Raw genomic sequence first — 72,089 nt, 5'->3', positions numbered from 1 at the left:
GTAAAAAAAAATTTAAAAACGTTATTTACCTGTGCTAAATATATTAAATTTATTTTAAAATTAATTTTTAATAATTTTAAAAATTTATGAAGCCGAACCGTGAGGCCGGCTGAACCATGAGGCCAACTGAATGAGCAATTTCGACTCAAAATTAAATTGAAATCGATCCATGATCAGGCGTGCTTGCAAAATTGATTTTCTTCAGAGATATTTACAGGGACAAAAGGAGCCAAAAGGTCCAACCGAATGAAAATGAGAACTACGCTACACATACCAAATAGAGTCCTCTTCCTCCTAGCAGCACTTCTTATAATCGATATGCTTATGGCCTCCCGTATCTCTCTCTCCCGCTCAATCCACCCAATCCTAAAACGTTCTCCTTATTCCCATCTTGGCCCCAAACAATTCCCCAAATCTCATCCCTGCCCTCTCTGGTCCTCTTCTTTCTCCTTCTGCCTCCAATCTTTCCATAAATCCACTACTTCCTCTTTCTTTCCTTCACTCTCTTCCTCTCCTTGCTATGCTTCATTCTCTTCACCTTCAGTAGCTACTCCTGATGATACTCTTCCCTCCAATCCTCTCTTACAGGACTTTGAATTCCCTCCCTTCGATATTGTTGATGCTAAACATGTTCGACCTGGGATTCGTGCTCTGTTAAAGAAGCTTGTATGTTGCTTTGATCTTTTGTAATGTTTTGGTTACTTTGGTTTCTTCTTTTTTGTTTGTTGGGTGTCTGGATTTTTAAGAATTCCAGCCTTTTTGAATGGCTATTATCTCTTGTTGTGTTTTTGGTTTCTGGATATGCATTTCTTGTTTTTCAATTTTCGAACTTCTATTATTTGAACATGTGTTCATCTTTGCAGTCGTTGAATTTGTTTGATTGATTGTTTGTATACATGAGACTTGTATGACTATTGACTATTCCATGTTTCTTACTTTCTTTTTTTCATTTCATCTGATTCTGATTTTTTTTATTTGAGTGATGGGGATTAAGCTTGTACAACTTTGAGATTGGTTCCTTTTGTATCTTTGGTGAAGTGTATACGTTTGGTGTTTTATAGGAGAGTGATTTGGACGAATTGGAGAGAACAGTGGAACCATCATGGCCAAAGTTGGTGGAGCCATTGGAAAAGATTATAGATCAGTTGGTTGTTGCATGGGGTGTGATCAATCATCTTAAGTCTGTTAAGGATACACCTGAACTACGTGCTGCAATTGAAGAAGTTCAGGTAAATTTTTATGTATCGTATCTCTCACTTTCTCCCTCTGTGCAGACACTGTTCTGCATGCAGTGCACCTATGCTACATAGGTAACTAGATTTGGAAAACTAGTATAATATATGTAAACAAAAAATAACTCTCACTGAAGTTAAATATATGCCTGGAGCAACCGAACCAGAATTTTGTGATGATGGATTTAATTTCATTGTACTATTGTGTTCCAATTTGTAATAAAGTTTCTTAGCTCTTAGTAGCATTTAGACAGTTTGTCTTAAATTGCTTTTCAAACTTGATTAAAGCTGCATAGGTGCATGAAGTTCTGCACCATTCTCCTTGTTGCAAGTGCTCATGGCCTTTAGTTTTTGTCTACACTCTACAGCCAGAAAAGGTCAAGTTTCAGCTTAGGTTGGGACAAAGTAAACCAATTTACAATGCATTTAAGGCCATCCAAGATTCTCGTCAATGGCAGTCACTAAGCAATGCTCAGAAACGTATAGTGGAATGTAAGTAATGCCCTTCCATTGTATTAATTAGCAATGCTTAAACATTTAAGATCTTGTTTAATACTTTTGTATTTGTGTCTGCACAGCCCAAATAAAGGAGGCAGTTCTTAATGGTGTTGCCCTTGAAGATGACAAAAGGAAAGAATTCAACAAAATTCAACAGGTATGCCCCTAATAAAGAATAGGAATACTCATGTTCTTACCTAAAGTGGTAGGGGGAGTTGGTTTGCTGCAATTTTCATTTTTGAAGTCTTGAGTTATCTGCTCTTCCTCCTCTTCTATATTTTCTTCTGCTGACTTGCTTTCTTGTTGCATTGTGTCATTAGAAAACATCAGCTATTAAATTATTACTATGTACTATTTAAGTGTATATCATTTGTTGCTATCGTTACTATTATTATTTATGTTTATTGCTCTTGAATCAAGGATTAATTTGCAGGAGTTGGAAAGGCTATCTCAAAAGTTTGGGGAGAATGTATTGGATGCCACAAAGAAATTTGAAAAATTCATTACAGATGAAAAAGAAATTGAAGGGTTGCCTGCTACGGCACTTGCATTGGCTGCACAGACAGCAGTATCGAAGGTATTACTTGTGAAAATATGTTCTATTTTTCTATTAGTATTTATTTTCATTTCATTCATCAAGTCTAGCACCTCTTTTTTTTTTAGTCATTTTTATAGTTCATCATTCAGGGGCATAAAGAAGCAACAGCTGAGAATGGACCATGGATAATTACATTGGATGCCCCTAGTTTTATTTCTGTTATGCAACATGCTCAAAACCGTGATTTGCGTGAAGAATTCTATCGTGCTTATGTAACTCGTGCTTCAAGTGGTGATCTAGATAATACACCAATTATTGACCAAATATTAAGGCTTAGGCAGGAAAAGGCTAAGCTTCTCAATTACATCAACTATGCTGAGGTATGATTTATTACTATGCTCAACAATACCCTTGATTCCTAGCTAAAGTATATATAACAGGTAAGCATGGCAACAAAAATGGCGACTGTTCAGAAGGCAGAAGAGCTCTTGGAAAAGCTACGCACAGCTTCCTGGGATGCCGCAGTTCAAGGTAATATGTTATATAAAATTTGTCAACGGGTGGTAGCATATCACTAGTTTAGTTCCTATTATTTTGAGCTTAAGGTGAAACTTTTTCCTCATAAAGGTTTCACCTTTTTGTAATTTTTTTATTGACTATTTGTTGTTTGCATAAACACACAATCTCATATCCTGAAAAATTTTATGATTGTGTTGTTTGTATGTGTAATCATGTAACGTGCAATATTCTAAAATGATAGTTCTGTTTGGATCAATTAAATCTAGGGAGTCTTCATTCCTTTTGGCCTGGTATGGTATAAGCATAAATTTTACAGTTGGACTAAATTATAAGGTCACTGTTGAAGATGGCTTGCTTGCTCTAACATCCAAAAGTTTTCCTTTCTTAATGCTACATTCTTAGCAAATTCGCTTTTAGTTGGAATGGAACATTCCCAACCACATCACTATTTTATCTTTGCAGATATGGAGGACCTTAAAATTTTTGCCAAAAATCAAAGTGCAATAGAAGTGAATGATTTAAGTCATTGGGACATCAGCTTTTGGGCTGAGAGGCTTCGTGAGTCAAGATACAATATCAATGAGGTTGGTCTTCTCTGTTTCTCTCTCGTGTGTTGTGACTCTGTCTCTCTGAGGCTTATTGCAAATTTGGTATGTTAACTATGTTATGTAGAACCAATAGGATATTGAGGATCAGGGGGGTGAGAAACAAATTCTCCAATGGTAATCAAATACTAATTAGGAATTACAAATCACACAAAATTCTTAAATAACAAAATACTAAACCTAATAGAACTCTATAAATATTCCTAAATAATAGTAAAATTTCTAAATTGTAGAAATCTAAACTTTCTAATTGTATAATGAATATAATTCCTAAGTTGAGTCTTCTTCCAATACTGCATCACGATGATTTTTTTCTTTTATGATTCACAATATAATCTTACTGATATCATGGAGTTTATATTTTAGTCTATTTATGATACATTATTACCGCATTATTCATCGACCTTGGAATGCTTTGTTTTGTTGCTAGCTCTGTTTCGGATTTTATCGAACTTTTAACATAGCCAATTGGATTGTATTGTCATGCACTGATTATGGTTGGAAGTGTAGAAAGAGATGATTCTCCTTAATTTCAATTAATCAGTACATGGGTATATATATACAATTGATTCCTATAATTGTGTTATACTAATTAGGAAGAAATCCTAAAAAATAAATCCTAAATAGGAATACAGAATATGCAAAGAAATAATATAGTGATTGACTTTCCATAACACTCCCCCTCAAGTTGGAGGATAGATGTTAATCATGCCCAACTTGTTACAAATGTAGTCAATCCTAGCTCCATTCAGAGCTTTTGTGAAAATATCTCCTAATTGCTCTCCAGTTTTGATGTGTCCTGTTGAGATGATCTGTTGTTGAATCTTTTCACGAATAAAGTGACAATCAATCTCAATATGTTTGGTACGCTCATGAAACACCGGATTAGAAGCAATATGGAGAGCAGCTTGATTATCACACCACAATTTCGCAGGCAAGGAAGTCTTAAAACCTGTCTCATCTAGTAATTGAAGTATCCACATTACCTCACATACTGATTGTGCCATGGCTCTGTATTCGGATTCAGCACTAGATCGAGAAACTACACTCTGCTTCTTGCTTCTCCAAGACACCAAATTTCCTCCAACAAAAACGCAATATCCAGTAGCTGACCTCCTGTCAACTTTAGATTCAGTCCAGTCGGCATCTGAAAAACATTCAACATTCAAATGCCCATGATTACCATATAGCAAACCTCTTCCTGGAGCGCCCTTCAGATAACATAAGATTTGTTCCAAGGCTTTCCAATGAGCAACAGTTGGGGAAGACATAAACTGATTTACCACACTAACGGCATAAGCAATGTCAGGATGAGTGACTGTAAGGTAGTTCAATTTTCCTACCAATCTCTGTATCTCTCTGGATCTTCAAACAACTCACTATCCACGCTACTTGATTGTAAAGTTGGAGTCATTAGTGCACTACAAGGCTTAGCACCTAATTTTCCTGTCTCTGTCAATAGATCGAGGACATATTTTCTTTGAGATAAGAAAATACCCTTCGTACTTCTCATAACTTCGATACCCAAGAAATACTTTAACAATCCCAAGTCTTTGGTGCGAAGCGGGTTTGGAGGAAGGTTTTAAGAGATGAAATACCTGCAGAGTCACTCCCAGTGATGACAATGTCATCCACATAGACTACCAGGAGAATTAGACCAGCCCTAGATTGCCTATAAAATACTGAGTGATTACACTTACTCTTTTGCATACCAAATTCCTGTACTGCTTCACTGAATCTCCCAAACCATGCCCTAGGACTTTGTTTCAAGCCATAAAGAGATTTCCGAAGCCTACAAACTTTATTCAACTCCCCCTGAGTAACAAACTCAGGTGGTTGCTCCATATACACCTCCTCCTGAAGATCACCATGAAGGAAAGCATTCTTGATATCCAATTGTTGCAGGAGCCAATCATATGTAGCTGTTAAAGAGATAAACAAGCGAATAGAAGTAAGTTTAGCTACAGGAGAAAAAGTGTCAGAGTAATCAACCCCATATGTCTGAGCATATCCTTTTGCTACAAGGCGTGTTTTTAACCTAGCCAACAGAACCATTAGGATTTACCTTTACTGTAAATATCCATTTGCAACCAATAGCTTTCTTACCAGTGGGCAAATGCAACAGTTCCCATGTACCATTAGCATCTAAAGCCTCCATTTCCTCTTTCATAGCAGCACACCAGCCAGGATGAGACAGTGCCTCACCAACAGTATTAGGGATAGGAGCAGAGTCTAAAAAAGTAACAAAACACCGAGAACAAGAAGACAATTAATTATGAGAAACAAAAGAAGAGATAGGGTAAGTACATGAACGTTTACCTTTACGAAGAGCAATAGATAAGTCTAGATCAGAATCATGATCAGTATGAGGTACAGGATCTCCCAACGAAGTAGCTGGTGGAGGATCTGAGTCAGGAATCTCCAATCTCCTGGAATAAACATGAACGGGAGGTCGAGTAGGTCTAGAGACAGAAGGAACAGGCTGTGGGAGAGGACTAGACATTGGTTGGACAGTATATATTAAGAGATCATCCTCCTCCCCCTGACTCTCATACACAGATGATTGAGGAAAAAATAGAGTGGACTCAAAAAATGTGACATCGGCAGAAATAAGATAACGATTAAGAGTAGGAGAGAAACAACGGTACCCTTTTTGGAGCCGGGAGTACCCAAGGAAGACACATTTGAGAGATTTTGGATCCAATTTAATAACCTATGGACGAACATCACGCACAAAACAGGTACAACAAAAAATACGGGATTCAATAGGGAACAAAGATTTTGTAGAAAACAAAGCAGTATAAGGAATATCCCCATTAAGGACAGAAGACGGTATACGATTAATAAAAAAACATGCCGTAGAAACTGCATTCCCCCAAAAGTGTTTAGGAACTTTCATCTGAAAAAGAAGAGCACTAGTTACCTCAAGAAGATGCCGATTTTTCTTTGCCACGCTATTTTGGGATGGGGTATCCACGGGAAGGCGATGAAGAATGTCAATTTGTGTCATATAAGACTGAAATTGTGTTGAAAATTATTCTTTGGCATTGTCACTTCTTAATATGCGCACAAAAATATTAAATTGAGTTTTGATTTCATTACAAAAGGCACAAAAGATAGAAAACAACTCGAGCGATTCTTCATTAAATATAACCAGTAATCTGAGAATAATCATCAACAAAAGTAACAAAAAAACGAAATCTAGTTTTAGAAGTAACAGAACAAGGACCCCAAACATCAGAATGAATTAACTCAAAAGGGGATGAAGCCCTTTATTGACTCTAGACACAGAAGGCAAACGGTGATGTTTTGCAAGCGACACGACTCACATTCTAGTCTTGATAAAGACTGAAATTGAGGACACAGCTTCTTCATGGTAGACAAAGAAGGATGACCCAATCTACAATGAGCTTCAAGAGGTGTTAAGGTACTGGAGCAAACAAGCGATCGCGGTACATGATTTTCCAGAATGTAGAGACCACCTGACTAGCGTCCTCTACCAATAATCTGTTTCGTCGTAAGATCCTGAAACAAACACTGGTCAGGAAAAAAGGAAATAGAACAATTTAATGTACGAGTAAGTTTACTAACAGAAAGTAGATTAAAAGAGAATTTTGGTAGACACAAAATAGAAGATAAAGAAATTGACGAAATCGGGTTCGCAGTTCCAGAATCCATGACACAAGAAGTAGAACCATCAGCTAAAGTAACAATAGAGGAATTGAGATTAGACTGAAAAATAGATAAAAGACTATAATTACCTGTCATGTGATCTGTCGCACCAGAATCAATAACCTATTTGGATGAGGAAGACACAAGGCATGTAATGGATTTACCTGACTCAGCGATTGCAGTGACAGGGGAACTGGTAGGCTTTAGAGATACCTGATACTGGGAAAATTGTGCAAAATCCTCTGCAGATACCATAATAGTTTTCTCAGAGGAAGATACTGTAGAATTCTCTGCTGCCATATTTGCCATATGTGATCGTTGATTTGTCCTTTGAAGTTACGGACAATTATATTTTGTATGGCCAGGCTCATGGCAATAATAACAAATGACTCCTCTTGAGTCCTGATTAGAACTAGCCTCTCCATTACGCTGATTACTTACATTTGCTGTAATTCCTCCTCTACTTCCTCTTCTATTACCCTGTTGTCCATTTGGATTACGGCTAATAAGAGCACTACTGGCAGGCTGTGAAGATTGGGTACTCTCTGTACGAAGGACCCGTGTGAACGTTTCATGTAAAGAGGAAATCTCGGAATTGGAGAGAATTTGAGATTTAGCAGTCTCATATTCTGAAGGAAGGCCTGCAAGAAAACTCATAACAGCCAGTTGCTCCCGTTGGGCCTGCTGAACTTTCACATCAGGACTAAAAGACAACAACATATTAAGTTCCTCATATACCCGTTTAAAATCATAAAATAAGCCGTGAGAGACTTATCCTCTTTCTCAGCACGGTATAATGCCTTACAAACATCATAAATACGGGAGATATTCCCTTTACCAGAATACAGAAAATCTAAGTAATCCATCAATTCTTTAACAAATTTACAGTGATTAATTAAACTAATTACCTCACTGTGAATCGAGTTCCGAAGCTGCAAAAACAACTGAGCATCCTCACTTAGCCAAGTTTGTCGTGTATCATCAGTGGGTGGATCTTTAGTAAGGTGATCATCCTTATCAATGCTAAGCAAATAGACCCTAACAGTCTTACTCCACTCCAGGTAATTCGAACCATTAAGTTTGTGTTCCGTGATATTAGTCATCATCGGAATCACATCAGAAATAACATTCTTATTGTCTACCATTTGTTGAGACAAAGAGAACTAACCGAAACGCTAATCCAAAGTGCTTATAGCAGCAAAATAACCCAAAATCACAAATCAAGCAAATACCGAAATAGGATCTGAGAGCCAAACCTCAGAAGTCCTTTAATAGTGTACTGGATCAGGCAACAGCACACAGTGGTTGAACGAGGGGGGTTGAGGCGATGCCAGCGATGTTGATCGGGGTCGAAACGGCCGGTCGGCGGCCAAGGTCTCTCCTGAGCTGGGTGGTGAGAACAAATAGTCACCCTAGATAGATGACCTGCTCTGATACCATGTAGAAAGAGATGATTCTCCTTAATTTCAATTAATCTGTACATGGGTATATATATACAATTGATTCCTATAATTGTGTTATGCTAATTAGGAAGAAATCCTAAATATGAATACAGAATACAGAATATACAGAGAAATAATATAGTGGTTGACTTTCCATAACAGGAAGGAAGGGTAGAAGGCACTAATTTAGCACATAAAGGAACTGCCTAGAGGGATTTAGAATATAATACAGTTTATTTTTCCCCGACTGTCAGAAAAGAAATTTCTGTTCCTTGTCTGTCTACCTATTGGATTTTTCCTTTTTAACCAAGGTTTTATTCCCTATACTAGTTATTTAAGTGAAAAAAGTTTTTTGCTAATAGTGAATATGATTGTAGTTCTTTTTTTTTTTGGGAATAAATCATTCTGTCTGATTTTGACAACTTCGAACTGAAGAATGGAAATAATAGCACGTTTTTTTGCATATCTGAATGTACAAGCACTAGCATTCATGTGCAGGCCAACCATATGCGTGTAGTGTGATCAAGAGTGCATATGTTATTTCAGTATAGTATCAACTCCTATCTATGATTGATTCCCTGTTCTTACCTTCATTTTTTTCCAAAATTTCTGCTATCTTTCGTGGAGAAAAGCTTACTTGTTTCCTGTTTTCAATTCAACAGGAAGAACTGCGCCTTATTTCTCATTGCCAAAGGTTATGGATGGCCTTTTCAACCTTGCAAACACACTTTTTGGAATTGATATTGAACCAGCTGATGGTTTAGCTCCTGTAATATATTCAATTTGCTCCTTTTTTGTTATGTTTTCTGCCTTAAATGTAGTTTATCTAACTGTTCTGCCCCCTATTAATACATGCTTCTGATTTTATAGGTTTGGAACAATGATGTTAGATTTTATCGTGTTAAGGATTGCTCTGGTAGTCCAATTGCATATTTCTATTTTGATCCATACTCTCGTCCATCTGAGAAAAGAGGAGGGGCATGGATGGATGAGGTTGTCAGTCGAAGTCTGGTTTTGTCATGCAATGGTACTGCTCCAAGGTTGCCTATTGCCCACATGGTATGCAATCAAACACCACCAGTTGGAGGAAAACCAAGCCTTATGACATTTAGGGAGGTATGTGTAAACATCTTTTTGGCTCAATAGCTTTGATTTATATTCAAGAGCACAAATGATTTGTTAGACACACTTAACGTTTAACATCTAACAAAACTTGAAAACATGGTCATAAGAAGGCTAGTTGTTTAACTAAGACCAGTTGTTTTATTTTTAAATATGTTTAATACAAAATGACTTAAAGTTTCATGTTGTCCATTGCATTTTTGGGACTTTATTCTTCTTTTAAGAAAGTGAAGTAAGGTGTGTTCTCATACAACTATCCTTATATGGATCTCAAGGAGCAAATATATATAACCATCACATAATTTTTTTGAAATGAAGAAGGATATAATCTAATTTTGACATAAATTGCTTGTTTATTGGGGCATTTATATGCCCTTTTAGAAAAGAAAAATTGTATTGGAATTGTGGTTGTGTAAACTGTAAAGTGAGTTCATTATGTGTTCCTAGTGAGGATTGATGGCATTTCTACAGGTTGAGACTGTCTTCCATGAATTTGGTCATGCTCTTCAGCATATGCTAACCAAGCAGGATGAAGGTCTTGTTGCTGGAATTCGAGGAATAGAGTGGGATGCTGTTGAATTGCCCTCACAGTTCATGGAAAATTGGTGTTATCACAGGTAATTTAACCCCTGCCATTATAGATCATTATAAATTATTACTTGCAATGTTCCTCACTGAAAATTCTTTGATATAGCTTTCTTTTCTCTTTATTATTTATTTAATTTTTTTTTTGCTAATGTGAAATTGTTTTTCCAATGATTGGTGGCATGCTTTAACTTCTTATATTATGTAATGCTTAATTAGAATTCATATTTGTTTTTCAAAAATTTCTTTGTTGGACGGTGCTATTTTCAAACTGACTCAATGTGCTTATGTTTACATGTTTTGCTGTAGGGAAACCTTGATGGGCATTGCAAAGCACTATGTGACTGGAGAGACTCTCCCAGAAGATGTGTATTTGAAGCTCCTTGCTGCAAGGACTTTTCGTGCAGGTTCCCTTAGTCTTCGTCAGGTTTGTTGCATATGTTGGTGTTTTTCTTATGTTTTTCTTCTGTAATCTATTTGGATTTGGTAGGTCCCAAATCTATTGAGGGTACTACTTCCTTATGGAATGCTGATACAGAATTGCTTTCCTTCTAGTTGTGTAACACATTTTCTTTTTCATGCACATTGCTTTATATGTGGTTGCTAACCTGCCTTATTAATTACTGAAGATGTTATTTATAAGAGAATATAGCTTTCAAACAAAGTTATGAATTTATGACAAGTTATGAAATTGCTTACATTGTCATTGTGATATTGCAGTTAAAATTTGCAAGTTTAGACTTGGAGTTACACACAAGGTATATACCTGGTGGGTCAGAGACCATCTTTGACGTTGACCAAAGGGTCTCTAAGAGGACACAAGTGATCCCTCCGCTGCCTGAAGATAGATTCCTTTGTAGTTTTAGCCATATATTTGCAGGTTCGCTTTCCTGTGAAATTATATGTATTTCTCAGCTTTAACTTACACTTTTTAATTGGTGACCTTCCCTTTTGACCTAATTAGTTGAATTCTCCTTGTGACTGTTAGGTGGATATGCAGCTGGATACTACAGTTATAAGGTAATATATTCTTTAGTTCCAACATTCCTGTAGTTTCCTCCATAGTTAAATGATGCCCTATTATTATGGTAATGAACTAATGATATGGGAAGTTTTGATCCCGAAAAATTGGAGTGTCCTAAAAGTTTATCTGCCCTCCCTCACTTGCTTTTGAAGGTTCACATGTGTTACTCAAACATTTAGCTTTCTAGAGCAAACAACCCCAGCTTGAGCTTGCTATTTATTCTTCCTCTTTTATTTCTTTTTGGAGGAAAAAGGAAAGAAAGAAAGAAAGAAGTTTTGGCATAATTTATGTTCTTGCTTTTTTTTCCCTCTCTTTTTGTTTATCCTTTGTTGCATTCAAAAGTAAAATTCTTAATTGCAGTGGGCGGAGGTACTCTCTGCAGATGCTTTCTCAGCTTTCGAGGATGCTGGATTGGATGACAGCAAGGTATGCGTGCAGAAAATGCTTTCCAGGACTGACCTTAAAAGCGTTGTTACTGATTGTGAATTTTAATTTATTGTCCTTTCTTTATATGCATTGTCTTATTGATTATTGTATTTGTGCCTGCTTTCCATGAATTGCATTACTACCTCTTGAAAAGATTTAATTGGTTGTTTATTGCATTATGAATCCGCAATGTAGCCACTGAAAATAGGATGTTATCATGATTTCTTAAGATGCTATAAAGCTTTATCGATGATTGATGAATTACAATTATTGAGTTGTGGATATCAGTAAAATGGAGTTAGATGTGGAAATTCTAAAATGGTCTTAATACGGGATCCTTAATTCATATTCAGGATTTACTTCCCTGTTAGGATTATTCCATAAATATACTGATTTGCTGTTCATTATGTTACTTCAAGTTTTGTTTTATTAATGTTTACGGAAAACCTATTAGTACACTAGCCATCGAAGCGGAGCTTCTTTAGTTTGCATACCAGATGAGTATTGCATGGAATAAATAAGCTTTATTATTGTTGCAGGCTGTCAAGGAAATAGGACGCAAGTTCCGGGAGACCATTCTTGCTCTTGGAGGTGGAAAAGCACCATCAGAGGTCAGAGGATAGAAGCTATATTTTTCCTTGCATATCATTTATTATTGCTTCCTTCCTTTGCAATTAGCTGATGCGAAGCCTGGATGATCATCATTTTTTTTTGCTGCATATTTATGTGGTTCATCAAAATTTCCAGACATCATGGCTTGCCCTTATGCAGTCCAGTTTTCAGTTTCTTCAATTTGACCTTCACATGTTATGATGTTGCATCCAGGTTTTTGTAGAATTCCGCGGACGGGAACCATCACCAGAGGCCCTGCTTCGACATAGTGGTTTATCATCAGTTACAGCCTCAGCATAACTTAATACTGTTCATCTGTATTCTCTCGGTGTATATCGATTCTAAATGATATTTGGGCATGTTCATTAGGCCTTCAAATGCTGTGCACTGATGATCATGGGCTAAATTCAAAGAGAATTGTTCAATCCCTTGTTTGGTTCAATTGGTAGATTTTAAATGTGCAAGATCTTGAAAATAACAACTAATTGCTTTCCCCTTTACATCTGCTTTTATTGGTCGGTCCTTCTGACTTTTGGTTTTTTGTTGCATGAAATAACTTTTAATGTCTTGCTGGTGCTCTCACGTCGTTGAAAAACCGGATTAAACCAGTTCAGTTTCTATCCGATTCAAATTGCGGTTCTAATTTTGATTTTTAATGATTTCGGTTCGAAAACAGTTTGCTCTATGTGGCGCTCTCAAAAGCTGCCATTTGTTTTAACAAAAAAAGTTTGAACGGAGTCAAAACTGATAGTTTGAACTTTCAATTTAAGTCCGATTTCGATTCAAATCTAATTCACAATGCAGAAATGAGTCTATAAATCCTGGGAGTTCTTAGATTCGATCTCTAGAGAAGGCAAATAAAGGGATTAGTATGATTCTAGAATGGACACAAAAATATCTTTTTATAATAATTGGCCAAATGGATATTAGCTTAATTTGGATTTTGCGCCATAATTAAGCACTCTTTAGTTCCCTCTAGGCTCTTGTATAATTATTTATCGAATAAAAAAGTCAACCGACCAACAAACCAGTCGACAGTGGCAGAAGCCTGCAGTTCTTGCTTTAGGTCTCTGAAGATCGAAACAGGGAGAGAAAGAATGGCAAGAGCTGGAGGGATTACAAACGCTGTCAATGTAGGGACAGCAGTGCAAGCCGATTGGGAAAATCACGAATTCATCTCTCCCACTTTCCTCAATGTTCGTCGCCTCTTCGAATTCCTCCTCCAATTTGGTAATTTCCTTTTGTTTTCGTCTCCTAAGAGATCTTAGTCACATGGGATATATATAAATAAATAAATATATATATATATATATATATACTCAACTAAGCTTTTATCCCAAAAATTTGAAAATTTATATATATTCGCGTTCTCCACTCTAAACGATTTTGGGTTAAATCTTAAAAAATGTGTCATGATTCTAGGTCATGTTGTACTACTCTCCTCCAAGTCAATTTAGGTTTACTCCTTTTTTTTCTTTCTATCTTCTAACCTAATGTGTTCTACTTGTCTAACTGGAGCCTCCTTATGTCTATGCTTCACATGACCAAACCACCTCAATCTCCCTTCTCTCAACTTATCTTCGATTGACACCACTCCTACCTTTTCTCTAATACTCTCATTACAGACTTTATCTAGTTTAGTATGGCCACTCATCCACCTTAATATTTTCATCTCTGCAACTCTCATCTTAGACGCATACGACTCTTTCAGTGCCCAACACTCACTACCATATAACATAGCTGGTCGTATAGATGTACGGTAAAATTTTCCTTTCAACTTATTGGGAATCTTACGATCACATAAAACTCCCGTGGCACGTCTCCACTTCAACCATCCGGCTTTAATCCTATGACTAACATCCTCCTCACATCCCCCATCTACTTGAAGCACTGAGCCTAGATATTTAAAGTGATTACTTTGGGACAATACCACTCTATTCAAACTAAATCCTTCCCTATCACCAGTTTGGCCTTCACTGAACTTGCAAATGCATTCTGTCTTCGTTCTACTTAACTTAAAACCCTTTGACTCTAGAGTGCTTCTCCAAAGTTCTAACTTTTTATTGACTCCTTCTCGTGTCTCATCTATCAGAACAATATCATCCGCAAACATCATGCACCAAGGAATATTCTCTTGTATATGTTTCATCAATTCATCTAAAACTAATAATAAAAGGTAAAAGCTTATGTGGTTTATCCAATTGAGATCGAAAAATCTCTTATGTCCCCTCCCACTGTACCCACAATAGTAGTTGCTCCTTCATATATATCTTTCAACACTTGTATGTACCTAATAGATACCTTCTTTTGTTCTAACACATTCCATAAGACATCTCTTGGAACACTATCATAAGCCTTTTCCAAATCAATAAAAACTATGTGTAGATCTTTCTTTACATCTCTATATTTCTCCATCAAGCTTCTAATGAGAAAGATCGCTTCCATAGTTGAACGACCGGGCATGAAACCAAATTGATTGAGAGAGATAGAAGTATCATGACGTAGTCGATGCTCCACAACTCTCTCCCACAACTTCATCGTATGGCTCATGAGTTTAATTCTCCTATAGTTTGAGCAACTCTGTATGTCTCCCTTATTTTTAAAAATAGGTACTAAAATGCTCCCTTCCATTCATCAGGCATTTTCTTTGAGTTTAGAATCTTATTAAATAATTTAGTTAACCATGCCACTCCCATATCTCCCAAACACTTCCACACTTCAATTGGTATTCCATCGGGTCCACAGGCTTTATCCACTTTCATTCTCTTAAGTGCTTCCTTTACTTCTAAAGATCTAATCCTTCTAGTATAATTCACATTCTTTTCTATCATTCTATAGTCTATATTTACGCTATTACCATTTTGACTATTATTAAAAAGATCATTAAAATAATTTCTCCATCTTTCTTTAATGTCTTCATCTTTCACCAACATTTTTCCTTCTTTATCCTTAATGCACCTAACTTGATTGAGATCTTGACATTTCCTTTCTCTCCTCCTTGCTAATCTATAAATATCTTTCTCCCCTTCTTTAGTTCCAAATTTCTCATATAACTTTTCAAAGGCCTGTGCTCTTGCTTGACTAACTGTCTTTTTTGCCTCTTTCTTTGCTATATTGTACTGTTCATATGCCTCATTATTATCACATTTAAGTAATTTCTTATACCATTCCCTTTTTCTTTTCACTGCCTTTTGTACTTTCTCATTCCACCACTATCTCTCTTTTGAGGGTGGTCCATGTCCTTTAGACTCTCCAAGTACTTTTCTAGCTACTTCTCTAATCTTTAATGTCATTTGTATCCACATATCATTGGCCTCCATATCCAGCTTCCATACTTCGGACTCGAGAAGCTCATTTTTGAATTTCACTTGCTTTACTCCTTTGAACTCCCACCACTTTGTTCGAGCTACATTATTTCTTCTGACCTTACTTAAATTGTTCCTAAACTTGACATCCAAGACCACCAACCGATGTTGACTTGTTAAAACCTCTCCTGGAATGACCTTGCAATCCTTGCATAGAGCTCTATTTGTCTTCCTGGTTAAGAGAAAGTCGATTTGGCTTCTGTGTTGCCCACTTTTGAAAGTCACTAAATGTGACTCTCTTTTTATAAAGTTAGTATTTGTTAGTATTAGGTCGTATGCCATAGCAAAATCCAAGATGTTTTTTCCCTTCTCATTTCGACTGCCAAAACCAAAACCTCTATGAACATTCTCATAACTTGTCTATCACTTTCTACATGTCCATTCAAATCTCCACCAATGAAAACATTCTCTTCATTCGGTATGCTTTGCATTAAATCATCCATATCTTCCCAAAATCTTTGTTTACTCTCACTGTCTAGTCCTATTTGTGGGGCATAAGCACTAACTATATTTATTGTTTCTCCTTCTAGTACTAGTTTTACTAATATAATTCTATCTCCTACTCTTTTCACAGCTATTACTACGTCTTTCAATGTCCTGTCTATGATTATGCCCACTCCGTTTTTGTTCTCTCCTTTTCGGTAAACCACAGTTTGTACCCTGAATTACCCACTTCCTTACTTTTCTCTCTTACCCATTTAGTCTCCTGAATGCAAGCAATATTCACCATTCTCCTTTCCAAAGTATCCACAAGCTCTATTAATTTTTCTATAAGTGATCCAACATTCCAAGTACCAACCCTGATACTCCTACTATCCTGCTCCTTCCTTATTGGTCTCCTTCTATGATATCTTCCATTGTTTTCTATGTCTATCTTGTATTCTGTTCCACTATCTGTTCTACTATCTGTCATATGGACTAACTTTTTTACCCACACCCTGGGAACTCTTGCTCACTTAACACCACACTCGAGCATCGGCATGGCATGGCGCGTCACTTTCGATGCACACCCTACACCTTTGCATATTTCTCACTACATCCGGACTCCGATGTAGCGCGTCATTAGTAGAGAACGCCCCAACGTTTATATCATTTGAATTTTTGGCTAGTGTAAAATTTTCCTATCGCAAATTTCTTGGCTAGTGTAAAATTTTCCTGAACATCAGGTGACAACCGTCGTTAATAGAAAAATTAATAGAGCTTGTGGATACTTTGGAAAAGGAGAAGGAAAACGAGAATGGTGAATATTACTTGCATTTATAAGACTGGAGACTAAATGGCTAGGTGAGAAAAAGTAAGGAATTGGATAATTCAAGTACAAACTAAATGGGTAATAGCAGCATCTCACCCTGAATGTAAGATATAAAGAAATTTTTAAGCTGTTTATCACCTATTGCAACCTTTATCCTTTACACACACACACACACAGATTACTACCAAGAGTATATTGGTGCTTGATACGCTGGAGCGATGTCTAGAGGTCCTCGAAGCCCAAGTGGGTACTGCAACTGCCAACCCTTCTCTTCTTACTACGTGATTTTGATTTGATGGATGGTGTTATTTTGTAGTGATTCTGCTTCCATGTAAGCGCTCCATCTTGTCTGTAATTCTGCTTGTTAACTAAATATACTTGATCTTGTATGGTATCCCTTTTGAGGTAATATATGTGTCTTCTCTTTGTGCCTCATTTTGGTGCATGTTTATGTTTAGCATTTATTTATTATTTTTTTTAATAGAATGGCCCTATGTTCTTTGAACATCTAGCGTTCGATGGATAGAATTTTGTTTCAGAATTCTTTAATGTTGATTTAATTATTCTTGGCTAGTGTAAAATTTTCCTGAATAATTGCTGCACAAATTTTCCTTGGTAGTTGTTTACACTTTACAGACTACCATTTGAAATAGGCATTTACTGTAAAAAGCGTGAGATGCTGACTGGGATTCATGTAAAGTAATTCGACCATAAGCCATTTGATCATAGAGCACACAAGGCTTCCAATCTTGTTAATTCTTAGTTGATGGCAAGTTTGCTCACCTTTGAGGGATTTTTTTTTTTTTAAATCTGAAGTTGGTGTTTGTTATACCAAGAATATCATTTTTTTGAAAATCATGGACCCATATATTTTTATGAAAATCATGCCTTTCAGTAGTTGGTTTTTCTACATTTGCTGCACGCCATTGGCCCATTGCTGATGCTTGATATCCTAAGAAGTCGTGGGAAGAGTCTTCGTGCTGGCAAACAGTAGTTTGATTATCTAGGAGGAAGGGAAATTCATACACACTGATGCTTGCATCAAATAGAACTGTATGTTTCTGTATGAACTGTGAAATCCCTCAATTGAAGCAAACTGAACTTAAACAAACAGTTCATGTAACATTAATCCTTTTGTTAGATTTGGTTCAACATCCATGCCTGACTCTAATATTTGGTAAAGCCAAACCCACTAAGATCTGAACATTATAGGTAAACCAAGACCATTTGAGAATTTTGGAAATACTTGGATAAAATGGTCTTGATTTCTAGTTTTGAGAAATTTTAATTATATTTGTTAGATACCTTTTCTGGCGTGCAATGTATTATGAGAACATACCCAATTGATTCAAGTAATTAATTGTCCTGAAGTCATTGGAATGAATTTGAAAGTATAAATCTCAATTTAGATATTGAGTTCTTTAACAGGTCTTCCTGTTTTAAATAAAAATAAGTTAGATGCTTTGACTGATTTTTATATCTCCTGCTGCCAAGATAGACAATGATCTACCATCACCTAGTTTTTAACGATTTATCCTAATCTTTATGGTTGTACTTCTAATGTAATGCAAACCCATAATACATAGAGTAAACTTTTTATTGCAAAAGGTAGATTCTTTAACTTGACTATTAAGGGAAAAATTGAAAAACTTGAATTTAATGGAATAGATGGATGATCTCTCATAAAAGAGCATTGGGAATAATCCTCAAATTTCCCTTCTGTAATTCATCATATGCTGCAACTAAACTGACAATAATTTTCCAATTATTATCTTCTGAACCCTTCTACTATCTGGGTTCTGGAGGAGCCATCGCTTGTGTGTTAATCGGTGAAGGTTCTGTTGGGGTTGGAGTGGGTGGTGGTATAACATTCTTCTTGTCTGTGACTATCGAGAAGCGATTGGAACCTCCCAAGCTGTACCCCCCTATGCTGTCTATGGACTTCATATACTCAGATGCATTGTTCTCTATGATCAAAGCATCTTCCAACTCCCTAACAATGTCAGCCATGCATGGTCGATAAGCAGAGAAGGGCTCAATGCATGCCAATGCAGCCTCAACCACTCTCCACATTGCCTCTGCATGATATGCTCCCTTTATGCTAGGGTCCACAATTTCATCAATCTTTGACTCCCTTATAAAGGGTTTTGCCTGCAAGCATAGTTTTTCTTTTTGTTTAGAATGATATTCAGATCTTTGATACCTAAAAGAAAAGGGGTAGGTGGGAAGGGTTTGGGGGGGGGAAGAGAGAGAGAGAGAGAGAGAGAGAGAAAGAGAGATCAATGCAGGCAATAATATCAGGCTTCAGGAAGTAATGAGTTAAGTCATAGGTTGTTAAGATTAAATATGGCATCTGGAAGAGAAGCATGATAAACATAATTCCCTTTAGGCAGGAGAAAGCGTGAACATACCCATTCAACCAAGCTCCATTCATTCCGTGGCCTGTGGATGTTGAGAGGTTCCCGAGCACTTACAATTTCAAGGAGAACCACCCCAAAGCTAAAGACATCACTTTTTGCTGATAGATGCTGCGTTGAATAGTACCTGAATGATAGAAATATCAAATAGGATTTAGTGACGGAAATTTTTTAAGGTTATTATGGCTTCCTTTTGAAAAGCTTGTGACCAGCATTGACATCCCATTCAGCAACATAAACTTTCTTAGCAGCTGTGGAGAAAACATCCAATGTGCATTTGTTTGTGAAGGGTTACATAAGAGACAATTGTTGATTGAAGCATTATATTTCTTGCTCGTGGTAAAGGAAGAAAATAAAACTTGAGATAGAGCAAGTTAAAGACTCAAGAAATATAGAATTGTGGTGTGAAGTCCGTATAAGTTTATTTGAGACTGTGTTTAGTTTTTTCTAGCCCTTACAGACTCCTATATTTAGGCTTATTTAGTTAAATTATATGCTGTTGCAGTGTATTTGTAATTTTAGCATTCAAGGAGATCATATTATTTTCAACTTTGCTGGAATAGACTGGGTTTTATTATCTTGTGTCGTATTTTGAGTTGTAATCCAGTCTTTCATTATGTTGTAGGGGTCCTAGGAGTACCTAGCCTTTTATCTTTTGAGTTTTGTAGTTGGAATCAAAGTCCCTACGTGGTTTAGGAATAATAGAAACCTCTATATTTATCCTTGTAATCTCTTTTAACAAGCAGCTAATTTAAAGACTTTTCCAGTTGCTTTTTGGGGTCGTATGATGCTATACGAACTCTAACTGAGATGTTTGTCATAGGAAATCAGCTATGTATCATGTAAATATTGTTTTCCTAAATTAGCTGGCATAGCTATAGGGATATATTCCTATTTAGTTCCTAAATAGGTTGCATAATTATAAGCATTCTTGTATATAAATATGCATCCCTTTCATTTTTGGAATATGCAGAATTTTTCACAACAATGTTGATGGGATCTTTGGATGTGATACATATGGAATTCTAAGAATGAAATTAGAATCTTGCAGCTTTTTCATATTCTCTAGTAAGCTTCAATGCTAGTAAGATCTGAACTTTTTTTTCTTCAATGCTTACCTGTTCTACATCAGTAAGCATAGCTGATTGAATTTCAAATTGATATTCGAGTCTATGAAATGTGTACTTACTCTGGATCCAAGTAGCCAGCAGTGCCTCTTACTTCCAGAGAAGCACCACTGTCCCCTTCCTGAGGAGCATATTTTGAGAAGCCGAAGTCTGCCACCTTGGCATTCATGCTTTGATCTAGAAGTATGTTGCTTGACTTTACATCTCTGTGTATAATGCAACGGCCAGAAAATGTATGAAGATGTGTCAAACCTGAATAATGAAAAATATCCTTTAAACATTCTCATATTTTTCAGTTGTTGTCAATTACAAATGCATAAAAAAAGTTAAGGGGAATAAACCAAAAACAGGACCTGGGTTAATCAAACAATGTGATTTTGATAAACTTGTGTCAGAATATAGTGTTAACTGGAATTCACTTTTTATTGACTGGAATCCATAGCATAGAATATTTTTTTATGATCTACTATATCATTTGCACGCTTGTTGTCCGTTACTTCTTCCCTAATAACAAGAGAGAATTTGCTGGTGACATGGTTGATTTCTCGCTTTTTTAGGGCCGAATAATCTCTGATTTTTAATTTGTGGATCTCCACCTCCAATTTTTTATATTAGAAAAAGTTTTTCCTTAATGTGCATTTTGCTAATCAATCCAGAATTTAGCTGATCTCCGATATTCACTGTTTTACTGACATCAAATTTCCTAGAAAGTATCTTTGCACTTCATTCTGTAACTGGTCACAATCGTTACTTAGAGCAGTCTTTTCAATTAACAGAGTTGTTGCCTGAATAGAATAAATTTTAGATGTCAATACAGCGGTCTGCTTTTTCCATACTCCTTCAGCTTTTGTATAGTTGGGCAACAATAGCCACACCATCTGACATTGTTATTTTTTATCTTGAATCTATATGGTTGCCTTGCAATAAACATTTTAGAATTGAAGATAACACTTATTATTGCAAATTTCATCACTTATAATTGAGAACTTCATCTTATTATTGCAAATGTCATCTTTCACATCCAGGTCTTCAAAACTATATATGAAAGGAAGGACCATGTGGATTTGTCCCCTATATTTTTAGGATGGGGTGTGGCTTTTATAATCCATTGCATGCCTGTGTCCTGATCCAGAGTGATAACCCTAGTTAGACCTGTTTATCTTGTTTGGCCATCTTTATTTTGATGCAGCATTTAGCTATGCATGCCCTGAAGCTACATTTGTGTCAAAGTGTTCCTTTTCACCGGCAAACTATTCTTAGTGAGCCTCTTGTATTTTTTGAAAAGAGCAGAAGTCAGCACTGACATGTGCTAAATTGTTGATGCTCATAGATTGTATCTAATAGTGTCACAACATTGCCCCCACTTCACAGACAAAATTCTAGAATTAAATGCGTGTTTTTATGTTGCCTGTGAGTGTTCCTTGGTGAGTGGTCAGCTCTCCTGCTTTAAGGGGCATTGGTGGAAATTATGTGACTGTTTTTAACTGAGACCTTGGATCTTATATTCATAACACAGTAATGTTTGTCTAGGAAAAAAGTTGAGCTTAATTTTCATGTCAGATTTTGGTATTCGGGTAGAAGTTGAACACTAGAAAATAATAAATGCTTAATATCCCTACTAATTACTTGCCTCGAGCAGCACCAAGAGCAATAGAAAGTCTGGTTGGCCAGTCCAGAGTTTTCCTTTTAGCTGCTTCCCCTGTTATGCAAATAGTTATTAAAAAGAGATGAAAGTTGAAACAAAATAGATAGGGCTTTTGATGAGAAGTACCATATAGGCGATCTTGCAGAGAGCCATTGGACATGAATGGATAAACAAGGATTTGTTGGTCATTTTCACAACAATAACCTAGAAGGGGTACCAGATTCTCATGACGGATAGATGAAAGAAGGTTTAGCTGTGGCATACATTGGCAATAATTGTCAGTTGGTATATATTTTAGATAGAATGAAATCCTAATTGTGGAGTTATGCAGAATGGAGATCTACTTTAATCTGCTTTTATTTTCCCTGATAAAAAAAAATATATTGAATGGATGACAGACCAAGAAATGTTAAGAAGGGATGTCATTTGATTAAATCTGAATGATTGTTATGATACACTAATTTCTATTGGAAAGTGGATACAATTGCAAGAGTGAAATGGAAAGTGATAAGCATATCTATGGGCCTAGAAGAATGTTTCTATTTGACATAGGAATAATAAATTTAGAGCTAGTATGTAATAGACAGAAAATTACAATACAAGTGCTTTGTTATACCTCATTTTCAAATTCCCGAGTTCCTTGAGTTGAGGTGGATGACCGGACCTTCACTGCCACCTCTTGACCATCAGGTAGTGTGCCACGGTATACTGATCCAAAACCACCTTCACCTATTAAGGTTTTATACTTGTGGGTGGTATTCTCTATGTATTCTAGGGTAAATATTTGAATAGTTATCGACTTCAAAGCTACATCATCCAAGCTTGGCAGAGAGAAAATGGCATCTGCATATGTAGGAAACTTTTGTTGAGACTTGAGAGATGCTTATTTTTCCCTAGGAGTATAGGACACATAGCAAAAGAATATTTTATTGACCAAAACAACAGTTAGCTGTAAAGTTGATTGAGCAATAAGCAAACTATAGACGTGTGAGTGCATGTATGTAAAAATTTATGTGTGCACTGCACATACAAGTACTTGCACTTGCTTTTGTCATCCCTATGCATTTTAAACTGGATGGAATTTTTTTGTTGTTTGTAGTACTGCTTTGTATGTCAAGATGATAAGATCTTTGATTGTACTTTATATGCTTCTTTATTCAAGTTTTTCTAGGCATGTTTGTAAATAATTTCCATAGAATGGAAGAAATTCTCGGCGATTATATCCTATAGATGATATCTCTGCATGTACCACGTTAAATTATAATGGACCTGAAAATAACAGAAACCAACTCAGGTTAATGCATTTGTGATAAACAGATAAAACGTACCGGGAACTGAAATTATCTAAACTTGAAGATCTAAGTTAGAGGCAGATGCTATGATTTGAGACTGTCAGCCAACATTAATGATGAATTTACTCACTCTTTGTCATAGGGAGTAGTTTTACATCAAAGTTTCCCATAGCCATGAACTTTTGTCTGTAAATGCAAACAAAAGCAAATCCAAGTGCCAATATGAAGGATCCACATGCGACAGTGCCTATGACAATTCCTTGTATTTTACTTGTTGATCTTTGTTCGACACATGCCTCATAACTGAAACATAATACTTGGGTATTAGATATATCTTCCATTCTTGAATAATGAATACTGAATCTTTATGTGCACTGTTAAGGCATAGATTTTCAATGTCATACTCTGTAGCAAGTCTTGAGCAGTTAAAACTGAGAGACGCAGTGCTGAGAGAATTGCCTCCACAGTATCTGGGGGAGCCAGGATGTGAGTGGTTAATTAAACATTCAACAGTAAATTATGGAGGAAGCTCCATTTAGATAGACACTTTCTTTTAACATATTAGGAAAAAAAAAAAAAAAAGGCTAGCAACTTACAGTATTGTCAAATTTGGAAGCGAGGTCAAAGAATTTGGAAGAGATCCATCCAGTTCATTGTGGCTTAGATCCCTGATAAATTGAATGTAAATCAGACAGTGGCATGTACTGTTGTAAGTAATATGAATATTTGCAACACTAAAAAACTTCATGCCATAAAACGTAGAAATTATGCTGTACATGCTCATTCAAGTATGAGGAAAGAAGAAAGAAGAAAGAAGACAAATTAGTATTTCTTAGCACTAGGGTAGAACTTCATAATTCTTAGTTCTCATATTCCTTAAAAGCTTGCAGATACTATAATGTCGATAGAAAGCTATTAATCTGATAGCTAAAGAAGAAAGAAATGGACAATTACACTGATGTTAACTTGGAGTACGATGGGAATTCTGGTATCTTGCCAGTAAATTCATTGTTGCTAACATTCCTATGTACCAAAAACAGATGAGAAACTATAGTTACTACCAAGAAGAAAACCAATATAAGAATGACGATAGATAACAGCAACATAAATCTTACAATTGCATTAGGTTGTTCAGCCTAGTAATATTAGCTGGAAGCTTCCCACGTAGATGACTTGAGGAAATATCCCTGGAAAGCATCACAAATTAGAATATTACAGCGGATAGAAATGAGAAGAATTGATGGGAAAAGTAAGTGCTCTGACAATAAAGGGATAAAAGTTTAGCTTCAATTTTTGTTAGTTACATTAAATCATACTTGTCTGGTATTCATTTGTCATGAAATTTTACTATGAAGAACAAAAATAGATATAGAACATACAAAAAGATGATTTTTTTTTAAGGCACTTCAAATATCATTAATAAATCATTTGATTCATCTAACAAATAATTTTAAACCATAGGGATACCTTTTCCAAATATAAATTTAATGATATTATAGTAATGATACTAAAACAATTGAAAATTGAGAACTCATGGTACTAATATGACCAAAAAAATTTGTCCCTTGGCCGTGAACTGTAAGTTTTTTTTTTTTTTTTTAACTTTCCCAAAATGAGAAGTACCCTTTTAAGTTTTAACATGAATGTACAGAATCTCATGTAAGAACCATGATAGTTTCCAGTTTCCCCAAAGAAGAACGGAAGAACTTACAGGCTGGTGATCACTTTGGCCCCATTCATGGGTTGGCATGTCAGACCTTTCCAAGGGAGGGGTAGACATGGGTCTCCTGACCAACTCTGCAACAGTTGATTTTCTTTATTATGCGAAAGCAGTTCATCTCTCACCATCTTTATTGTGTCCACTGAAAGAGACCAATTTAAGTAACAGTAGGCAAAACACATTGACTGAACTATACCATTATTGAAGCATAAAAGAAATCAAATTTTGGGTTTAATACGTTGCAACTCTTGAACTTACCGTCTTGCTGGTTAGTTCCTTGAATCCATGGGTACACTTGTAGGATCTCATAAGCATTTAAAATGGGCCCAAAGACAGACCTATTTGTAACCTTGACTAGGGTCAAATTTAGAGACCCTTTTGCTGTGACATTCAGTTCAACTACATTATAATGTGATCCATTGGCCTGTATGTCAAATTCCTTCTGGTGAATCTCATTGTTAATGTATATGTTAAACACCCTTTGTTGAGGTTTTATAGTGAAATTAAGCTCAAGAAAGTAGAGGAACAGAGTGTAGTTGTGGTCTTCTGCATCAAGGCTCCTGTGTAGGAACTCCAATCTGTCTGTATGTGTTAGTGCTGTTTGGAGAACTTTAAGAGGCACTGTTGTGCTATCATTAAGGATGTTGGATGTAGCTGGTGTCGGATCTGGTGATATCAAAACTGTATTGTTGTCGAGTTTTTCCCAAATTCTATCAGAATAGTCATCTGGGTACCTGAAATGGGCAAGTATAAAACTTAAGTAATATGATTTTAACATTCACAAATATGTAGTTATTATAATGTTGCCTTACCATATGCCTTCTCTTTTTCTTCTGCTGTACAAGATAATAATACAAGATTCCTACAACTCACTGATTTTTACAATTCAGTTTATGACTTTATGTATACATTTTCTTGAATTTGAAAGGAAAAAGGTCATGAGTTTATTATAGAAATGGTTATGGTTTGGTGTTTACTTTTCTGAAAGAAGTTCAGGAAGGGGATGAGGGTGAAAGCCTGTATTGGGGTGGGGTGGATAAATTCAATCTTTTCATTGTAATATATTTGATATATTCAATAAACTTTTCTGATTTCCTTTTATTATTATTGTTGTTATTATTATGAGGTATTTTGCTTCAATCTCTTTGGCTTTAGGATTAATAGTTTTTCCCCCCTTATCCTACACGTGAGAGGGGATATTTTGTGGTGTTCTGAAGAGAGCTAGTGCTAGTGGCACTATGGTGTCATTTAGTTAAATATACTTTTGTCAAGACTGTTATCTGAAAGCTCGGGTTTTTCATTTGTGTTCTTTCACAGGCCCTTCCAAATGAAAGAATAGCTCTTGCTTCATTTTGGTTTCAAATGTCCTTGTTAGTGGTGTATTAGGAGACATGCATTGCTTTCAGGGCTTCATATAATTCTACTTGTTTCAGAATTTCTATTTATATCCATTTCAGCAGACAATCTTTACTTTTTTCTTTCCAAGAAAGAGCTGACGTACCTGATATCATCTACTGCATTTCCTACATCAATTCTGCTAACCAATTTCAAAACATCAGAAGCTTTTCCCTGTATGTTTAAATACTCCGAATATTCCAGGGGCCTGAGTTCAAGCTGTGAAATGTATGGGTATCCCTTGTCATGCACTAAGCAAAAATCAATATACCGATGTGTAGCTCTAAAAATGCCCTCGACTGTCAAATTCTCTACTGTGTTCACTGTGCTTATTTGTGTGACACCAATCAAAACATCAAAGGAGCACAAAGATTCCACTGAATCTCCATAAAGAAATGTAACCCTTATTAGATAGTCTTGGTCCTTATTTGTTGGTAAGTTATAACATCTCTTCCCTGAATCAATTTTGAAAACCCGAACGTCATAGCTAGTGGAATTTGCTTCTGCCCTGGTTATATGTCGGCAACTTGCTTCATCTGGGAACCATCCAGAATCTGACATCCAACTTATTTTGTTGTCATCTGTAGAATTTGATGCAGCGCAACATTTGATGCTCACAAAACCTGCATGAAATACCAGGTTTAGTGTTTGGTATAATATTCTATTTTTATAAAAAAAATCTTATATCTAATAAATTTATAATATTGATAAATACATAAAACAATTAACAATATATTAATAAATATAAAATAAATTCACGTCTCATAATACAGGAGATTTATATAATATACATAGTGTCATTATTAAATGTATAATAAATTTAGATATTAAAAAGAAAGTATAAAAATATAAAATATTTTATATAAACATATTAATTACAATTTAACTTTTTTGTTAAATAATAGAAACATATTAATTGAAAAAGAATTTAAGGAATGAATAACAAAGGCCAACTACTACTTTTTTTTAGCATTCTTTTTTATTTTTAATTTTAAATTTAGAAGGTGAATAGGTGTGGGAAATTAATAAAAATGTGAAATAAGTAGAAGTGGGTGATTGATAGCAAATTTTTTGATAAGGGCATTTTAGTTCAAAAAATATTATTATTTTAGCTTTGAGGAATTCATTTCAAATTCTATTATAAGTAAATTCATGAAATTGAATTCTAAATTATATTCAAACCAAATAGATAAATCATGCAAAATTTTATGGAATGGAATTAAACCGAACATAACCTATTATGTTTGTTGAGATACTATCTTGATTTACTCCTTTTTAGTTGTATTTTAGGCTAATTATAGATTATAATCAGCTGTAAATACGTAATTAGAATCATTGTAATTTTGATTATCTTCCCATTTTGTATTCTTCAAAGATGTATAAAAGCATATAAAGCCTGACAGATTGAATCAAGCTTTTCCACCACAATTTCTCCTCTTCTTTAATTTCAACGTTTGTCCAGGGCACTATTAATAAAACTATTCCTGAATTTTTATGTGGTATACTTTTGTTTATTTTAATTAAGAACATGCTAGTAAAACTCAAAATATAGTACTTGATTTCTGATCAATTGTTTGTTTCACATCTTTCAAGGAAGATCTAGTTTCTGTAGTGATTAGAATCGTGATTAGAATCCTCCAGTATCTAGTAGATTAGCTGCAAACTCATGGTTTTGAAATATATTATTAATGGTGGACCAGAATTGGTGTTCATTACATGAAACATGCCTGTAAGTTTAGGTTTACCATTTTAACATTTAGAGCAGATTGTGAGATCAGGAAAAATTAAACAAATTATGCATCAGAAATCAGTTCTACAAAATGAAATTTCTCCAGGCAACTTTCAGAAGAAAAGATCATTATTTATCAGATTCCAGGATTTTACCAAAGTAAAGATTAAACATGATGAAACCTGATCTGAAATTTATATGAATTTGTCAAGAATTTGAACTCTTCCATATGCATTTAACAATCATGAGACTTCAGCCAATTTAGGAGAGACGGTACTAACCTTCTTCTGCACAAATCAATGGAATAAGTATGAACAGGAAAACAGTAAAACTATCGACACTTTTTACAATCCAGTTATGCATTCCCATCATCTTCTCATCTTAAACGGTGCTCGCCCCATCTGGTCATCAAATTCATAATCAGACTAGCCGTTTTTGCAGGTTGTGAATTTTCCTGTACTCCACTAGCTCAAACCTGCAGTTTTCTTGTCTGAGTGAACCTATAGAGACAGATTTAGCTATATTCTCTCTGATGCTTGAAATTGAAATCTAAACAAGAAACCACGGCAACAACAGAAGGGCATCAGAGAGGAGAAAATTTTGAGGAAAAAGAGGTTGATAACAAAGGTTTGACTTCAAATATAGAAATTAGAGAAGGAAGGAAGATAGATGAGAAGGAGCTTGAACTAGATTAGAATAATCCAAATTTGATAATCACTTTATGATTATTATTATTATTATTATTATTATTATTAAATATTTGATTGGTGGTGTGGGTCTAATCATTTATAGTCAATTAATCAATGTTTGTTGTTATTGGGTGGAGCCACCTTTCATTTTTGTCTGTCTCTTTGTCTGTTACCATGCATGAAACATCATGGAAATGCCAGTTTGGTTCCTACAGTAAAACTCCGTCTATTACGGTTACGTAAATTATTGGAAATTGACGTGTTTGACAGATAGGAAAGAAAATTTCCTAACAGGACATGTAGCTAGCTAGTGTTCTACTTGGTCAATTTATACGTTGGACCATCAACTTGTTTCTTTTGTCCTTTAATCATAGTCATTTTATAATCTGAATCTGATGATTTGTGAAATTTCACAGTAACCGTGTTAACTGTTCTTACAAGGTTCAAAGAAAAGACCATGAATAATTTAAGCATCAGAAAGTTGTTCTTGTCTTCCAATTTAATCATTTATTTTAAAGATTTCTTTAACTTCATTTGCTATGATTTGTTCTAACTTCAAAGCAAAAAATGGAATTTTATGACTGTTTAAATAAGTTGAATGTTGTCTTCCATTACGTTGGTCCAGTTCACACTTGAGTTTCTTGTTACAGAATGAAGCAAGCCAAGGGCTTTTGTGAATGGTCTTTATGTTATACCAACCTGGGAATGGTTCAATGAAATTGGGTTGTTTTTACTTGGGAAATGATGAAGGAATCATAAATTTATTTGGGTTTCATTGCGATTACAAACGTGATAAAATAATATTTATATCTCATGATGTGGATTTGACGCTCATAAAGAACTATTAAAATGGTATCCTTGCATTTACACCGTCCCTTAATTCTGATGTCAGAGTTGAATCTTCTTTTCAAGGATTTGGGGACTTAACAAATTAAGGAAATTTTTTTTTTAAAGAAATAGATGGTTCATTGATAGAAAAATACCAGACAAAGTTAAGCCCAAAGCCTAAATACAAAAAAGTCTATCCACAAGCCCAACCTCCAAGCTCTACCATAAAGGTTCCACCAAGCCGATCACCCAAGCCCAACCCACCATCAAAAACCCTAGGATTTAATGGGTATTTGACTCGCAGAGGAGGATCTGGCCAAATACTTAAAGTAGCACTGCTCATGTACACAAGAACGAAAACGTCGAGCCAACAATCGCTTGAGAAAAGCAATGAACTCGAATGCATAACTTGAGGAGGACCTCCACCAGAGAAAGCCAAGCAACTCTATTGAAGCCCAAGGAAAGTCCCCCCGCAAAACAACAATTGCTTCCCTAATAGGACTAAGTCAAGAACCTTTGTTCACCACTTGAGAAGCAGATTCGAGGGAACAAGGCATGGAATCAGAGATACAACAAATCGACATAGACGTTGCACGGAGGGTGAAGATGGCAGAGCTTAAACGGCAATGTGCCATGAGAGGCTAAGCCAACTAAAGACCCCAAAGAAACCAGCTTCTACATCCTCAGACCCTTAGACGAGCAAACATCACACTCTTGTCGACTGCTAGAAACACACAAACAGCCCTTACCAACTTTCAAAGAATCACCCTCACCGTTAACTCGGTTGCTGCAAACTAAACAAACCCAAACAACAAAAATTATTTACACCCCGACTTGGCGGCACGGAAGGTGTAAAACCACGCATAGAAAAGGAGGAAGCTCCCCCGTCTAATAGGGGTAGGGAAAGCCTCGAAACAGGCAGAAAGAAAGGAGACTAAGCTCCTTGGAGAACAACAAAAAGCATAGCAAATTCTCTAGACTAGAGAGAGACAACCAGGAGGTTTTGTATTAATAAAGGATCAGTTAAATGTGTCTACTAGTGTTAAGAGAAATGAGATATTAGGATACAAAATATTGAAATCGGTGTGCTAACACACATATATAGTGGGAGGGGCATTCACCCCCACCACCACCCACCCCACCACAAACCCAACTCCCCCCTCCCCCCCCCCCCCCCCAACCCAAGCCCACCTTCTCATTTTTTTTAATACATATTAGATGGCTATCTTCTTTTGCAATATATATATATATATAAAGCTTTAATAGTTTAATTAAATTTAATATTTAAAAATAGTTTTACGACTAATTATAAAAATAGATTAAATATTAAAACTAATTTTTTTCATAAAATTTATCTCTATTTATTTTATTTTTAGTTAATTTTTAGTTAATTTGAAATCCAAAAGAAATTCACACATCATTCAAAACAATATGAGCTTCTTATATCCTATATTGTTTTTTTGATGTCTTTATAGCATGTATTTTACTTAACATTTAACGTATACTAGGTTAAGTCTATTAATTAACTGTAGTATGGACTTTTTTTTTGTTAAGTTTTTTTGTTTATTTAAAATTAATAAAATATATGATTTATTAAAAAACAATAAATGTTAATTTTAATAAAAATTGTAAATTATAAAATTTATTAATTATAATAATTATATTTCTATTTAAATTTTGACTCTTCTATATTGAATCATGCTTCCACCCCTGTATAGGGGAATGGAGTTTTTAACTTGGATGATTGCTTTGATGTTGAATGTGGTTATGTAGCAGATGATGATGGGTTTACCAATACAAGAATTCAAAGCAAGAGTTTGTTGGCTGTTTCTGCGCATCTCACTTGGTCTCTTTCATTAGCTTGCTGGTTGTATCTTCTTGATGCTTTCACTTTTGGTTTGAATTGTTCTTGGGCTGTAAATATGGTTTAGGCTTATAATTAATCTGTTTTCTCTTCAGATTTTTTCACTTAGCATATTTTATTATAGGTCGGTTGTTGTGGATGGGTTACATGCTAAGTTCAAGTACTGGAATATGCCTCCCTTTATGCTTATAGCAGTTGAATTAAGTACAGAATAAGTTAATCTAATTAAGGTTCTTTTAAGCGGCCTATGACTTAAGCCTCTTACCACATATAATATTAAAAGATTTGTCAAATTTTAAATTTAGTTTTAATTATTACGAATCATTAAATATAGATTTTATATCATAATTAATGTGTGTGCAATATATAGCTGTACACTTGACCTAGCTAGTCCAAGTTATCTACAAGAAGCTCTGCCCAGCAAGGTAAGCAACTATGCATCGATGCTTGCTATGGTTGGCAAGTATATTCCAAGCATTAAACTTTGTCTATTGCTGATACATATATATTCGATAAAAGGTATTTTCATGACAGAATTTTAAATTTCTACTCATTAGAGTTTAACAATTTTTTTAATGCATCATTAAAACATATCATCCAAAAACTTTAATATGCAATTGATCTTATCTTTTAATTTTGTTAATAATATCATCAACTTCAGAAATGAAAATATATATATATAATTCATCATCATTGTTTTTTTGTGTTTTATTGTGAAATTTTTGAAATTATTTAAATATTGTTTAAGACAAAATTTAGCTATAAATATATAATGAACTTTTTTTTAGTAGGAGAATGGAAAGTGGAAACTTAAATATGGATCTGTTAGGTGAAAAATAGGGGAATTTACCGTACAAGGGTAAGTTAGAAATAAAAATTATTAAAAAAGGGTGCGGTATGAAAAATTTACGAGAACAGGGTGAAAAAAAGTCAAAAGCCTAAAAACGCTAATTAGCGTTTTAATATCCAAAACGCTATTAATAATAGCGTTTTGTGCCAAACTAAAAAAAAATGAAAAAAAAAAGCTGGACGCTACTATAAGTAGCGTCCAGCTTTTGTTTTTATTTTTTTAATATTTTAAATAAAATAATTAATATAATAATTAATATTTTATTAAATTTTAATTTAATTTTAAATTAAAAAATAATATTTATAATAAAAATATTATAATATATATTATTAAATATTATAATTTTATTTATTAAAATAATATTTATATTTTATTTAAAATATAAAATAAAATAATTAAAAATTAAAAAAAAAATAGTAGCGTCCAATTTTTCTTAAAATTTTTATATATATTTTTTTTAGTTTTTATGTTATTAAATTTTAATTTAATTTTAAATTAAAAAATAATATTTATAATAAAAATATTATAATATATATTATTAAATATTATAATTTTATTTATTAAAAAAATATTTATATTTTATTTAAAATATAAAATAAAATAATTAAAAATTTAAAGAAAAATTGGACGCTACTTATAGTAGCGTCCAATTTTTCTTAAATTTTTTAATTATTTTTTTTTATTTTATTAAATTTTAATTTAATTTTAAATTAAAAAATAATATTTATAATAAAAATATTATAATATATATTATTAAATATTATAATTTTATTTATTAAAATAATATTTATATTTTATTTAAAATATAAAATAAAATAATTAAAATTTAAAAAAAAAAATTGGACGTCTAATTTTTTTTAAATTTTTTATTTATTTTTTTTATTTTTTATTTTATTAAATTTTAATTTAATTTTAAATTAAAAAATAATATTTATAATAAAAATATTATAATATATATTATTAAATATTATAATTTTATTTATTAAAATAATATTTATATTTTATTTAAAATATAAAAATAAAATAATTAAAAATTAAAAAAAAATTGGACGCTACTCATAGTAGCGTCCAATTTTTCTTAAACTTTTTAATTATTTTTTTTATTTTATAAATATTTAATAAAATATTTATAAAATAAAATATTTATAAAATAAAAAAATAATTAAAAAATTTAAGAAAAATTAGACACCCTTTAATTTTTAATTATTTTATTTTATATTTTAAATAAAATATAAATATTATTTTAATAAATAAAATTATAATATTTAATAATATATATTATAATATTTTTATTATAAATATTATTTTTAAATTTAAAATTAAATTAAAATTTAATAAAATAAAAAATAAAAAAAATAATTAAAAAATTTAAGAAAAAATAGACGCTACTATAAGTAGCGTCCAATTTTTCTTTTAATTATTTTATTTTATATTTAAAATAAAATATAAATATTATTTTAATAAATAAAATTATAATATTTAATGATATATATTATAATATTTAATAATATATATTATAATATTTTTATTATAAATATTATTTTTTAATTTAAAATTTAATAAAATATTAATTATTATATTAATTATTTTATTTAAAATATTAAAAAAGTAAAAACAAAAGCTGGACGCTACTTATAGTAGCGTCCAGCTTTTTTTTTTTTTTTTTAGTTTGACACAAAACGCTATTATTAATAGCGTTTTGGGTATTAAAATGCTACTGATATTAGCGTTTTTAGGCTTTTGACTTTTTCTCACCCTGTTCTCTTAAATTTTTCATACCGCACCCTTTTTTAATAATTTTTATTTCTAACTTACCCTTATACGGTAAATTCCCCTGAAAAATATGTCTTTAATTAGTAAATCAAGCCAAGTTAGGGCAAATTATTAGGTGTCTCACCCACAAATATAACAAATAAGAAACAATAACATTTATAAATAAGAAGATAGCTCAGTAAAACAAGAGATTGTCTGGCAGAAGTATTAAACATCAGCATATCCCCACTGAATTTACCTGTGTGAATTTCTTTACGACCTCTGGTTCTTGGAGAAGAATCGAAGAATTATGTAGAAAAATATCCTGTATAGAACTGCCCAACCCAACATCACAAGCACCTTCTCCCACTTCTTGGATTCTTGGGTGCTAATATTGAGTGATTTTAAGATGGAATTGCCACTTATAGGGTCCCCATTTGGAGCATAGCCAAAAATATCCGATGTCTGGTACTGGTTCATCAATAGTCCTTCATATGGATAAGTCATGGTGGAAATCTTGTTCATCCACTTCCAATACATGGGAATATCATGGCTATTCAAGAAGTACCCACAGAATAAGAAAAAGAGAGCTGTGAAAGCAATCACAGCTGCATAACCCAGAATAAAGTTTGGCACCACTGAGCTTACGAAAACTACAAATGAGTTGGTGGAGAGAAGGGAAACATAGAGAACAAGTAAGAAATAGGAGAACGGTCCTTGTAGCTTTAAGGCTTTCCAAACAATAGCAGCATAGACACCAGACTGTAATGCAAGAAAAGGAAGGTAAGTGATGAGACCAGCAACGGTGTAAGAAGAGGCTCTGTAGGCATTATGGGAAGTTTCGCGGACGAAAATGAAGCGTTCTTGGATAAAGGCAGGAACAGCATCATTGGAAGAGAAGAAGAAAAGGCAAACAGTGAAAATGAAGAAACTAAGGCGATTGGTGATTCCTTGGGAGTTGTTTTTAGGGTTCATGAACATGGTTGCCATCATTAAGCCCATGATGGTCAGGACCATGAGTCTTGAAAGGAAAAGCTCAGGGGTTCTCTTAATATTCTTGAAGTTGCGGCGCATTAGAATCCATGTCTCTTTGAAAAAGGAATTGGAGAATTTTGAACCAAGATGATACGGCATGCTGCTTGGAGCAACACTTGGGGTCAGGTAGTCATTTTCGTTCACCGAGTAGTCGCTGCTATGAGGTGTTGGTGTGTACGGCAAGATCTCGCTCGAGTAAGTGTAGTATCCAGGGGATGAACTGCATGAAAATATCATCCATCCAATGCATAGCAGGATAAGAAATCAATCAGCCTTAAGCATATGTTATATGTAATTATTATTGAAGAAAAATTCTTGTATAAATTCTATTCATCATGAATTTAAGACACAGTATATGTAACGAGAATTATATATAAAATAGTTAAACTCTATAAATTTGTATTTTGATCCATGATACACTAAATATAAGTAAATTTTGCATAACCAAACAAGCTCTTAATTATATCATACAAGGACCTCAAAGTTATGAGAATCAACTACTTTACCTCATTGGATTTTGCATTTTCTTCTCATTCCTTTGGCGAGAAGGTGTAAACCTAAGCGGTTGCACCACTCCAATATTACTGCCACTCCATGTAGCGCTCCGCAGACTATGGTCAAACTCATTTGATTCATATATACTTGTTTGTAAAGGAAGTCGTTTCCTATCATTTCTCCTTTTACCTGATCCTTCCGACTGACGGTGGTTCCCATCGGGCGGTGGCGGTGTCGGAGCAACCGCGGATACCGAGACGTCCTCATCGGATAACTTGGGCGGTTTCGTTCCAGTGAGTAAAAATTGTGCTAGTGCTTCCACTCCATGCTCAGATTGATCATACTCTTGTATCACATCAATTAGATACTCTATTGAGTTTTCTCCTTTGGGGACTTTTTGCCCCATCTGGCTAAGATGGAGAGTGACATCTTTTGGTGAGCCTCGATACATGAGTTGCCCTCGAGCTAGAATTATGAGATGATCAAGGAGAAGTTGGATTCTTGATGATGGCTGATGAATTGTAAGGATCACAGTGCTTCCTGACCTTGCAATGTTGTGCACCTTTTCAATTACACTATGAGCACTGGTGGAGTCCAGACCTGAGGTAGGCTCATCGAGGAAGAGCAAGGATGGTCCATGGATTATGTCTACTCCAATTGACACTCTTCGACGCTCACCACCGGACACTCCTCGGTTGCCTTCATCGCCTATGTATGTGTTCCTGGAAGACTGGCCATGAAAGCAACAATTCAGCTGTGAATAAGATCATGGAAACTAATGAATTTTAACTTACAGTTGGAGCCATATCAACCAGAAAAAAAATCACAGAAAAATGTCAATTGAAGCATGATTTAATTGACTTACAGATAAACCAAGCTGCTCGATCAGCTTCTCCACCCGCTGCTTCTTGTCAGCTGTAGAAATCGGCCCCAGACGAAAATCAGCAGCAAACATCAAAGTCTCGTAAACAGTAAGCATAGGAAACAGCCTGTCGTCCTGCATTATATAGGCCGAAGTCCTCTTAATCAAGCTTGGACTCATTTCCGTGCCATCACATGACACTCTACCCTTGAGGCTTACACTCGCGATACGCCCAGCCAATCCATCCAAGAGCGTAGACTTTCCGGCACCACTAGGCCCCATGACGGCGGTGATGCACCCTTTGGGTGCATACCCAGTAATCCTATGCAACAAATCCACTTCTTGGCTCGACCATTTTCTATCAACCTTCTTCTTCTTACTCACAGTATAGGTAAGATTAGTGAACTCAAGTCCTCCAGTGAAATTCGCCGGCTTCCCTATGTCAATAACAGTTTCAAAACGGCTACCATTTGCTCGTGCCATAAATTTCTTTCTCGGAGAAATTCTAAAGCACAGAAAAAGGGTTGTAAGGTTAGTGTTTTTTATTTTTGGGGTTCCTTTATTGGGGTTGTCTCCCAACTTGGCATTGATGGGAGTGGAGAGAGTTAAAAGGGAAGGGAAGAGACAGAGAGAAGAGCTTAACCATACAGCTAAGAGGCAGATTCAGGAGGTGGATCCAAAGCTTTGTAAGAGGCTCTCTTCATTGAAGAATCCGGTTTCGGTCGTTTTGATCGAAAAGAAGAAAATGACATCTTGTTTTCTTCATCCTCTTCTTTTGACATATACTATCTACAATTTATTAGTGATGTTGTAAAATTCGGATGACAAATTAATATGATTTATGTAAGTAATCAAGTTTAATAATTGAGAGTTATTGTGAAGAGCTCCAATACCATTGATCTTATAAGAATCACAAGTATAAGAAAGAATTTCTCTTTAGTTAGCCAATTAGTTAATAATCATTAATTAACCCAATTGTACATCCTTACGGCTCGAAACCCAACAGAGATTCCCAACAGATGTACTTCCACCTTTCTCTATTCCCATATATTTGGATGGTTCATTATTTGATTGGTTGATAATTTCCCAAATCTATCACCATTATTTTAAGTTGCCATAAATACTGTACTCAAAATCTCAAACATTAATTGAGAGTGCTCCTAAATTATTACTGCATAACTAATATTATTGATTCTTTTAGAGTGCCATATTAATGCATGTTTAGTATAACGTAACTATTGAAAAATTTACATGACAATTATATCATATTTTTTTTGTTTATTTTTCTTTGTCATATTTAAATTTTTTGTTTATTTAAAATTATTTGTCGCATTGATTAAATAGTGATATAAAGGCATCCAACAAGGCACATTCCAACTACAAGACACAATTAAACACAAGGTTAGTGCCAAAATTGAATTTCCAAACTGGATTAATCTAAGAATTTTTAAAATAATTTTATTTGCTATTGAATCATTTTCAATTTATATATGTTATTTCTGTGTGAAGTAAAAAATAGTTGTCAATCTCAACGTAGCTTTCTGAGTTATCAGCGGCATGTCCATTAATGTTAACTTTTTTCTTACAAGGTTGGGTATAATTATCCAGAATTATTTTAAATTTGGATTAAAATACCCAGGGACTGGAAAAGATTTCTCTCTTTTTGATCCTTTGGGTGCTAGAGCTTGTCTTCTTGCTCAGCTTCTTACATTCATTTCTATATATGTTTTCTTTTCTTTTTATGAAGACATTTTGTTGGATTGTTTTTGCAGCTGCATTCTCAATATCCATAATATCATATTATAATATAAATATTTTTTTCCCATATTCATTTTTGTAGAAGTTTTGAATTCCTCAAAAGAAAGAAATCTGAATTGTTGAGCTTGGATTTAAACGACTATTGCCCTTCCACAATGTGAAATCTAAGCCAGATTTAAATTTGCAGTTAACGCGTCGTTTTATCAAGGAATAATTTGTGATAGAAGAAAAAAATGAGATTTTATTTATGTTTTCTTTTTATGTTGTTTGGTTCCAAAGAAATGACTGTCACAAAATAGAAATTAATTGGTTGTGGGGACTTTATAGAGTGAGAATTTGATTCTCCCTAGGTCCTAAAAATGATAAATAATGTTTCAAATTCTGGTTTTCTTTCTTTTCTTTTGATTCTGTGCACTCACGAATGAGAATTGCAGATTGATGAAGAGATGGAAAACACTGTCACCTTCTTAAGGAAATTCATGAGAACCCAACTGACCTAAATGCAATTGTCACAAAAAGGGGCAGGGACTTCACAGGGGAGTTCTTCCGTTACCTAACCCTTTTTTCAGAAACGTTTGATGCCTTGGAGGACCGTGATGGTAATTATTAATTACTTAATGAAGTGATAGATTTTAATCATTTCTTAATTCTAAATTGTTTGGTTTGTGCTAAGACTATTTGGATGATGATTGTTGAATAACATATGTTCATTTGGTGAATGTTCAATTAACTACTAGAAAATTGCCCTTTGCATTTTGATAATCTTCTATCTTTATATTAAAATTTTAGTATGATGTAGAAGAAAATGATTTTTTGTAGTTAATTCTGTTGTCACACATTGTTTTGGGTTAAGGTGTTTGTGCTATACAGAGACCTTGTGTAAACCTTCTCCCTTTAAATTAGCTTTTAGAGCGGAGTTATGTCTGATTTATTTTCTCGGTATCTGATGTGAATATCTATTTATTTGAACAGCAATAGCCAGATGCTTGTGTTCTGTCAGTGCATTTGACAGGACACGGGAGAATGTGGAGACATTAGATGTTGCCCAGGCAAAATTTGATGAAATTCTTAACTCTTCTTCTTCTTAAAACTAATCGGTGTATCAACATTGCAAGGGCAAGGTGGTTGAGAGGGCTAACTACTAAAGGATGAATGTAAACTTAAAACATATTGGAGATAAATATTAATGAGCTCTATTGTCCGAGTATGTGTTAAACTTTTTTTGGATGAAATTCTGTAAACAGTCCTCCATTGGAGCATACAAGAATCTCTGGAGCTTTTGAGCATTAGTGTCCACTCCACATGTTTCATTCGCTAATACTTCACTTTTTGAGAAGGAACTAATAACTACATAGAAATATAAACGCCAAATTTGTTAACTTTTCCTGCTTGAATTTTGTACTGCATTGTTTTGTTGTGTCTTACATTGGCTTTAATTACTGGTTTTTCATGTTTCTCAAACAATTGATCTTGGACATCCAATTTCAGGTCAAAGAGCTCATGTATCGCATATACAAAGCCACAAAGAGCAGCCTTAGAAGCCTTGCCCCTAGAGAAATAAAGCTCCTTAAGCATTTGCTGAACATTGCAGAACCTGAGGAACAATTCTCATCATTAGCAACAGCGTTTTGCCCAGGAGATGAACCTGATGCCAAGGACCCACATGGTTTATACACGTAAGTGAGCCTCTCTTTTTTTTTTTTCTTTTTTTTTTTTCTTTTTGAGTATGGGATTAGGGGAATAGAGACCTGTATTTGCCATATGGACTCGTTACAGCTGCTTTAATCCGTATCCATAGAACATGTCAATGGATGGCATAATCAACGTGATATACTATACAAAGATAATACGTATTACATTTTTTGAAAAACTTGTCACGTATCATTTTTCATAAATACTCTCCTTCATATAAATTATTATTTAATTTTTTTATTTCTCTTTTAATTATTATTATTATTTACAATACTACCTTAAAATTTATAATTTAAATTATTATTTTCTTTAAAATTTAATTTTTAAAAATTAAGATATTTTGTAATTAAATATAATATTTAAATATTACTTATATTTTTTTACAAATTTATTTATGTAAAAATATTATTTGCCACATGTTATCCTTAATAATAATAATAGTTTAAAATAAAAAATAAGTTAATAATAATAATAAGTCATTGATGATAATTAATTTAAAAAAAATTAATCATTAATTTAAAAAAAAATTAATCATTAATTTATAATATCATAATCAACTATCATATAATTTAATTAACTTTAAATTATTCTATATCTTCAATAAATAATTTTATTATATTATTATATTTTCTATTATTTTTATTATGAAATCTTTATTAAAAATTTTGAGAGACAAAAAGTGTAGTCTATATAAAAATTATAAAAATAAAATATAGAGATTTGAATTTTTTATAATTAGTATGTATTATTTTTTATGTTAATAATTTAATATTATTTTTATTTTATTTTTCTAAAATTAATTAATCCTTATTATTATTATCATTATAGTCAACTTATAGTCATTTAATTTAAATGGCTAAGTAAATAGAAAATATTTTACTGTTATAAAAATTGAATTTAAATGCTTTTGTTATTATTTTTCAATTAAATAATATTTAATTATAAATTAATTTGTTATTTAAATAATTTTCATTTATTTGTATAACATATCATATGAGACATTTGATACACATTAAACACTCTTCTCTTATCAAGTATTTTCATTTCACCTAAATGCTCTCAAAAATTTTTTTATTTGCACTATATTTTTATTATTTCTTTTAAAAATTATTAATTATCATTCTCAAAATATATTTATTTAAATATATTTAATTAATATTTATTTAATTATTAATTTTTTATAAATTTTTTATTTAATATTTCTTAAATTTTTGAATTTTTTTATTATAATTATATATCGAATACAATTATAACTAATATTTTGATTATCTATATTTTATCATCATTAATTTTTAATAGAATTATTTTTAAATTTTGATTAAATATCTATATTTTTCTAGATAAATTATTTATTAACTATATTTTTATATAGAAATTGAATTTCAAAGATAAATTGTAAATATGATTGTATAGAAAATTTAGCTACAAATAAAGATAATTAAAAAAAATTAAAATTATAATATTAAAATTATAAAATCTGTCTTTTAAAAATTAATATGTATTTTTAATATTTATTATATTAACATAAAATAATGATATTTTAAAATTTTAATATTTATGAAATGTATTTATTTTATTTTATGTAAATTGATAACATTTTTATCAAATAATTATTTTATAAAAAATATATCAAATTAATAAAAAAATTACACTTAAATACAGTATTTTAAAAAAATAATATAATAAAATGTTATTTTTAACTAATAAATATGTTATATATTTTCATTAATATTAAAATTAAATAATTCAATTTATTATTAGTAATTTAATATTTTTTAACCAAAAATATTGTATTTTTATATTTTTAAAATAATATTATTTTCTCATTGATCTAATATATTTTCTATAATTTATGAAAAAATAAATATCGATTTATATAAACTATGAGATGAAATATAAATATTTTATGAAATTTAAATTATTTTTTAAATAAAATACTTTTATTATATTTTAAGTAAAATAATCATAGAAACTATTAACATATGTATAAAAAAAATTAAATAGGTTTTTTAATTACATCATAAATTAATTAAAATTTTATTATTATAATATATAAAAATTTATTCAAATTAAATTAAATAATAAATAAATTTAATTTAAAACTAAATTAATAATAATAATTTATCTTATTTAAAATGTAATTAAAATTAAATTATAAATAAAAATTGTAAATTACCCATGCATAACATGAGTGTTATGCTAGTTTATATATAAAATATGGAGATATTTCTAATGACATGACACATAACACTTTATTTAAAAAGTTTGCCACATGCACTTTCATTTATATTAATTATTATTTAATTATTATTATTATTTATAATATTACTTTAATCTTTGTGATTTAAATTATTATTTTCTTTAAAATTTAATTTTTAAAAATTAAAACTTTTGTAATTAAATATAATATTTTAAAATTATTTTTATTATTTTTATAAATACTAATTATTATTTATTTTTATTTCTCTTTTAATTATTATTATTTACAATATTACCTTAATATTTATTATTAATTTCTTTAAAATTTAATTTTTAAAAATTAAGACATTTATAATTAAATGTAATATTTAAAATTATTTATATTATTTTATGAATACTAATTATTATTTAATTTTTTATTTCTCTTTTAATAATCATTATTATTTACAATACTATATTGACATTTATGATTTAAATTATTATTTTTTAAAAATTTAATTTTAAAAATTAAGACCTTTCAATGATTAAATGTAAAATTTAAAAATTACTTATATTATTATTTTATTAAATTTATTTATATAAAAATATTATTTATCACATATTACTCTCCGTAATAATAATAATAATAATAATAATAATAATAATAATAATAATAATAATAATAATAATAATAATAATAATAATAGTAGTAGTAGTAGTAGTAGTTGCAGTTGTAATAATAATAATAATAATAATAATAATAATAATAATAATAATAATAATAATAATAATAATTCATTGATGGCATTAATTTAAAGAAAATTAAATATTAATTTGTGATTTCATAATCAACTATCATATAATTTAATCAAGTTAAATTATTTTATATCTTTAATAAATATTTTTATTACATTGTTATATTTTTATTATAGAATCTTTATTAAAAATTTTGAGAGATAAAAAGTATAGTCTACATAAAAGTTATAAAAATAAAATATAAAGATTTGACTTATTTATAATTAACAAGCATTGTTTTTTATGTTAATAATTTAATTTTCTTTTTATTTCAATTTTTTAAGATTAATTAATGCTTATTATTATTATCATTATGATCAACTTCTAGCCATTTAATTAAAATTATCAGGTAAATAGGAAATATTTTACTGTTATAAAAATTGAATTAAAATGTTTTTATTACTATTTTTTAATTAAATAATATTTAATTATAAATTAATTTTGTATTTAAGTAATTTTTATTTATGTGTTTATATAGTATGTCATATGAGACATTTGATACACAGCAAGTATGTCACGACCCAACCTATGGGCCGGACCGGCACTAGGACCTAGGCCAGCCTAAAGCCCCCGAGGCCCGTAGTAAGCCTAACTGTTCATTAACCCAACTCTAAGGCCCATTTGGGCCCAATTTCAAGAAAACAAACGGACAGAGTCCGGCCATAAAATGGACTTACCAACGGGGAGTTTTCGACTCACCCGACCTGTAAACACAATATATAGTCAATTGGGGAGCTCAGCTCACCCTCCACATACTCATCAACTTAATAATAAATGGGAGCTCAGCTCCCTCATCCAATCCATCAAACATGCATAGCATATTAAGTTTACAGGTCCCAAAATAATAATTTAGTTTACAGACCCAAATCAAATAAACATTTCTAACACATGCGGAAATTCTAAGATTTAACAAGTTTATACAAACAGTAATAATTGACCTGCGAGGGAGAAAGCAGGTTAACCTCAAAAAATATCCTCCTGTGGCCTGTAAAAATTTTTGAACAGGAGTGAGCGTTCGACTCAGAGAGTAAAATTGTCACGACCCAACCTATGGGCCGGACCGGCACTAGGACCTGGGCCAGCCTAAAGCCCCCGAGGCCCGTAGTAAGCCTTAACTATTCATTAACCCAACTCTAAGGCCCATTTGGGCCCAATTTCAAGAAAACAAATGGACAGAGTCCGGCCATAAAATGGACTTTCCAACGGGGAGTTTTTGACTCACCCGACCTGTAAACACAATAAATACTCAATTGGGGAGCTCAGCTCACCCTCCACATACTCATCAACATAAAATAAATGGGAGCTCAGCTCCCTCATCCAATCCATCAACATGCATAACATATTTAAGTTTACAGGTCCAACATGAATATAATATTACAGACCAAATTCAAATAATTACTGCTAACACATGCGGAAATTCTAGGAGTAATTAAAATTACACAATATTGATAAACAACCTGCGAAGTATAAAAGCAGGTTAATCCAGAATAAAATATCCTCCTGCGGCCTGTAAAAATTTTTTTGAACAGGAGTGAGCGTTCGACTCAGAGAGTAAAATATCAATCTTAACTATAATCTCTATAACTATCTGAAACTAATGCAACCTTTATATTTAAATGCAACATCAACATCATATTCACATCATAGCATCAAAAAGGTAATTTGGAGCACTCACACACCCTGTAACATCATTCATAGTATATGGGAGCTGATCCCCTATACAGCTCTCTTAAATCCAATCTGGTGCCAGCGAAGAACTCAGCTCGGACTTCCACTTAAATACCAAATCGGGGTCCCAGCGAAGAACTCAAGCCGTGTCTACCCCGAAGGACCGGGTCCCAGCGAAGAACTCAAGCCGTGTCTACCCGTCCTATCCATAGTCCACACCACATCACACGCACGCCAACGCACGCTGACCGCCTCCAAATTACCACAACAACACTCATGGCACATTAACAGTTATCAATGCAACATAATTCGTGCCTAGAGTTTAACTACATAAATATATGCATATAAGTGATGCATGGGCATGCTGAACATATAATAATATCGAAATTACAGTTAAAATTAATATTTTACTCACAGACTTGACGACAAATTACTGTGGCGGCTGGGCGGAGGAAGAAGGCTGTCCCGGCTCACCTGACAATTACATTACATCTATTTAATAAATTTGACTCAATACAACAAAGAAAAATATCAAGTACGTCCTAAGTCGTGCCGAAAATCCGGCAGAGTCTCCCCTATACCTAGGACCTACCCGACCTGCAAAAGGGCTAAAAACGCACTTCTATATTCACAATCCATATATCAACAGTTCAATCATATCACACAGCCCCTCCTGGGCCCATCAAATCAGTCATCAATCACAATACGCAAAATTTCAATTTAGTCCTTATTATTGATCATTTTTGCAAAAACTGCCCAAACAAGCTCTAAAAATTATAAAACTTTGCCCCGCGGTCCTTAGCAATATTACTAAGCTATTGCAAAAAGAATCGTAATTTTCTAAACTACCACGAATATTTTATGGATTTTCAATCCTATTTAAGCACTAGAAAATTACGAAAAAGCAAGGTTCGGGTTTACCTTTGCCGATTCCGACTTCGGGAACGCGCTCGGGATGCCTGACAATGGGGGGCTAGCCAAAACCTCGATCCAATTAGGAGATTTTCCGGTAACGGGTCTATCTGGCCGGAAATTCACAGACCCGGTCAACTGTCGAATTTCCGCGAATTGATGATACCTACACGAAGCTCAAAAATAATATATAAAAATCGGGTGTTACATTCTTCCCCTTACAGAAAACTCGTCCTCGAATTTTACACAAGGCAGAATAAAGCACATGATTATACATTGAACAGATAAGGGTACTTGCTACGCATGTCCCGTTCTAACTCCCAGGTGCACTCTTCCACTAATTGACTCCACAAAACCTTAACCATAGGGATCTGTTTAGATCTCAGCTGTCTCACTTGGTAGTCCACTATGGCTACAGGCTGCTCCTCAAATGTCAAGTTCTCTTTTAGCTCTATCACATCCAATGCAAAGACATGAGAAGGATCAGGAATGTATTTCCTGAGCATGGAGATGTGAAACACGGGATGAACGTGAGAGAGGTTGGGTGGTAGCTCCAACCGGTAGGCAACTGCTCCAACTCTATCAGTAACCTCAAAAGGTCCAATATACCGAGGTGCCAACTTGCCCTTCTTTCCAAATCTCATGACTCCCTTCATTGGAGAAACCTTCAGGAATACATAATCGCCCACTGCAAACTCCACATCCCTCCGTCTGGGGTCTGCATAACTCTTCTGCTCATCGAAAGCCGCCCTCGTCATTCCTGATTAAAGGAACTACTTCTGAAGTGTACTGCACTAGGTCTACATCATGCACCCTTGCTTCCCCCATTTCTGTCCAACACAGAGGAGACCTACACTTTCTTCCATATAGTGCCTCATAGGGTGCCATCCCTATGCTGGAGTGATAACTGTTGTTATAGGCAAACTCCACCAAAGCTAATCGTCATCCCATTGACCTCCAAAATCCAAGACACTCATGCGAAGCATGTCTTCCGATGTTTGGATTGTCCTTTCTGATTGTCCGTCTGTTCGAGGGTGGAAGGTCGCATCAAGTTCAATCAGGTGCCAAGTGCCTCCCGCAACTTTCTCCAAAACCGAGAAGTGAATCGGGGCCCTCGCCGATATTATCGGGTTTAACTCCATGCAATCGACTATTTCGAATGTAGAGCCGCATACCGCGTGCCACGAGTATGTAGTCTTCACTGTAAGAAGTGAGCCGATTTGGTCAAGCGGTCTACAATTACCCATATCGAATCATATCCTCGCGTGGTACGAGGCAAATCCACAAAATCCATAGTGATCATTTCCCACTTCCATTCCGGGATAGGGAGCTCTTGCAGCTTCCCGACGGTCTCTCGGTGTTCAAACTTCACCTTCTGACAAGTCAAGCACTTGGACACAAAGTCCGCAATGTCTCTCTTCATGCCATTCCACCGTAGCTATCTTTCACATCATGGTACATCTTGGTGGAACTCGGTGGACATCAGCAAAGGTGTGTAGTGTGCCTCTCGCATGATTTCATTCCTGAGGTTGTCCACATCGGGCACACATATCCTAGAACCTTTGACTAGGGCGCTATTATTGTCAAATCCAATCTCACCACCTTCACCTTGCTGTACTCTTTCTATGATCTTCATCAATTGTTGGTCTCTGTGCTGGGAAACTCTAACTCTGTCCCTCAAGTCTGGCCTCACTGAAAAGTGAGCCAACAATACCCCCTCATCTGACAGATCTAGGATTAAACCTTGATCCATCAACTCATGTACCTCCCGAATCAACGGTCTCTTCTCTACCGAAATGTGCGCCAAACTGCCAGAAGATTTTCTGCTCAGAGCATCTGCCACAACATTGGCCTTCCCAGGGTGGTACTGGATGGTGCAATCATAGTCTTTCAGAAGCTCCATCCATCTCCTCTGTCTCAAGTTCAAGTCCCTCTGTTGGAAGATGTACTTCAAACTCTTATGGTCGGTGTATATCTCGCACACTTCACCATACAGGTAGTGTCTCCAGATTTTTAGTGCAAAGACTACAGCCGCCATTTCCAAATCATGGGTGGGGTAGTTCTGCTCATGCCTCTTCAGCTGCCTTGAAGCATAAGCCACTACCTTTCCATTCTGCATCAAAACACACCCTAGGCCAACTCTGGAGGCGTCACAATACACGGTGTATCCTTCACCACTCACAGGTAGTGTCAACACAGGGGCAGTGGTTAGACACTCCTTGAGCTTTTGGAAACTCACCTCACAGTCATCTGTCCAAATGAATGGAACATTCTTCCTGGTCAACTTAGTTAGGGGAGCCGCTATCCTGGAGAAATCTTGTACAAAACGCCTATAGTAGCGCCTAAACCCGTAAAACTTCGCACCTCTGTGGATCGTGTAGGCCTAAGCCAATCGGGCCATGCCTTCAATTTTCTTGGGATCCACTTGAATACCGTCACTAGAAACCACGTGTCCCAAGAATGAGATGCTTTCTAGCCAAAATTCACATTTCGAAAATTTGGCATATAGCTGGTGCTCCCTCAACGTCTGCAACACCATCCTCAAGTGCCACACGTGTTTTTCCTCGGTCCGAGAGTATACCAGAATGTCATCTATGAATACGATAACAAAACGGTCCAAAAATGGCTTGAACACCCTGTTCATCAAGTCCATGAAGGCTGCTGGTGCATTAGTGAGTCCAAAAGACATCACCAAGAACTCATAATGACCATATCTTGTCCTGAAAGCCGTTTTGGACACATCCTCATTCCTGATTCTCAACTGATGGTAGCCTGATCACAGGTCTATCTTGGAAAAGAATCTAGCTCCTTGGAGCTGGTCAAACAAATCATCGATCCGAGGAAGTGGATACTTGTTCTTCACAGTCACCTTGTTCAGCTGTCTGTAGTCGATACACAACCTCAATGACCCATCCTTCTTTCTCACAAATAGAACAGGAGCACCCCAGGGTGAAGTGCTCGGACGTACAAAACCCTTGTCCAAAAGCTCCTGTAGTTGCTCCTTTAACTCTTTCAATTCTGCTGGTGCCATCCTGTAAGGTGGCATGGATATGGGGTTTGTACCCGGAATAACATCAATGCAGAACTCTATTCCCCTTTCTGGTGGCAACCCTGGAAGCTCTTCAGGGAAGACATCCATAAATTCTCTGACAACAGGAACATTTTCCATGCTGACACCTTCTACAGATGTATCTCTCACTAATGCCAAATATCCTTGGCATCCACGCCTCAACATTTTTCTGGCATTAATTGCTGACACCAAATTATATGGAGCCACGCTCCTGTCACCATCAAAGCTAAACTCTTCCACACCAGGTATGTGGAAGTACACCTTTTTGTTCCTGCAGTCTAAGGTGGCATAATGAGTTGCCAACCACCCATCCCGTGATTACATCGAAATCCACATCGGTAGAGGAACCAAGTCTGCTGGGAGGATCTTTCCATCCACTACCACTGGGCTACCCGGAAATACCATGTCTACATCTATGTTGTCACTAAGTGGGGTAGCTACTGACAAAGGGCACTCTAAAGTTGTAGGGTTTCTACCCAACCTCATGGCAAACACAGGGGAGACAAATGAGTGCGTAGCACCCGGATCTATCAAAACACGAGCCTCATAAGAATGCACTGTAAGAATACCTACAACCGCATTTGAAGCTTGAGCATCCTGGTGGGTCGTGGTGAAAACCCGAGCTTGACTTCTACCCCGAGTGGCGTAACTCGACATCGACTTCTACCTCTCGACCGCCTCCAAATCCACGCCCCTTGTCCTCGCCTGGCCACCGAATCGATCGCCGCCATGTTGGAAGCACCGGATACAATTGTCGAGGAACATTTGCAATGTAACCTCGTGACCCCATCTGTGGCTCATCAAAACGGCGATCTCTAGCAAAGTGGCCGGTTGGCCACACTGAAGCATACTCGACCCCATCAAACAAGGTCTGAATGTCCTCTTCCACACTTGTACACGGTGCCAAAGAGGATCATGAACGCAGCCGAATCGCTTTGCTCGAATCGTTACCACCGCTGGATCCGCACTCAGTCCGAACCCTCGGATTTGTGTCTAAAACCACTCCTCTTATTTCTCGCTTCTTCCTCGGTAAGTAGTTTGGCCACCACTATCCATAGTACCCGTGTGGGGAACACCAAGAACCTCCGCTCTGCTTTTTCTTTGCTCTTCCATTGTCATCCACAAAGATAGCTAATCTCAATCATGTCTGCTCGATCCACCACCACATCAAAAGACTGATCGACATCATGGCCAGTTCGCATACCTCTGTCAAGCCCCTTTAGGAATCTTTTCACCTTCATCTTTTCTCAGTAGCTACTGCAGGGGCATATCTGCTCAATTCCGAAATTGCAGAGCATATTCGTCTGCTGCACCGCCATTCGTCTTAGGGCCTCAAAGGCCCACGCTTCGATCTCTCAAGCTTTCGCACAAACCGATTGATGAGCAGTTCCACAACCGAGCCCATGTCAAACCCTCCATCCGGTAACACGTAGTCATTCATCCATTGTCTAGGCATGGGCCCCATGACGTCCGCATACACTCTATCAATCTTCTATCACCAATCGTAATTCTGCTCTCGCCATGCAGGAATCCAAAACCGATATGTGTCGTCTGACACATCATAAGTACCAGGCACCACCTTCTTGAAGTTGCTGCGCTCGTATGAAGATTCCTCTCTTGGTGCGGTGGACTGCTGCTGCCGTGGAGGATGGACCAGATACTGAGCCATCATGTCGATAGTTCTCTGCATCAGCCAGAGTAGCTGCCATGGGGTCCATGGGACCCTGTGCCATAAAGGACTGGTCCTGGACTGGGGTTGGCTGCTCCTCTACTTGAGCAGCTCTAGGCCTGCTACCCCGCCTCCTCGGGGCAGGCGCCTCATCCTGTGCCGACACCTCGTCGGGCACATCGGGTTCTCGTGCGATGGCGGCTCTCCGCTTCTACGCATTTTCACGAAATTCAGCAAGATTAGCCCACAAAATTCAAAATCGCACATTACACAGCTCTATAGACTCATATTTATACATAACATATGGAGCAGAAACTAGAAGCAAAGATGACAATGCAAGACGAATGTGGACCCTATATTTCCGCATGTGACTCCTATTAGACTCTTCCCAACACTTTAGACAACATTCCCTAAGAATCTGGAGCCTAAGCTCTGATACCACATTTGTCACGACCCAACCTATGGGCCGGACCGAAACTAGGACACAGGCCACCCTAAAGCCCCGAGGCCCGTAGTAAGCCTTAACTATTCATTAACCCAACTCTAAGGCCCATTTGGGCCCAATTTCAAGAAAACAAGCGGACAGAGTCCGCCATAAAATGGACTTTCCAACGGGAGTTTTTGACTCACCCGACTGTAAACACAATAAATACTCAATTGGGGAGCTCAGCTCACCCTCCACATACTCATCAACATAAAATAAATGGGAGCTCAGCTCCCTCATCCAATCCATCAACATGCATAACATATTTAAGTTTACAGGTCCAACATGAATATAATATTACAGACCAAATTCAAATAATTACTGCTAACACATGCGGAAATTCTAGGAGTAATTAAAATTACACAATATTGATAAACAACTCGAAGTATAAAAGCAGTTAATCTGCAATAAAATATCCTCCTGCGGCTGTAAAAATTTTTTTTGAACAGAGTGAGCGTTCGACTCGAGAGTAAAATATCAATCTTAACTATAATCTCTATAACTATCTGAAACTAATGCAACCTGTAGAGTGAAATGCAACATCAACATCATATTCACATCATAGCATCAAAAAGGTAATTTGGAGCACTCACACACCCTGTAACATCATTCATAGTATATGGGAGCTGATCCCCTATACAGCTCTCTTAAATCCAATTTGTTTAAATAGAAGAACTCAGCTAGGACTTCCACTTAAATACCAAATCGGGGTCCCAGCGAAGAACTCAAGCCGTGTCTACCCCGAAGGACCGGGTCCCAGCGAAGAACTCAAGCCGTGTCTACCCGTCCTATCCATAGTCCACACCACATCACACGCACGCCAACGCACGCACACTGCTCCAAATTACCACAACAACACTCATGGCACATTAACAGTTATCAATGCAACATAATTCGTGCCTAGAGTTTAACTACATAAATATATGCATATAAGTGATGCATGGGCATGCTGAACATATAATAATATCGAAATTACAGTTAAAATTAATATTTTACTCACAGACTTGACGACAAATTACTGTGGCGGCTGGGCGGAGGAAGAAGGCTGTCCCGGCTCACCTGACAATTACATTACATCTATTTAATAAATTTGACTCAATACAACAAAGAAAAATATCAAGTACGTCCTAAGTCGTGCCGAAAATCCGGCAGAGTCTCCCCTATACCTAGGACCTACCCGACCTGCAAAAGGGCTAAAAACGCACTTCTATATTCACAATCCATATATCAACAGTTCAATCATATCACACAGCCCCTACTGGGTACATCAAATCACTCATCACTCACAATTCGCAAAATTTCAATTTAGTCCTTATTATTGATCATTTTTTCAAAAACTGCCCAAACAAGCTCTAAAAATTATAAAACTTTGCCCCGCGGTCCTTAGCAATATTACTAAGCTATTGCAAAAAGAATCGTAATTTTCTAAACTACCACGAATATTTTATGGATTTTCAATCCTATTTAAGCACTAGAAAATTACGAAAAAGCAAGGTTCGGGTTTACCTTTGCCGATTCCGACTTCGGGAACGCGCTCGATGCTCGACAATGGGGGCTAGCCAAAACCTCGATCCAATTCGGAGACTTTTTCCGTAGTCGGTTCATGCCGGAAATTCACAGATCCGGACAACTGTCGAATTTCCGCGAATTCAGGATACCTACACGAAGCCCAATAATAATATATAAAAAATCAGGGGTGTTACAAAAATATCAATTTTAACCATAATCTCTATAACTATCTAGAACTAATGCACCCTGTAGAGTGAAATGCAACATCAACAACATTTTCACATCATAACATCAAAAAGGTAATTTGGAGCACTCACGCACCCTGTAACATCAATCATAATATATGGGAGCTGATCCCCTATACAGCTCTCTTAAATCCAACCTGGTGCCAGCGAAGAACTCAGCTCGGACTTCCACTTAATAACCAAATCGAGGGTCCCAGCGAAGAACTCAAGCCGTGACTACCCTCGAAGGATCGGGTCCCAGCGAAGAACTCAAGCCGTGACTACCCGTCCTATCCATAGTCCACACCACATCACACGCACGCCAACGCACGCACACTGCTCCAAATTACCGCAACAACATTCATGGCACTTTAACAGTTATCAATGCAACATAAATCGTGCCTAGAGTTTAAATACATAAATATATGCATATAAGTGATGCATGGGCATGCTGAACATATAATAATATCGAAATTACAATTAAAATTAATATTTTACTCACAGACTTGACGATGGTCACTGAGGCGGTTGGACGGAGGAAGAAGGCTGTCCCGGCTCACCTGACAATTACATTACAATTTTTAATATAAAAGACTCAATACAAACAAAGAAAAAGACCAATACGTCCTAAGTCGTGCCGAAAATCCAGCAGAGTCTCCCCTATACCTAGGACCTACCCAACCTGCAAAATGGCTCAAAACACACTTCTATACTCACAATCCATATATCCACAGTTCAGTCATATCACACAGCCCCTCCTGGGCCCATCAAATCAGTCATCCATCACAATACGCAAAATTTCAATTTAGTCCTTATAATTGATCATTTTTGTAAAAACTGCTCAAATAAGCTCTAAAAATTATAAAACTCTGCCGCGCGGTCCTTAGAAATATTACTAAGCTATTGCAAAAAGAATCGTAATTTTCTAAGCTACCACGAATATTTTATGGATTTTTAATCCTATTTAAGCACTAGAAAATTACGAAAAAGCAAGGTTCGGGTTTACCTTTGCCGATTCCGACTTCGAGAACGTGCTCGGGATGCCTAACAATGGTGGGGTAGCCAAAATTCTTGATCCAATTCGGAGACTTTTTCGGTAGCTGGTCTGTCTGGCCGGAAATTCACAGATCCGGACAACTGTCGAATTTCTGCAAATTGAGGATACCTACACGAAGCCCAATAATAATATATAAAAATCAGGGGTGTTACATTCTTCCCCCCTTACAGAAAATTCGTCCTCGAATTTTACACAAGGCAGAATAAAGTATATGATTACACATTGAACAGATAAGGGTACTTGCTACGCATGTCCCGCTCGACTCCAGTGCACTCTTCCACTGACTGGCTCCTCTACAAAACCTTAACCATAGGGATCTGTTTTGATCTTAGCTGTCTCACTTGGTAGTCCACTATGGCTACAGGTTGCTCCTCAAATGTCAAGTTCTCTTTTAGCTCTATTACATCTGGTTGTAGTACATGAGAAGGATCTGGAATGTATTTCCTGAGCATGGAGATGTGAAACACGGGATGAACGTGAGAAAGGTTGGGTGGTAGCTCCAACCTGAGGCAATCGCTCCAACTCTATCAGGAACCTCAAAAGGTCCAATATACTGTTGTGCCAACTTGGCCTTCTTTCCAAATCTCATAACTCCATTCATCAGAGAAACATTCAGGAATACATAGTCGCCTACTGCAATCTCCATATCCTCCGTCGGGTCCGTGCATAACTCTTACGCCTCTGAAAGCTGTTTTCAATCGTTCCCTGATTAAAGGAACTATCTCTGAAGTGTACTGCACTAGGTCTACATCATGCACCTTCGCTTCTCCCATTTCTGTCCAACACAGAGGAGACCTACACTTTCTTCCATACAGTGCCTCATAGGGTACCATCCCTATGCTGGAATGGTAACTGTTGTTGTAGGCAAACTCCACCAAAGCTAGCTGCTCATCCCATTGACCTCCAAAATCCAAGACACTCATGCGAAGCATGTCTTCCAGTGTTTGGATTGTCCTTTCGGACTGTCCGTCTGTCTGAGGGTGGAAAGCCGTACTGAAGTTCAACTGTGTGCCAAGTGCCTCCTGCAACTTTCTCCAAAACCGAGAAGTGAACTGGGGCCCTCTGTCAGATATTATGAAAGCTGGAACTCCATGCAATCTGACTATTTCTCGAATGTAGAGCCGGGCATACTGTGCCACAGAGTATGTAGTCTTTACAGGTAAGAAGTGAGCTGATTTGGTCAAGCGGTCTACAATTACCCATATCGAATCATATCCTCGCGTGATACGAGGCAACCCAGTCACAAAATCCATGGTGATCATTTCCCACTTCCATTCTGGGATAGGGAGCTCTTGCAGCTTCCCTGACGGTCTCTGGTGTTCAAACTTCACCTTCTGACAAGTCAAGCACTTGGACACAAAGTCTGCTATGTCTCTCTTCATGCCATTCCACCAATAGCTATCCTTCACATCATGGTACATCTTGGTGGAACCTGGGTGGACACTGTACAGTGTGTAGTGTGCCTCTCGCATGATTTCATTCCTGAGGTTGTCCACATCGGGCACACATATCCTAGAACCTTGCACTAGGGCGCCATCATTGGCAAATCCAAACTCACCACCTTCACCTTGCTGTACTCTTTCTATAATCTTCATCAGTTGTTGGTCTCTGTGCTGGGAGACTCTAACTCTGTCCCTCAAGTCTGGCCTCACTGAAAAGTGAGCCAACAATACCCCCTCATCTGAAAGATCTAGGATTAAACCTTGATCCATCAACTCATGTACCTCCTGAATCAATGGTCTCTTCTCTACTGAAATGTGCGCCAAACTGCCAGAAGATTTTCTGCTTAAAGCATCTGCTACTACATTGGCCTTCCCAGGGTGGTACTGGATGGTGCAATCATAGTCTTCCAGAAGCTCCATCCATCTCCTCTGTCTCAAGTTTAAATCCCTCTGTTGGAAGATGTACTTCAAACTCTTATAGTCGGTGTATATCTCGCACACTTCACCATACAGGTAGTGTCTCCAGATTTTTAGTGCAAAGACTACAGCCGCCATTTCCAAATCATGGGTGGGATAGTTCTGCTCATGCCTCTTCAGCTGCCTTGAAGCATAAGCCACTACTTTTCCATTCCGCATCAAAACACACCCTAGGCCAACTCTGAAGGCGTCACAGTACACGGTGTATCCTTCACCGCTCATAGGTAGTGTTAACACAGGGGCAGTGGTTAGACACTCCTTATCCTCATCATTATAACTGACTCTATCGAGCTCTCTTCCTGTCCTTTGGATCTTATCAACTTCCCTTTTCCTATTTTTGGTATTGTTGGTATCTTTTCAACCTGCTGTACTTATTCCTTAATTTTAGTCCTATCTCATCCTTACACCTTTTCCTTCAAAGATGTCTATCCCATCATCAACTTTAACTTTCTTTTTATTTCTTAGTCTTATCTTGATTACTAGTTTCATTACTGAGAGAATTCTAACCCTATGATTTACTCCTACCAAAGACATTCTTCACCTTATGTAACCCTTATAATTACCCATAGAAAATTTTTCTTGTATCCCCTTTTTTCCAACGTAACTATCAGAACATTATCATTTCCTACCAGCCTTAGTAGGAAATTACTTATCCTGGATGAATATGAGCCCCATAAACTATAAGTTCCATCTGAACTAACACGGCTGTAGGAAATATGTGTCATGCCTTAATTCCAAACAAGATACTTCACGTGTTCATTCTCCTTAATATAATCATATATACTGCCCATAGCTTTCTAAACTTCAACCTCAAATTACCCATCAACAACAATTTCATCTATTGAAACTCATCCATAAATAGTACTTCATCTAGCTCATAGTTTAAAACAGTCGCAAGCCTTAGTAGCTAACTCAATTTAACTCCTGTCATTACTCTGATCGTCCTTTCATACTTAACACTAGGTATGCACTTACTGTCATTCTCATATCAGGAAATTGTATATGAATTGGTGCCTATCAAAATCTCAAATAACTAGGTCTCCTTGCCTCGCCTCGCTCCTTATATAACGCCTGAATCAAAACACGAGCTAAACTTGAAAAGAAAGAAAAATATCCTCTATATTCAACTACGCCCGATTGTCCATATAATAACGTTTAACCTATGTTTCTTAGTCTCTCTTCAAATTTCATCATCTCCTAGCACAATTGTGCTCTACCTATAAGGTATCATCTGCATGAACCCTTTACTGTACCATCGTCCTTCCTGACATAATATTTTATAATTTATTAACTTTACTTATACTCGACCTATGATTCATATCTATCATCGTTTATATTGTGCCCTTAACCCTTGTTGAATCCTGAAAGATTTCTCTTGCTAATAGATTCTTTTAACACTAATTCCACCCTTATCTATGGTCATTAATTTGATCCTTAAACTTTCTAGTGATTTATCTTCACTAATTTATTACTCTTAACACTATTATAATTAGATTATACTATTGTTTTGAATAATTTGAAATTAGAAAGGAACTCAGCAAATTACAGTCATACTTTTATTGTATGATCTCTATTCTTATCCTTTAGCTTACATAATACCCTTACCACCTCGAGAACTGATTCTGTAGTAATTTTATTTATTTGTTATTATTATTATTATCCATGTTTACTCAATTAGCCAAAACTTAAGGTTCCGGGCATCCAAACCCGTCATCCAATTCAAAGGATTTACATCCATCGTGATCTGATTATATATGATTCCTATAATAGAACTTGCATCCTCCGCAGGATACCTGAGCCAACTTCTCTCTACCACACTCTACAGTCCCATCTGGGGCACTATTTTGTTGGTCACCATTATTAGTAATAACTTTCGATCCCTTCTGAAAAGATAGGACTATACCCTAACTTGCTGCAACAAAAATACTACATTTACCACCTTGCCCAAAACCATGTCAAATTAATGACTCTCCTATCATATTATAACTTTGTGAATCATCAATTCATAGTTCCGACTTTCCCTAGGTAGTAGGGTTGTACTTTATTTCATACTGATACACACAAGGTATACTATTCTCACTAAGTTCTAACCAAATGTTTGTCATACTGCAAAAACCATCCAAAATTCCATACTGAATACTAGATAATCTCACTCTATAGGTGTCACCTTTACTTTGCAACTAATCCGAAACCTCTGGTCTGATGGCAATTCTTATTGTAACTCTAGCTCATGCTAGGGTAACTGAGTCACTGACTCTAGTTATCACCCCACTGTGACCTCTCAATATTCTAACTCTAGACCCCTAACTAGGAGTTCCCAACTCCTCTGCAGATATAGAACTCATATGGTATTACTATACCAAAGCAGTAGACCGCCCGCAAACATCCTCATCATAAGCACTACAGGGAAGTACGCAGCTCTACACAATAATCTCATGTCGGTACTGTAATCTGCAGCTTACAGAACAGACATCGAGAATATTGTATAGTTACTACGATACGTCCTGGCAGACTAGGTCTCTTAATCTCTTATCTCTCTTGAATCTTCTATTATCATAAACTTATTCTGTCTGGGTCATCCACTGATGACTGCCAGCAATGGTATCCTCATCCTTATCTAGGGCAACTGTACTTTCAAGACTCACTTTTATGTACTCGTGCCTTGCACGAAATGGGCACACCATTTAAACCCATCTTGTAAAAATATAGTATTTATTGGAGTACGTGTTTCCAAGGTAGATCTCAATAAGTTTGCTAAATCTATTTCATGTTTCTATGTACTCCACGAAAATCAAGACACTAACTAAGGTAATCTTATATTTCCCGAGGTATAACGTAGAATCTAGAAACAAAGAATTACAGGAAAGACGCAAATGTAATCCTATACTCCGCATGTGACTCTAGTAGACTCTTCCCAACACTTTAGATGAACATTCCCTAAGAACTGGAGCCTAAGCTCGATACCACATTTGTCACGACCCAACCTATGGGCCGGACTCAAGACTAGGTAATCGGGCCAGCCTAAAGCCCCCGAGGCCCCGTAGTAAGCCTAACTGTTCATTAACCCAACTCTAAGGCCCATTTGGGCCCAATTTCAAGAAAACAAACGGACAGAGTCCGGCCATAAAATGGACTTACCAACGGGAGTTTTCGACTCACCCGACCTGTAAACACAATATATAGTCAATTGGGGAGCTCAGCTCACCCTCCACATACTCATCAACTTAATAATAAATGGGAGCTCAGCTCTCCTCATCCAATCCATCAAACATGCATAGCATATTAAGTTTACAGGTCCCAAAATAATAATTTAGTTTGAGACCCAAATCAAATAAACATTTCTAACACATGCGAAATTCTAAGATTTAACAAGTTTATACAACAGTAATAATTGACTGCGAGGGAGAAAGCGAGTTAACCTCAAAAATATCCTCCCGTGGCTGTAAAAATTTTTGAACAGGAGTGAGCGTTCGACTCAGAGAGTAAAATATCAATTTTAACCATAATCTCTATAACTATCTAGAACTAATGCACCCTGTAGAGTGAAATGCAACATCAACAACATTTTCACATCATAACATCAAAAAGGTAATTTGGAGCACTCACGCACCCTGTAACATCAATCATAATATATGGGAGCTGATCCCCTATACAGCTCTCTTAAATCCAACTCGGTGCCAAGAAGAACTCATTTCGGACTTCCACTTAATAACCAAATCGAGGGTCCCAAATGAAGAACTCAAGCCGTGACTACCCCTCGAAGGATCGGGTCCCAGCGAAGAACTCAAGCCGTGACTACCCGTCCTATCCATAGTCCACACCACATCACACGCACGCCAACGCACGCACACTGCTCCAAATTACCGCAACAACATTCATGGCACTTTAACAGTTATCAATTCAACATAAATCGTGCCTAGAGTTTAAATACATAAATATATGCATATAAGTGATGCATGGGCATGCTGAACATATAATAATATCGAAATTACAATTAAAATTAATATTTTACTCACAGACTTGACGATGGTCACTGAGGCGGCTGGACGGAGGAAGAAGGCTGTCCCGGCTCACCTGACAATTACATTACAATTTTTAATATAAAAGACTCAATACAAACAAAGAAAAAGACCAATACGTCCTAAGTCGTGCCGAAAATCCGGCAGAGTCTCCCCTATACCTAAGACCTACCCAACCTGCAAAATGGCTCAAAATACACTTCTATACTCACAATCCATATATCCACAGTTCAATCATATCACACAGCCCCTCCTGGGCCTATCAAATCAGTCATCCATCACAATACGCAAAATTTCAATTTAGTCCTTATAATTGATCATTTTTGCAAAAACTGCTCAAATAAGCTCTAAAAATTATAAAACTCTGCCCCGCGGTCCTTAGAAATATTACTAAGCTATTGCAAAAAGAATCGTAATTTTCTAAGCTACCACGAATATTTTATGGATTTTTAATCCTATTTAAGCACTAGAAAATTACGAAAAAGCAAGGTTCGGGTTTACCTTTGCCGATTCCGACTTCGGGAACGTGCTCGGGATGCCTAACAATGGTGGGGTAGCCAAAATTCTCGATCCAATTCGGAGACTTTTCCGGTAGCTGGTCTGTCTGGCCGGAAATTCACAGATCCGGACAACTGTCGAATTTCCGCGAATTGAGGATACCTGCACGAAGCCCAATAATAATATATAAAAATCAGGGGTGTTACAAAGTACTCTCCTTTCACCAAGTATTTTCATTTCACCCAAATATTCTCTAATTTTTTTTTATTTATATTATTGTTTTATTATTTCTTTCAAAAGTTATTTGTTATCATTCTCAAAATTTATTTATTTAAATATATTTAACTAATATTTGTTCAATTATTAATTTTTTATAAATTTCGTATTTAATATTTCTTAAACTTTTTAATATTTTATTTTATGTTAATTATATATGAATGCAATTATAACTAATATTTTGATTATTAATATTTTATTATCATTAATTTTTAACATAATTATTTTTAAATTTTAATTAAATATCTATATTTTTATGCATATAATATCTCTCGACTATATTTGTATATAAAAGTATTTTCAAAGATAAATTACAAATATAATTGAATAAAAAATTTAGCTGCAAATAAAAATTAATATTACAGTATTAAAATTATAAAATATGTCGTTTAAAAAGTAATATATATTTTTAATATTTATTGTCTTAATAGAAAATAATGATATTTTAAAATTTTAATTTTTATAAAATGTATTTATTTTATATTATAAATTTATGTAAAGTGATAACATTTTTTTTCAAAGAATTATTTTATAAAAAATATATCATATTAATTAAAAAAAACTATACTTAGATATAGTATTTTTTAAAAATAATAAAATAGAATGTTATTTTTAATTAAAAATAATGTTATATATTTTATTATTATTAAAATTAAATAATTCAATACATTATTAGTAATTTAATATTTTTTATTTTATTAATAACAAAAAAATATTATATTTATATATTTTTAAAATAACATTGTTTTTTTATTAATTTAATATATTTTTTGTAATTTACTAAAAATAAATATCGATTTATATAAAATATGAGATAAAATATACAAATTTCATGAAATTTTACATTTTAAATGAAATAATAATAGAAATTACTATTAATACACACACATATAAAGAATTAAATAGATATTTTAAGTGATTACACTATAAATTAATTAAAATTTTATTATTATAATAAACAAAAATTTAGTCAAATTAAAATAAGGAAAAGAGAAATTTTAACTTAAAATTAATTTAATAGTAATTATTTATTTTATTAAAAAATAATTAAAAATTAAATTAAAAAATAAAAATTATAAATTATCTATACATATATCATGCTAGTTTCAAATAAATCTTAAACCTTTTAAGGGTTTAAAAACAATGATATGATAAATTTAAATCAGTCAATTAGGGATCGCATTTAAAAAAGATTGGCGTGGAACGGAAAGTTCCAACTGCATTGCATTGCACATCACATGTTTGGCACTGCCTGCCTGCCTGTCAGTTTTGTTCGTACAAGTGTCGTTTATCCATCTCTATTCACGTTTTCTCTTCATCTTTCTGTTTCTACAACTGAATTGGAGATTAGAAAGCAAGGGCTGCATGATCTCAGGCTCAGCTACAACTTCTCGTATGGGCAGATCTACATTTACAAAATTTTATTTTTAATATTTTAAATAATATACAAAATTTTAAAATATATATATTTACAGTAAAATAATTAATTAATTTATTAATTATTTTTAGAACTTGAGAATGTGTCTTTCATAGTCTTCAAGATATTTATAAAAAGAGTTATAAAAATCAGATATGCAGCGATGTGAAAAATAATAACCAAACAATTCAACAACGATAACAACATATTTTAGTAGTTTATCTATCTTTAATTTTATTTTATTTTTTTTATTTTTCAAATTTTATATTTATTTTCTAAGTTTTATACTTAAATTTTTTACAATCAATATAATTTCTGGTGTTGTTACTGTTCAATCTAAAGTGAGATTTTTCATAAAACTGTATTCATTTTAGAAAGTGCACAGTTGATACACTCAGTATTTAACACGCCAGTACTTCCTAAGCTGTTAATTAGCCAAGTTGTTTTCTAAACAAACACCATAAAAATATTTTACATTTATTTCAAATTTAATTATGATTAAAATTTTAATATATTATGTTATATATCATTCCACATAAATAATAATAATAATAATAATAATAATATATTATTATTATTATTATTATTATTATTATTATTATTATTATTTGTTTTGTTTATTCTAATGATGTTTTAGAATTGTTTTCATATATACAATGCTACAATGTTTAAACATTATTAAAAAAATCATTATCCAATTTTCCAACAAAAGTTTAAATTATTTTCAATGATATTAAAATGTGATAATGGTTATATGTGTGGCTTTGTGTGATAAATTGTAAAATAAGTGGGAATTTATTAATTTTTGAAATTATTTATAACAATAAATTTATATTGAGGATGATTGTAAATTCAAAATTATAGTAACACTTTATTATTTTATAAAATTATTTTTTTATTTTATTATTATTATATATTAAAAATTTATATATATATTATATTTTTTCTTCAAATAAATAACATGTTATTATATATAATTTTTTTAATTAAGTAAAATAAAATTTATTAATCCACAAACTTAATTTATTGACTGCGCCCTTGACTTCTTTATTATATAATTATAAAACATTTTATTATACTTTCATCCTCAATATTTAAAATAATAATAATAAATTGTATATTACAAATAAATTTTTTAATTTCTCAAAATTTTATATTTTCATTTATGATAATATAAATAATAAAATTATTAATTTAGAAATAGCAGAGCACAGATGTTTGTCAAGTCAACATCTAAGGATCTATTTACTTGTAAAAATAGTTTTTTATTTTTATTTTTATGCATTTTCATTATTTAAAATTATCTAAAATTTTTTTTATTATATCTTTTAAAAATAATATAATTTTAAACATTATAAAACTGCGCTTGTAATATTATATCGCTAAAAATTAATTTTCTTTTAATTAGATTTCAATTAAATGAAAAAGTTGATTTTTTCAAAAATTATATTAATATATATATGTAAATAATTATTCACTAATAAATTATTTAAAATTAAACGTCTATTTTAAAAAAATCTTTTATAAAATGACTAGTCATATTTTAAATTTGAAACTTATTATGTAGGTAGTTAAATATCATAATTTCTTCCCTTCCCTCCCTAGAAGGGGTACTTTGGTCATTTGCACTATACGAATATCTAGCCAACTATAAATGCCTGGCTTCGACATTGCAGAGTAATCCAAAACTTGCAAGAAGTCTCATCACACTCTCCAAATAGTCGGTACCTTGATTACACGTAGAATTGCCAATCTCGCCGGGCCGGAACCTTTTCCTGGAAACCGGCCAGCTCTTCTGTGACCACAACGACTGCAAGATGAAGCTACATTTTGGTAATGTAGAATCATTTTTTAGCGATCATAGAGACTTAGACCTTTTCGATCTCAGTGGAATTGGAATTAATTTTTTTTGTTGTTTTAATTATTATCGCTTAATCTTCTTCAGTAGCTACTGTAGTTTCCGATACATGAAGTTGAGCTCGTGGGAGACTCTTCTTTGTATTGGTTTCTCGGAAGCGGGAGAAGAGTAAAATTTGAAGTTTTGGCCGTTTAAAATTTCTCCATTTAGAACTTGTAAATGCGCAAAAGTTGAGCGCATATACCAGATAAAACAACTATTTCTAATTTTTTAATTTCCAATTCATCCGTTGATTTTATTTTAATCAAAGCTTAAATGAAAGACAATTTTCAAAGACCTTACAAATTGCATTTTCAGTACACTAAAATCTTAGAGACTTTAATATGTTTGTATTATATCGGGTATGAATATTGATAATATGCTAAAAGCCACGAAATTACTGCTTTATTACACTGTGGGATTGTTGAATGGAGGTCATTTAATTACGAAATAATTCAGAGATGGAGATGGAGCAAGAGTTGGAATGGCTTGAAGCACAAAAGATGGCTACAAGTCTGGACCTTTTGGCTGCAGCCAAGCGGCAGCTTCAATTCCTTGCAGCTGTTGATAAGAATCGTTGGCTTTATGAAGGCCCTACTCTTGAATGTGCCATCTACAGGTATGCACTCCTGAAGTTGGGTCTTTTTTTTTTTCCCCTCTTTTCTTTTATGGCTTGGGTTCATCTTTATGTGTTTGATTTTTGCTGATATTAAATTTTTAGCTCATTTGATGCAGAATGATATGGTTCGATATTTTGGTTTTCTGGTTTTGGCTATCTAACAGCGTAAATTTTTGCATTTGTGCATTCTCTTGTGAATTTCTGCGTGTTTAAGTTGAAAATTACTCAGGATTTCCTAATAACAATTTTATATCTCTACTTTTGGGTGTAACTTGATATTTGAAATGGCTTCCAAAATTCGAAATAGTTATACACCTATAAGTTTCATGGGACTTTTTCTTCTCTCCCAAAATGCATTTGGATGAGAATGTTTCTTGGGGTTTAGTCAAGGCTTCAAAATTTGGTCAATTTGGTCTGTAATTATGTTGCTTGTCTTTTCGTATTAGATATGAAATGGAAGTTCTTTGTTTGCAAAACTCTGATTTTTAGAGGTGATTTTTTCAGATACAATGCTTGTTGGCTTCCGTTGCTTGCCAAACACTCAGAGTCACCGGTTTTTGAAGGGCCACTGGTCGTGCCTCTTGATTGTGAATGGGTTTGGCATTGCCACAGGCTGAATCCAGTAGGCATCTGAAATGAAATATGTTTATATACAGATTTACAAATTTTGGTTTTCAAGTTCAGTTGTTAATTTCTGTTTCTTGGCTTTGCATTCAGGTAAGATACAAAAATGACTCTGAGGAGCTTTTTGGAAGGATCTTGGACAATTCTAATGTTGTATCTTCTGTTCAAGGAGGAATTTGTATAAAGCAAACTCAAGAAATTTGGAATAAGTTATATCCAGATGAACCTTATAACTTTGACTTGACCAGAGCTTTGTCCACAACTACCAATGAGAAGTTCTTGGCAGTTGAAAAATACACCAATTATGATTTGGTTTCAGCAGTTAAAAGGCAGAGTCCTTTCTATTATCAGGTATCTTGTTGTTTTCTTAGCTCACTATGTTTGAATTTTTTTTATAAATCAAATATCATACATTTTGTACGTTCAGCTCAAATTTATGTGGCTGGAATAGTTAAATTGGGATCCTAATATGTTTGGTCTTCATCATATTTAGACGAAACTAATGAAGTAAGAATCAGAATGTGAGATGGTCACTAGACAAGCTATATAAATGAGGAACAGCAGCAGTGTAACACTGTAACTTTACTACTTTAGTTCAAATTGTTCCATGATTGACGTATATTGAATTACTTTATTTGTTAGAAATGTCAGGAAATCCTTTTTACATGGATGATGTTTCACGCACTTGTGGATACATATCTTTCCTGATCTTTCTTTTTTCTCCTTTTTTAATTGTTGGTGTGTTATTGATCCATTTGTGACAGGTGTGCAGACCTCATTTCAACAATGATATTTTTCTTGATGAAGCTGTGGCCAGATATAAGGGGTTTCTGTATCTAATTAAGAGAAATGGGGAACAGTCCATAAAACGCTTTTGTGTTCCAACTTATGACATTGATCTTATTTGGCACACACACCAGTTGCATCCAATTTTTTACTGTAAAGATTTGAGTGAAGCACTTGGCAAGATATTGGAACATGACGACATGGATCCAGACAGGACTAAAGGAAAGAAGTTGGACATTGGATTTTCTGGAACTACCAAGCAGTGGGAAGAGACATTTGGCACAAGGTATTGGAAGGCAGGTGCAATGTATAGTGGCAGAGCACCATCTCCTCTCACAACAATTCCATTCCTGCCAAATCTCTTGAGAAAAGATGTGTTAGCATCAAATGAATGTCAAAAGATGATTCAACTTCCAGAGGTGAAGATTGTTGAGGTAGCCTGCACATTCTTATTATTTATCCTTTTCAAGTTTTTATTCTCATATAAGTAAGATGAAGTTAAAAGAAATAGGCACTGATGTCAATCCTTTTTTCTTAAACCCAGTTTTCATTTGTAGAGTGTTTTTTTCATAGTTTTCAAAACCAAACTGAATATGCTGGTCAGACTGGATTAAACGGGAGCTGGACCACTGGCTGGTCTGGTCTAGCTCAAAATTAGGTTTCTCCTTGATTTAAAAAATTGCAATGGGTGTCGAACCCATGACCTTAGAGAATAAATATAAGTATTTCTCCACTTGACCGTGTTTAGTAATAAATCATCCAATATATTTTATTTTCATTAACTTAAATTATTTAATTAATTTTCTATTATATTACTTTTTATATCACAAAAAGCATATAATTTTTTGTCTATCTATTGCGCTATAAAACTTTCAAATTTTATTTTTCATTAATATAAAAATTTATTATCATGAAAATTTTATCCTAAACATTTCTTTATTATAAAATATTATTATTTAAAATTAAAATTCCAATTATAAATTATATTTTAGATAAAATGTTTACTTGTTAAAATTTAACTATCTTTATTTTAATAATTATTTATAAACTATATCAAACTACTAATTATAATAACACATTATTAGTATTTTTAAGAGATTATTAATTTTAGAACATAATTAATATTTTAATAGTATACCGGTTCAATTCTGATTGAACCTTACATTCTTACCTCTTCACCTTCACCTGTTTAATGATCGGGCCAGATTAGAAAATCTTGAATTTTTTTAGGGACAACGACTTAGAAGTATTCTGCTTTTAATTGGCTGAATCTCAATCAATTAAAAGTAGTTTATGAATCGATCATTGTAATGCCCAAGGCTGTAATTCCCATCTAGTCTCTTTACCTATGCCAGTTGATATTATGCTAACTAATCAACATGATTTAAACAACTCTTATTTTTCTAATATTTTTCCGGTCTGTTTTTACTGCTACTTCAGGTCCTTTTGGAGTTTGTGAGTGTTAAAAACTTACCAGAGGGGCACAAGGGATGCCTCTTTGTCAGATTTAGTAAGAAGCAGCCGGATGTATTCTTCAATGCTAAGCAGAAACTAACTATTCTATCAGAATCTGAAGAAAAACAAGTTGCTTCTTTCCAGTGTGAACCTAAGGGAGAGCTGATCTTTGAACTTATTTCACACTCACCTTCCAACTTACTAGTAAAAAACGCATTTAAAACAATGGGTACTGCTTCATTATCTTTGCAAGACTTTGTGAATCCAATTTCTAAACTTAGTATTGAAAAAAGGGTCGAATTACTGCCAAGTTCAGGCAATTTGAGTTCAAAGCCAATCTGCCTGCAAATTGCAGTCTCATTCACTGTTCCCATCCAAGCACCATATGTTCTGCACATGGTTCATTCACAATCACTCTCAAAAAGTTCTTGTCTTTTCCCTTTTCCTGTTCAACATGCTAAAATCTGGACACACATCAATGATGAATATGGTAGTGAGATCATCAGCCTGCAAATGAGGTATCCTTGTGTCTACATCTTATGCTAAACTTCATTTATCCTTGTGTCTACATCTTATGCTAAACTATCTTTTAGGTCCTTGCTTGTTGAGTGAAATGTTGCATATACAGGCAGCACAAAATTACTGTAATGTTTCAGGTGCACATTTCTAAAGAAACATTAAATTTACTAATCAAATATATGTAACATTCAAATACTATATGAATATAGCTATGGTTGCATGAAAAAGCAAGCTAGTTGATAGTTTCAGCCCTTGTTCTCCAATTGGAACTCCATTTAGGAATACTTTAATTCATCATGGCAATCTAGATAATTTACGAGTTACTTCTGTAGATGTGTTTAGTTTACATGTCCTAGATCATGGGAACTTGTTTTTTTCCTCATTGTTGCTTTGGAATTTATGCAAGATGGACTATTAGAATTCGTTGGTAATAATGTATGCTTATCATGCATCTTCCTAGTGTTATGTGATACTGGTAGCTCTCTGGCTGTACGTTGCTCTATATTATGAGGTCCAAGTTGTGTCATTCAATGGCTTGGATTATGTTCCAGGGATTCAGCAAAGGGAAAGACAACAGAAAAGAGCATTCTCAAGAAGCAAGTAGTTGGTGCTATGAAATCGGGTGAGACACGTGCACTTGCAGAATTTATGAGGACTCATTGGTCTTTAATGGATTCTCAGTGGTGCCTTAAATTTAAAACAAAATCTGATGAAGATGGTCATTTTTGTGAGCTCATTGGCAGTAGGATGGTAATCATCTTTTGCCTATCACCTGTTTTCTTTTAGAGTTGTTTTCTATAGGGGTGTGCATTATTCGGTTATAACCGAATAACTGAAACGAATTGATAAAATTCAGTTATTTTGGTAAGACTAAATTCAGTTCGATTTGGTTTTTGGTTAGTAATAATAAAATTTTTCGGTTGTCGGTTTAGTTACCTTTGATTTGATAACCGAACTAACCAAATTTCTATTAATTAATATATTAATTATTATTTTATTAATAATATATTATTTATAATTATTATTTTATGATTTTTTAATAAATATTTAACTTATAATTATTATCTTATTAATATTAAATCATATTTATTATTTTTTATAAATAAAAAAGGATTATAAAAATATTGTTATTAATATTTTATTAAATAATTAATATAAAATATATATTTATTTTTTTCAATTAATTCAGTTATAACCGATAATCGACCGAATATTTTCAGTTTTAGTTAATTTTAGTTTTCTTTCAAATTTGGTTTGTTTGGATTAATATTTTTAGAGTTGATTAACAATTCAATTAGTTGAAAATTCGGTTTAGTTCGGTTAACCGGGTACCCACCCTTAGTTTTCTGTGCATTGTAAATGTATTCTTGTCCATAAATTAGCTTTTCAATTATAGTGAATTTTGTCCATTGGCAATAGATCCTGTTTTTGTTACTCTATATCATGAAAATCTCTTTGAGTGGGTTAGTCAAATTGACCCAGAAACTTGAGATTTGCATATTACATTGCATAGTTATCTCCTCAACCCAGATAAGGTTTACATTCTCTGATTCTCATCTACAAGGATTTGGTTTGTGCAGGCATTTATAAGTTCGCTTGATTATTTTTGAATTTTCTTTGGCTATAGAATCTTTTTTCATTTCAGTCCAAGTGGTCCAGATCATTTTGTTGTACTTATCTTCTTGGTACAGATCAAAATTTTTCATGGCAGAAAGCTGGATTTTGAGCCCAAACACTGTGAGAAGCAGAGAAACAAACAGGATTTTTTGACTGCAGTTGAATTTTCTGCAGAGGATCCTTATGGCAAAGCAGTGGCTTTGCTTGACTTTAAGTCTGCCACTCTTATGGTACAATTTTGCCTTCTCATTAAATCCGACTAGAATTCTAGTTAGAGAATCTTTTTGGCCCCTTTTCTATGCATTGCTCTTTATTTTAAAATGAATTAACAGGTAAAAGAAGAATGGTTGGTGCTGCCTGCAATCGTTTCATCGTTTATACTTGCTGATATTTTGAAGAATAAACGGTATGGAGACTTCATTATTAAAGGAGAAAATTTGGAGAAGTTGGATGGTAACGTGGAAAAGGTCAGTAGGTTCCACGAGGAAGCCAAACAAATCAAACAGACTACTTCTGTAGAAAGTAAACTGGAGTTGAATGGTAATGCAATAAAGAGTGGAGGCTGTGGTAGCGGTTGTGGTGGTGGATGCAGGAACATGGTAAAAAGCGGAGGCTGTGGTGGCAGTTGTGGTGGTGTATGTGGAAACGTGGCGAAAAGCGGAGGCTGTGGTGGCAGTTGTGGTGGTGGATGTGCAAATGTGGTAAAAAGTGGAGGCTGTGGTGGCAGTTGTGGTGGTGGTGGATGTGGAAACGTGATCAATAATGATGGCAATGGGCTTGGAGGTATGGTGGAGAGTGCCGATTGTGGTGGCTGTGGAGCCAGTTGTGTAGATAAAACATCAAATGAAACCAATATTGGTAACTCCCACATTGATTCTTCCCCCATAGAATCACCCACCTATGCAACTGAAGCAATAGTTTGATCATATGAAACTCATAAATGCATGCAATTACTAAAGCATTCTTAAATAAGGTTCATTAGAAAATGAATAAGATTCTCATCATGAAGTGTGATGAAGGAATAAGGTTTGGTTACTGTGGTATGTATCTCTACATACGGTGTCTATTACACAAAGTTCTTTACTTCTGCAATTCATGTATCCAACAGTTACTTGTTTACTTATGTTCTGTTTCTGTGTCCTCTAAACTTGGCGATTGGCATATTTCTGTTTTCTGTATTCGAATGAATTTGTCATGAAAGCGTGTGATATGAGCAATTTGCCTTGGATTCCATTACATTGTTATCTCAGTTTTGTTGAGCAGTGAATTTCACTAGATTTTCAACTTGTCCCTTTTGTAGTTATCTTAGTGCGGCAACATGAATTTGTCGGCACGAAGTTGGCTCTGCATCTGAGCTGTGGAAGCTATTAAGACTTATTCAGTTTATTAGCAGACTACGGCGCTTTCTGCAATTTTTTTTTTTTAATATTTTGGAAATTTTTTAAAGGGATTAGAGCTTTTAGGATTTGAAGTTTAGCCTCTTACTGGACGAGGCCTTTACTTTTTTGAAAATAAAAGCTGCTGGTTTTATAAATTGCTATCATCAAACAAAAGTATTATTTAAATATAAAATAAATAATTACTCAAATATAAAATTTAAATGGAGGGACTTTTCTGACAACTATTTTAATTTAAAATTAGTTAATGAAGTTAAGAATTTAGATAATAAGAATTAATTTATTAGTAAAATTAAAAAAAAAATAAACAAAGACAAATGGGAAAAAAAAAGCCTATTCTAAGGACCAGTTCATTTGAGACCATTAATGCAGTCACATCTACCATGACCTTAAACTCCTCAATGTGAAAGTTTTGAGGATAAATTGCAGGCACTTTTGAGGAGTTTGAATAGTTGAAAGTTTTTGCTTGTCTTACAGGAAATGTGAAAGCTGTTGCTTCACAAGAATTTTATTTGGGTATTACAGGAAATTGTCAATATTAAGATGGCAATACATAGGGGGGTGACCTTCTTGATGACACTTTTCCAATCAATAAAAAAAAAAAAAAAAAAAAAAAATATATATATATATATATATATATATATATATATATATATTAAGTTATTAAGCTTATTAATTAATTTAATAAATTTATGATTTGTCAATTAAAAACTTAAAAATATATTCAATAATATTAATTATTTTAATAAATATTAATTATTTATTTATATAATAATTTAAAATAAAAATTTTTAATAAAAATAATTATTATATTAATTATTAAATATAAAAATAATGATATCATCTCTTTTACTCTGATTAATATATTCTCAATTTTTAAATTTTATAAAAAATATTATTTCATAAATTATTTTTTTAATATTTAAAAATTAAAATAAATATTATATAATTAAATAATATAAATAAAAAAAATATTATTTTAATTATTATTAAAATATTAAATATTATCTTAAAAGGTTTTGGTAAACAGAATTTCACCTACTAAATAACTTTAAAACTTTTAGTGTGTGAAGCTACAGCTTAAAAATTGCCATGTGTAAATAAACTTCAAGAATTATGGACTGAAAATCCTTTTTAACAAGATTTCTTAGTTGCCACGTGGAAATCGATATTCCAACTCCGCAAAAGATCTCAACCAATTTTGTTAGATGCATTTTATAGATGATAGTTTCTTTTTTTATTTTTCCTTTTTATTGATAGAAAGAGTTAATTAATAATTTTTTAGATTAAGTCAAATTAAAATATAAAATTATGAAGAATGTTTATACTTTAACAACACTTTTAAACTACAATTAGATGAAAATAAAAAATAAAACTTAGCTTAAAATATTTACGTCAAATTTATTTAATTACAAAAAGTAACAAAATCTAAAAGTGC

At 34.2% G+C, this 72,089-nt stretch overlaps 4 protein-coding genes and 1 long non-coding RNA gene across 5 annotated transcripts; 2 read left to right on the top strand and 3 right to left on the bottom strand.

The window, feature by feature from the left end:
• The first annotated feature begins 198 nt into the window (after positions 1-198).
• On the top strand, positions 199-12,774 carry LOC110634822 (probable cytosolic oligopeptidase A). The gene is made up of 18 exons (XM_058150258.1): positions 199-666; positions 1,062-1,229; positions 1,601-1,724; positions 1,811-1,887; positions 2,164-2,307; positions 2,418-2,648; positions 2,709-2,799; positions 3,250-3,371; positions 4,702-4,706; positions 9,173-9,275; positions 9,377-9,622; positions 10,100-10,245; positions 10,523-10,640; positions 10,934-11,093; positions 11,202-11,233; positions 11,598-11,663; positions 12,203-12,274; positions 12,489-12,774. The coding sequence occupies exons 1-18, from the start codon at positions 247-249 to the stop codon at positions 12,573-12,575; spliced, it is 2,412 nt and encodes an 803-aa protein (XP_058006241.1). The 5' UTR covers positions 199-246; the 3' UTR covers positions 12,576-12,774.
• Positions 12,775-18,468: 5,694 nt separating this feature from the next.
• LOC110650169 (nodulation receptor kinase) lies at positions 18,469-28,914 on the bottom strand. Its single transcript, XM_021805008.2, has 15 exons — positions 28,499-28,914; positions 26,595-27,111; positions 25,352-25,827; positions 25,085-25,235; positions 24,489-24,560; positions 24,328-24,396; positions 23,970-24,041; positions 23,778-23,843; positions 23,504-23,676; positions 22,698-22,924; positions 22,208-22,334; positions 22,067-22,135; positions 20,499-20,688; positions 19,304-19,436; positions 18,469-19,043 (listed from the first exon to the last, which is right to left on the bottom strand). Exons 1-15 carry the CDS (start codon positions 28,587-28,589, stop codon positions 18,681-18,683), a joined length of 2,796 nt encoding a protein of 931 aa, XP_021660700.2. The 5' UTR covers positions 28,590-28,914; the 3' UTR covers positions 18,469-18,680.
• Positions 28,915-34,473: 5,559 nt separating this feature from the next.
• Positions 34,474-37,075, bottom strand: LOC110650167 (ABC transporter G family member STR2-like). The gene is made up of 3 exons (XM_058150547.1): positions 36,596-37,075; positions 35,742-36,460; positions 34,474-35,455 (listed from the first exon to the last, which is right to left on the bottom strand). Exons 1-3 carry the CDS (start codon positions 37,073-37,075, stop codon positions 34,474-34,476), a joined length of 2,181 nt encoding a protein of 726 aa, XP_058006530.1.
• Positions 37,076-44,303: 7,228 nt separating this feature from the next.
• On the bottom strand, positions 44,304-45,670 carry LOC131181568 (uncharacterized). Its single transcript, XR_009150100.1, has 3 exons — positions 45,605-45,670; positions 45,099-45,157; positions 44,304-44,522 (listed from the first exon to the last, which is right to left on the bottom strand). It is a non-coding gene; the product is annotated as an uncharacterized LOC131181568 (long non-coding RNA).
• Positions 45,671-63,410: 17,740 nt separating this feature from the next.
• Positions 63,411-70,464, top strand: LOC110652479 (glycine-rich domain-containing protein 1). The gene is made up of 9 exons (XM_021808087.2): positions 63,411-63,570; positions 64,094-64,253; positions 64,758-64,875; positions 64,971-65,228; positions 65,642-66,097; positions 67,104-67,636; positions 68,189-68,387; positions 69,329-69,484; positions 69,587-70,464. The coding sequence occupies exons 1-9, from the start codon at positions 63,555-63,557 to the stop codon at positions 70,175-70,177; spliced, it is 2,487 nt and encodes an 828-aa protein (XP_021663779.2). The 5' UTR covers positions 63,411-63,554; the 3' UTR covers positions 70,178-70,464.
• Positions 70,465-72,089: the final 1,625 nt, after the last annotated feature.

The sequence above is a fragment of the Hevea brasiliensis genome, chromosome 7, assembly GCF_030052815.1.
Source record: "Hevea brasiliensis isolate MT/VB/25A 57/8 chromosome 7, ASM3005281v1, whole genome shotgun sequence".
NCBI lineage: Eukaryota > Viridiplantae > Streptophyta > Magnoliopsida > Malpighiales > Euphorbiaceae > Hevea > Hevea brasiliensis.
This window is presented reverse-complemented; position numbering and strand designations above follow the sequence as displayed.

Coding starts and splice junctions, on each gene's coding strand:
- LOC110634822 (XM_058150258.1), top strand. CDS start 247: ATGAAAATGAGAACTACGCTACACATACCAAATAGAGTCCTCTTCCTC. Junction 667..1,061: donor GTGCTCTGTTAAAGAAGCTT/GTATGTTGCTTT, acceptor GGTGTTTTATAG/GAGAGTGATTTGGACGAATT. Junction 9,623..10,099: donor GCCTTATGACATTTAGGGAG/GTATGTGTAAAC, acceptor GCATTTCTACAG/GTTGAGACTGTCTTCCATGA.
- LOC110650169 (XM_021805008.2), bottom strand. CDS start 28,589: ATGATGGGAATGCATAACTGGATTGTAAAAAGTGTCGATAGTTTTACT. Junction 24,397..24,488: donor CTGAACAACCTAATGCAATT/GTAAGATTTATG, acceptor TTTGGTACATAG/GAATGTTAGCAACAATGAAT. Junction 19,044..19,303: donor AATGGAGCTTGGTTGAATGG/GTATGTTCACGC, acceptor CTATGCTTGCAG/GCAAAACCCTTTATAAGGGA.
- LOC110650167 (XM_058150547.1), bottom strand. CDS start 37,075: ATGGCACGAGCAAATGGTAGCCGTTTTGAAACTGTTATTGACATAGGG. Junction 36,461..36,595: donor TCGAGCAGCTTGGTTTATCT/GTAAGTCAATTA, acceptor TTTCATGGCCAG/TCTTCCAGGAACACATACAT. Junction 35,456..35,741: donor AAAATGCAAAATCCAATGAG/GTAAAGTAGTTG, acceptor ATTTTCATGCAG/TTCATCCCCTGGATACTACA.
- LOC110652479 (XM_021808087.2), top strand. Junction 64,254..64,757: donor CTTGAATGTGCCATCTACAG/GTATGCACTCCT, acceptor TGATTTTTTCAG/ATACAATGCTTGTTGGCTTC. Junction 67,637..68,188: donor ATCATCAGCCTGCAAATGAG/GTATCCTTGTGT, acceptor ATTATGTTCCAG/GGATTCAGCAAAGGGAAAGA.